The following is a 72,089-nucleotide window of genomic DNA, read 5'->3' as shown; positions in this document are numbered from 1 at the left end:
TCCTGAGAAACTCTCCTCTATCACAGCCAAAAAGCAGTGGTAATTAGGGTCTGTGCAGCTGGGCCAGGCTGGGGAAGTGAAGATTCAAACTGCATCTGTGTCTCCTTTAAATAGTTTATGAGTGGTGCTCACTTTGGGTTTTGTTTTACAACCAAGCAGAAACCAACCCCAGCAGCACCCCATATGTTCCTTGTCTTTTGTTTGCTTGGGCATGTTTATTGTACAGGTTTACTTAGGATCTAGCTATGACTATGTCATGGGTTTGTTGTGTACATTGTCCAAGATATGAGACTGAGCCCAACACCTGTGTTTAAAACATTATGGCTGTCTGAAAAGTTATAAAAATGGGTGTTCTGAGCTATTCTTACACCACTGTAAACAATTTTAGCTAGCTAAATAGAAATCCTGCCCCTAAATACAAGTGTCAGATTGCAACCAGATTCTCAGCATGCCAAGCCCACATCACTGTTGTTCTAGGCTTCCCTTTCACTGAGTAACCTGGCAGTGCCTTGTGTTAAGCAGCTGATGGCAGAACTGCTGTTACTTACTCACTGCTCACCTGTCTGCTCCTGTGCAGTTCCACCTTTCAGGGTGTGACAGTGGACTCACAAATCCCGGGGCATACTGAAGGAAGAGGCATAACTTCTCATCTTCCAGATGAGAATGCACCCTGAATTACTGCTGCTCAGAAAGTTGTGTGCAGAGCAGTGAATGTATTGAAGCTCAGACTTATCCCTTGGAAACAAATGTCCTTTCAAAAAAGATAATTCTCCTTCTACCACACCCTTTGGTACAACATCCCTAACCCCACCTCTCTGTCCCCATTTTACCCTTGCCCTCTGTAAGCTATGCCTAATCAATTTGCTGTTTCTGTTGACCCATTTTTGGACAGGTTAATTATACATCATTCACTCCACTGTGAAGGTTCAGCCTATTTGCAACCTTCTATAGGTGCTTCCCACTTTAGGATTTCAAGATCCAAATGGCTCCCAACGTGTTGATGTATTTTCTTCCTCCTTTGAACCTAAAGAATCCACAGGTGGACACGAGATGTATGTAAGCAACACATGCTGCTAATTCTCTAGTCTAGTGGAAAGTCTAAGGCTAATTCCACTGAAAGCCTGTGCCATTATATGAGTATCAGTTAGAGAAAGAAAATTTTAACAGCCTTTATAACTCTAAGTGAGTGTCCATGGAGGAAAGTATTTTGGTCACTGTGGCTAATGCTGAGCTAGTGTAAGCGACACGGGTTAAGCATATTTATTTTCCTTTGCATTAGTTGTCCCTGCAGTAGGACTGTGTTTGAACAGTTGGTAGATTCAATCTAGCACAGACCTGGCACATAGTTTCCTGCTACATCCATTCCTGCTCCTTTTTGGTCAATTGTCATGTGGGATTAGCACAATAAATCTAGACTACAGCAGAGAAGCAGTGTTCATTTTAAATTTTCTAGAATTATTGTTTTGTGATGCAGGCCAAATATAGCTGGAACCCACTGTTTGTATTCAACTTGACTATGTATTTAACTTTGCCTTTCCCACTGCAATGTGTAATCTGTACTAAACAGAATACTTCTGCAGCACAAATTCCCTTCTGTCTCAGTATTAATTGTTGTATAAAAATAAGGTCACTCAAGTAGTATTTTAAATTTATGTGGTGCTGTTGTTTGCTTCTGCAAAATCAGTCTTGGGTGAATACTTACCACAGCATTGAAGACAGGACTGGAAGGGGGTAAGCCAAGGGTTCTTAAGGTTTCACTTCATGAAACTGAGTTTCTGCTGAAGCTGAAGCGGAACCACATAAAGCTAGAAAAGATTTCAAACCTGGCTGCTTGAAGTTAGGAATCTATGTATCAATGACTAAATGCAATGGCCTGGTTTTCTAAAATGGTTAACATTCTCATTGAAATCAATAGGTATTGCATATGCTTAACGCCCTGGAAAACCAGGCCACTTATATTTAAGATTTAAATATTTGGAGCATAAATTTCAACTACTAGAAATAAAAGTCAGAGTATCTAAAGCCTATTTTTAAGTAGGATGTCTGATCTAGTGCTAGAGGTTACGATTAACTAAGATAAATGATTCCTTTGCTGACCCCCCACTGCCTCCAAAAACATTACCCTTATACTGAGATACCTTAGCTGTAGCCTAGGACACTAACCAAGAAACTTGGTTTGAGAACTCTTCTTGGAAACCCTTGCTACAACAATGTTTGTCATGGATATTAGCCCTAACAACAGCATTTCCATTCAATTTGAATGCAATTGTTATCAAAGTGCCATTTGGTCCGTTTGGTTTAAAAGAAAGAATCAAAAAAAGCAGAAAAAGTGGCTGCGCAGTTTCCATCCTGGGCAGAGGATTGCTCTCTGCAAAGAGCTGGGTGCCTGGAGCCTCGGTGCTCTAAAGCTCTGTTGTCTGGACTTCCAAATGGGGGAAGGCTGAGGGTATGGGGGAAATGACCTGGAACAACTGCTGACTGGCAGGACTGAACTGGCATAGTCATTCAATCACATTGCCCAAGCCCTTTGCCAGTAAAGGCCTAGCCAAAAGCAAACACAGATAAAGGAGTTTCCCTGCTTCTAATCCATGAAATAGAAACCTTATTTGCTTCTCACTGCTTGGCCTGGGAGGCTAAACAGGTGATCTGCTTTTTTGGTTAACCATTACTATAGCAATTGGCTCCTCTTGAGGGTATGGAGGCACTGGTTCATATTTCCCACTCAGTTCTGAAAAAGGGCCAAGGACTGCTTTGCTTCAGTCATTGAGATCTTTGTGCCTACATTTGCACCAGGAAAAATCATTATACCACAGGGTGGAACTTGGCTTCATCTTTCTGTTTGTCACATGGGGCATTAGAAGACAGTGCTAGTAGACACAGCACTACTTTGCAGTCACCACCACACAGTCCATCTCTCACCCTTAAGGAAGAATATTGGGTTATTGCTTCAAACATTCATCAAAGCATCACACACAGCTCACAGTTTTATGGATGCAGAAACCAATCTTAGCTTGATGCTTTGGCCTGTTTTTATAATGTAGTGTAGGTACCAGCAGTATAGGACCCAGGCAAGTCTCTGCAGTGCTGTGTAGCTGGCTCATGGCCCAGCAGAAGCAGAAGCACAGCCCCAGGGAAGTGGAGGTTGTCATTTGGTGCTAGTTTAAGTTAAAATCACAGTCACAGTATTTCTGGAGTCTCAGTGATACTCCTGCATCTGCACAACTATTTTAGTATGAACTTCCAGCATGTAGCCCATTATTTTTCATGCTATAATAGAAAAGGTCCCTTAAACAAATACAAGTTCTTTCAAATAATTTACTTCATCACCAATCCTTATTTTGAAATGTCCTTGTAAGCATGGGATTCCTACACACAACATTTTTTCTGTTTCTGTATGCCCCAACATCCAGACCTGGTGATCACAGCCTGCTCTCCCTGATTTGTCTGGTGGAAGGAATATGAGGAAAATCACAATGCCTGCATTGTCTATTTCCACAGGGTTTGAAAAATTATCTAAATAGCAAGTACTGCCTAGAGATTCCAGGAGTCTGAACCCTATTTTTAAAATATTGTTTGGACAGTGCCTATGGTGTGATCCTTTATGTTCTAGAGGCCAGGACTTCTACAGTTGTGTTAAAAAAACTCTCAGAAAGTAGCTGTGTGTTAGGTCATCACTGTACTATTCAGAAGTGGAGAAGGCTGGTGCTCCTGCATCCTGCAAAGCCCTGACTCCAACCCACCTAACACAGGAAAGACTCTTTCTGATTTTAATGGGTTTTGGACCAGATCTTACCCATGAGTAGTAGTGAATGTTGGTGTGACCCAGATTCAAGAATGAGGTCTGCTGGGTACTAAGTAAATACTGAGCGCTAGTGGGGACCATGATAACAATGCAGACTCTCTAGAGCAAGCTCAGAGCACTCTGCATGACTGAATCTGCCTCAAGCCATGATCTGCATCTTCAGAAATCTTTCTGACATTGGGTGATTTATTCTTTCAATACATCTGCAGGGAAAACTCCATGACCAGGTTATAGGAAAAGAAGTAGCAAGAGAAGCAGGGGCACATTTGTGCCAAAGAGCTGGAACTTCTGATGAGTGTGAAAAAAACTGAGGATGCACCTTCTCTGTCAAAAAATCACAAAAAAGCAAAACCAGGCCTCTACTTACTTTTATCCACAAAGAGATTTTGTCTGAAAGCCAGAATTAAAACTCAAAAGTTCCTGGCTTAGACCAAAACCCTGCTGTGGGATAGTGTTTCATTATAGAAGTTACTTATCTACGAAAACTATTTAAAGACAGGAAGTGTTATCTGTGGTTAGGACTAATCTTCTCTGTCACATAGCCTGTCTCCCAAATGAGAGATTAATGCAGAGTATAGCTTCCTGACAGGCAAGAAGCATCATATGGATTTTGTTAATTTCTGTAGGAAGAAGCAAAGCCAAGTAAATTGCGCCATGCATTGCACGCTGGAACGCTGTCAGCTAAAAATACCTCAGCTCAGACTGCTCATTGTGCCAGACCTGATAAACAGAAATGCAAAGAAACCTCTATCACACCCCAACATCCATGTCTACCTTGCCAAAAAGGGAGAGTGACCAAAATACTGGACATGCAGCAGAAAGTAGGCAGCATCCACTTGTCCTGACAAAATTCAGTGCTCCTTCAAGAAAAAATGAGAGTGTAAGAAAAGCAGGGCTCAACAGAGAGGTAGAGGAAACACATGGAATGTCAACATGGGATAGCAACATCAAAGATGCTGGTTGAGGAGCAGAGGCAGAATGGAAGAAAATGTGACAGCTTTAACTGGCATCAGCTGCTTTGCGTCCTCAGTCAGCCATTGGCACCTTGACCACACACACACAGAAGGCACACAGATAGGGCACAGTGAGACCTGACTGCAAAACATCCTCTCTGGGCTCTTGTCATGCTGCCAAGTTGCAGATATAGTGCACTGCCCTTTGTGCACATTCACAGAGGAGAGGAACTTCTGACAATAACCCAGGATAAGATTTTACTTGTTTAACTTGAAGGAAGGAGGTCATCACATACATCTTTTGTCTTCCCAGATGGGGCTGCCTTGTCTGCTTTTCTATTTGTATAGCCGTCTACACAGCTAAAATATTTGCTTTTTTTCCTGTGCCCTGCAGCCAGTGCAACACTATTTGAGCTGGTAAAATGCCAGACTCTTACTCAGTAGTAAGACTGAGCTGGTGATCTAGTCAGCTTTGTTATGTTGTTGTCGGCCACAGCAGCAAGATAGCAGACATCACCACCAAGATCATCAAAGAGGACATTCACTCTTAAGGGAAAAAACAAAACAAAACTGGATCATAAATTACAGCATAAATCTATTTCTAGCCTAAAATAATATCTACTATTATCAAAACATGTATCCCAGAAAAAGGTCAGGGCTTGACCTGCTTGTTTTGGATGATATGATGTGCTGCTGTTGGTAATGATATTATTGGAGCCATATGGGATCTCCAGAAAATTATGTGCTTATTATGCATTAATGTGATCAGTTCATGTGTGCCTACTTTTCAGTGCTGATGTACAGTTTATTCCCCAGCAGATCAACTACATGTGAGAACTTCAGGTATAAATACAGGAAGTTGTTACTTGAAGACAAAGGAATCTGTGGTGTAACTCCTTTTTTATTCACCTTAAAATGATGATGGGGTTGTTAATTTCAAATTAGAATTATTCCTGTTTTAGTGTAGGAGATGGTTTTTGAAGTATAAGACAATAGAACACTGTCTTGTGTGCTACAGCCTGAGTGTAACACAACAAGATCAGCCTAGTGCAAACATCCCCCGTTTATCTTAGCGGGACACACAAAGATTATGTTTAATCCTTTGAGTGCTTTGTACCTTTAAGATGGTATTTCTGAAACCATGAAAGGCTCATTGTGACATTAAGTATTGATTACTTACAACACAGCTTACACAATGTTTTTGTGGTATACTACTGAACTAATTCAGTTTGTATTTTCACTCTTCTTTAAAGATCTCAAGTTTCGATGATCTGATGGGCAGCTTAGAGCTCTGACACACTTCTTGTCCTCAGTTGTCCTTATATGCAGCTTGGAAGGGCTGGGCAGTGGCCAACATCCCTTCCAGTCCCCAATGACACAGGCTCAGAGCTGCATCAGAGCTGCCCATGAAACCACAGGGTAATCACACTGTACACTGTGAATGGCTGCACCATTCAAGTAGAACTGTTTCATGCATTCATTACATGTTGTGTTTGGAGAGTGCACTCAGGATCTAAAGGCACTGCCTGGCAGCTCAGCTTCACTTCCTAATGAAAATAAGGTGTATCTTCTATACTGCAGCAGACATGACAACCAAAACCATGTCTCAAGACACAGCTGGCCTTCTCTGTGTTACTTTTCCCCCTCTGTGCTGCTTTAGTCTTTTCAGACTGCTCCTTATGGGCAGCAGGCTGTGGGTATGTGTTTCTCTGCAGATAGCACTGTTCCCTGCCTTTGAAGCACCCTCATGTTGTGGTTTGCTCTTTTCTTTATTCCTTCCCATGTAAATAGAGGGGCGGGTGCTTTATAGATAAGGGCTGGGAAATGGCTGAATGTGTGTGTCTATGAAACATAATCAGACAAAATGAAAGCTGGGGCTGACCCTTAAAATTTCACTGCAAACATTTTCATGCATAAAAGTGGCTTAGTTGACTTCGGATGGGCTGCTAGTTTCATAAAGGCTATCTGTGTTGAAGGAAAGCAAGATGGACACTTTGTTATTGATATGATAATGCCGCTAGCTTGAGGCTGCTACATTGAGACTGTGATAAAGGAAAGATAGCAAGTTCATAAAGTGTTTCATTTTAAAGCTTGTAGAGTACTATTAGCAGAGCAGCTGTAGCTTTGTGTATCATTTTGTAATGCATGTGATGTGGCATTTTGAAATGAAACCCCTTTTTGTGGCTGTCTTCTGTCCCATACATCGTGGCCAAGAGCTCTCCTTTTCCAGGTCATTCTCTAACTGAGTGTGCACTAAGACTCAGACACCTTTGAAGGGTAAGGACCTTTAAAGCACAAAACCATTTTCCCAGAAGAAAATTAGGTGAGTTTGGCAGATTGAACTAACTAGCTCTAAGGAAGAGACAGCCTCTGTTTTTGCATCCCTGCAGTGGAAGAGCTGAGATATTCCTAGGCGTGGCCCTGGCAAAGTCCAGTGCCCACGTATTTCTGGAATGAATGCCAGCTGCCTCCACCTCTTCTCACTCACACATTGGAACACTGTACAGTCAGAGCCATCAGGACTTGCAGAGAGCCCTGCAAATAATCTCAGGGGAAAATAATCTAGGACCTTTTGCTCCTAAAAAAAGAGACCCGAGAAACTGGACTCGCATTACTAGAGGACAAGAGAGCCTTTTGAATGAAAAACAGAACCTGAAAATTCTTTATGCTTTCACTCCTGAAGGACCTCCTGGGCATTTCACCTCAGACATTAGTTCTTCCAAACAAAATCAATGCACATTTAGAACTCATCCTGATTGCTTTAAACAAAAAGATGGGCTCATGGAAGTACATAACTGTAATATAATTCCTAGGTCACAGAAAGGGTAAAGGTCTCCTGCCACTAGGTTCAGCCACAAAACCTGCCATCTTCCACTAGAGACATGAAGTGGGTTCCGGATCATTCTGTGAACTTGTAAAAATCACTGAATCATTTCTTGGTTCAGTTTTCTCATCTCTGAATAAGGAAATCTTTTTGCAGAGAGAGATTTAGCTTAGAGATCCACGGAAAGCTTTTTCTACTCTGAAGGAAAATATGACAAATATATGACAATGTTGTGGCATGCACAAAAAAAGCAGCGCTAAACCCAGCTTCCCTGTAACAGTCTTGTAAACAATCAGCACCTTCCAGTGGATATGCTAAAATCAATGACATCTTCACATATACAGGTCCTTTGGAGGCTCAGCTGCCAAACATGACCTTGTAAAAACATTACATTCCTATGAAAAACAAGTCTGGACACTGATAAGCAGTACTGGAAAATTACACTTGATCTGGTAGATGGAGAAGCATTAGATTGTTAATCTCTTATCCCTTCAAAGATCTTGTCCACTTAGAAATGAAAACCCATTGTTACCTTTTCAGTGGATTAACTGTTGACTACCTAATGTCTTTCATTCATATGCCAAAGCCTGTGCTGCATTGTGCCTTCTCTTCTCCCACCTAAATTACTGCTCAAGATAAAGAGAGCAACTGCTCCCTGTAAGCTTCTACTGCCTGCAGGCCATCCTCTCTGAGCCACCTGTGAAACCAGTCATTTTACCTTCTCTTCCTGCAGCAGAAGGCAGGTTCATACAGGCTCCCCCAGTCTGTCCCTGCATATCTCCTTCTCCCCCTCCAGCTGCAGTAATACCTTTGCCTGCTGTGTTTGTTTGGGTGGGCGACAAACCAGCACAACCCTGCCCAGGATGGCATCACCAGGTGCAGGCATCACGCTGCATTGGTGTCTATTCCTCTGCTTGTCTGTGTAGTTCAGGGACACCATCTGTCCCTTCCCTCACCTCTACCAGGCTCATTCCAATCCCCACCCACCTGCACCCTAATCTAGTATCTGGCATTTAGGTTTGACTGACTTTCAAAGTATAAATGGGTCAGGTCATTTCGCATAGGCTGATAGGTTGTGATTGCAGCTCTTCGTGTGCTGAGTCACCCTGGCAGCAGATGTCATCTGCTTCTCATTTGAGGGAGAGGCACACAGTAAATTAAAAATGCAATATGCACTGCTAAAATCTTATACAGCTGTATTCAGCAGAGATGAGTGGGAGTTCAAGACAAGTAAAATTGCAGGGGATTCTACTACGAAGGCAAAAATTCAGGGGAAAAGCTTTTGTATAAGCACTTAGTTCAGTTACTCACATGTGCTTCAGTAACTGGCTAAATATAGAACACCCAAACTATTGGAAAAGCAAAGAAAATGGAGACCCAGGAAAAATAAGCCACTGATGGTGATGCAGGAAATACTTCTGAATTAAACCATTCCGCTGCAGCCTTGGTAATAGTCTCAGAAGACCACAGTTGTAAAAAATGAGTCATTCCTGGGCTTGAGTGTAACATCGGCTTGACATTATTGACAAAGGATTGCAAAGGATCCGTGTGGTAGTAGGGTAAATTGTGTTTGTTTTTACAGACATGTATAAAAATACACATCTCTAGAAAATCAAAGCAACAAGCACAACATACCAAAGAGTTTCCATAGGAGACAGAGAGCCTAATTCTCTGAGAGCTGGTGACCCCAGCTGCTCTCAGAGCTGAGAACGTCACTCGCTGTCAAGACCTGACCCAGAAGAAAGGAAATCAGGGCTGCATTTCATTATTTTGGCACAACAGACTTCAACAGCTGCAACTAAGGTTAACGAACTGCAAGTCAACTTCCAGAGGCACAAACTGCATCAGCCTTCCCTCAGAATCAGACACACTTGTTTCCCTGAAAATCTATCAAAATCATTGCAAAAACAAGGTCCTTTGTATGTGGCTCAAGCTGCTGGAGTGGAAAAGACACCCTGAGTAAGCATAGGTCAAATGGGGTTAAGCTTGCTTTCTTCCAGGAGTTATCTGGAAAGGATTAGAATCCAGCAGCACCACTGGCCACCAAATGTGCTCAGACATCTCAGCTGAACTCTTGGTATCTTCCAAGATACCAAGCAAAAATATTGTTTTTTGTTCCTCTATTTGTTCTCATATATGTTTACAGTACTTACAGGCAGTTGACATTGGAAAAAAACCTCATACTTCTAGAATTTTATTTGTTAGAAAAAGAGAAGTTTTTACTGAAATAATTGCCTCTTTCACAGGAAAGAAATCAGTAGTTTTTTACTGGACTGTGCAGCTTGTTGGCTGACTAGCTGGGTTCATGGTTACAATCCTGTTGCACTCCCACACTGCAAATTCTCAAAGCAGAAGTTTTTAACCTTTAAACAGTCATGATTGTAACTGTAAATGTCCTGTCTTCTTCCTCTCCCTTTAAATCACCTTCGGCCTGGCATCTCACTCCAATTTCAACAGGATTTCAGGAGAGAGCAGCTGAGCACTGTTTTGTCTTTTACAGCCTTTAAGACAAAGATTTTAGAAGTTTTTACAAGATTAAGGATTTGTTGGGCTCAGTAGTGGATTTGAAATACCTAGTTCCAATGAACAAGATTCAAGGCAGTAATTTCCCAGAAGGCGGCTTGGAAATGCCCTCCATGTGACAAAGAATCCCCTCCATCCCCCCCAAAAACCTGGGAGACTCACATGGCTGAGGTTTGTCAAGCTTCACCTCACCCCAGTCCACCTCTACACTGCCCCTCCAAGAGTCAAGCTCGCAGGGCTTCCCACGGGGTGTTGGGAGGCAAATTTCACACAGCGGAACTGGAAAGCACTTCAGATCCTACCATGAGATTTGGATTATTTTAATTTTGTGGGGCTTTTTTTTACTGAGATCTATTAATTAGCACATTTGACTAGACTGGAGGAAAAAAAAAATAATCTTAAAAGAATAGACTCCAGGGAACCATCTCAAATTAGAGCTCATGGATGACTTCTGTCTTCTTTTCCAATGCTATTTGCTCTTTGAAGGCTTGGGACTCTGTTTCAAGTTTAGCAAAGTGAAAGCTATTATATTACTGAAATCAAAGTCCTTGTAAGTAATTTAAGAAGGTGAGCAATAGTTTTCTTCAAATGATCATGGATTGCATGGTCTTGTCTGTGAAATTTCTCTGGAGAGAATGTCATGTCCTACAAACTTGCCCTAAATTTCCACCATTTTATTCTGCCAAGGACAAGATTGGCCACAGGGCCCTCCTCCTGCTGTAGTTGCTGTCACCCCCACAGCCTGGACAGAGCCCTGGAATAGAGTCCTTTGCTCCAAAGCGGTCCTAAATCAAGCTTTGTACAGCAGACAGGAGGTATTCACATCCAGCATTTTGGTTTGAGGCCTATCCTGAATTCAAAGATTTTTCTTTAAAATACAGTATTTGAATTTGTAGTGAACAGAACATGTTGAAAATGACCATGCCAGTTTGGAATACCCTCCCTGTACTGTATTGTCAGGGAAGAAGTGCCCAGGAAACAAAACCCTGAGCTACATTGAATCCTGGTGTTAGCTCTTGCATCCATTTTATCTGATTATTTATTTTGCTGCCCAGAGTACAAGCCTAATCAGAGCTCCCTATCCTCACTGCTTATATAACAACTTTCTCTGCTCCCCCTCTCCTTCTGTAAGCTTTACTCTGGAAAAAAAAAAGAAAATTAGAGGATACAAATATTCTCCTAAAAATGCCAGTTGCTTGATCCTTGCTACCTTTTAAAGAATCTGGGTCTGTGGGAGACCATGCTTCTAGCAATCAGGGCAAGTAAACAGGAGTTTAGGGCATGCAATTCTGTCTGATGCACTAAGTCTGTCTTTTGGCTTAGTTAAATCAACATGAAATGTGTTTGACACAGCATTTGTTGTGATTTTCTCTCCTCTTCCTTGCTATTTAGACTCGGTGCCTCTATGTATCTGACTGTTTTTAAAGAGCCAATGGGTGATTTTTCCACTTTTTTTCAGCTCTCCTAGTTAGATCACTGAAGCTATTTTCCTTGGATGAGTTTCATGAATACAGACTGTTAGCCACCTTCTTGATCTGGTCCTCTGCCAGTGTGAATATTTTTGTCCAGGGATCTCACTTCTGTTGTAGTGCAGGCCTTGCATGTGGGGGCTAGGAGGTGTCCAGTTGTCTTTTGTGAAGTAACCAGAGGTGTCAAAAAAGAGAAATTCAGGCTATTCTAGAAACAGCTTGCACTCTCAGTAGCAAATGTGAGAAAAATAAAAGGTCAATTATCTGCTTTCTTGTGAAAGGTCTTAATAAGAATATAGAAATTCAGTTAGTGAAGAGTTGAAAGAACCCCTGGTGTCAGCAAACTGGGGAGGCTTATACAATGTGGCTCAGTCATTCTTGATCTCTCATGTTAGAGACAAAAAGCTTACAGTTTTGCAAGAGTCCTAGGAGATTATGTAGTTCTCAGCAAATTAAAACATCCAGTAAATTAGCCCTAACTACTGCTTTCAGAGATGGCTTCCTTCTCCTCCCTCTTGTCTCCTTCTGACAAAACGAACATGGTAAATTTATGATTTGTAGCTGGAGGCCCTATTTTAAATTTAGAGCCATAGGAAGCCATTTAAACCTTTAGCACAAGAAAAACTGGCTGACAGTCATGGGTTTATAGGGCAGCACCAGAGCTAGCTCACAAAGTACCCAGCATTTCAAACAGCTCATTCACAAAAATCTGTGTACTGCTTTCTGGAGGGAGTCAAATCCTATTTGCCTTTTGGGAGTTGTCACACTGAAGCCAATTGGATTACTCATTTGTTTGAGGCACGCAGGATTTAACCCTCCAAGAAACAAAATGGATTTGCTAAATGAAAGGGATTAGTTTTTTCTATATAATACTGTGATAACAAAATAAAAAAAAACAACAAAAAGAAAACAAAAGGCATCTCTCCTCATTCTTTTTTTTTTGGCCCAATATGAAGCAAGAAGAAGAAGAGGACTCATCTGTGCCCTATGCATCTTAATTTCAGTTAATCAACATCTTGATTTTGTTTAAATCAACATGCAAATGCCAGAGTATGCTTTTCAGTATGTAGGTCATAACAAGCTAAATTGGTTTTGGAGGGTGGAGCTCCTCTCTTGTTTTTGGGACAGGATATACAGTTTGGTCTTAGGCCCAGAGTAATCTGTAGTGGATTTAAAGTTGGACATAGTTTCTGATCTGTCAGTGCTAGAGGCTGGCAAACCAACTGCCAGTACTTGCCATTCTTGGGATGTGCTGATGCTGGAAAATAGGCTGCCTATGATGATGGCTTACAGCATAACAGATCCAGTTTTTGACCCTTTCTTGAAAGTGAAATAAAGTTTACATTCAATGTATTAGTCTGAGTTAGCACTGCATATGGATATGCATATGGATTCATTCAGCACAGGAGGAAAAAGTAAAAAAGTAGGCAACAGGTCCTTTTGTACTGGAGGAAATTTCATGAATCAGCACACATGAGAGAAGAATGATGCTGTTCTATAAATGAACAGCCTCTGCGTGGCTGGAGTTAAAGAATTTGCAGCCACACTGCACTAGAACTCTCACCTTTTGTCATCCTTCCCCAACACCCAAGACTGAAGTCACTGAGCATTCCTAGAATTCCATGGTGTTCCTGGAAGATGCATATGCTTCCAGATGCATCCTGTATCATGGTCAGTGCATAATGGACATCCACTCATGAGCTCTGCTGCAGTGCCAGCAGCCCCACATTTGATAAGCTGGGCTCTGACAGGTGGTAGGAGACAGATCCAGTCCTTCCCCTCTCTGCTTTTACAGAAGCAGGGAGTGGCAGTCTCTGCAGCAAGCCTCATGGGCAGGGTGATACCATCCATGCTGAAAGGAACCACCAGATTCAAACTGTGGTCTGCCTGGTAGTCTCTGTATTTATACTCTTATGTGGCTCAATGATTCCTTTATTTGCTAGACCTGTGTTCTATCATGAAGCTTTTTCTGTTAGCACTGACAGTCTGTTCTGAAATCTTGAAAACCCAAGTATAAATGTGGAGCAGCATCTGTATCGCATGTAATGAAAATTCTTTATGGGATGGGAATAAGCCTTTACAGCAAATTGAAATTTATGCTTCTTCTCAAGACAAGGGGCAATATTCAAATGAGTGAGATGAGAACCTGGCAGAATTATAAGGACCTCTGTTTGGAAGATCCCATACAGATTAAAAGTTCTTATCCTCCATCAATTTATGTAACAGCAGTTAGGCAGAGAGAAGAACAGTCTGCAGCCTTTCAAGAGGAAAGTTTCTTAACCTGATCAGAATGAATCTATTACTGATTGCAATGCTATCTTTGAATTAGTTTTTATTCCTCTCCCAATTAAGGGGGACCCAAAAGACCAGCTGCTTCACAGTGGACAGTGGCTTCCATCAATGCTAAAAAGTTCTGAGTGTTGTATCAGTTCATACCAAGTCCAAGATTCAACACAGAAGAAGGCAGTATATATGGGGAAAAGATTTATATGTACATTAGTTCTCTACATAAATCTGTCTCCCTCCTGAAAAACAGCTGTGAGTTGCACAGACTCAGAGTAACTGTAAGACACAGAGGATGGAAGATTTATTATTTCTTTTAAAACTTTATCAATGATGCTATTCATCTGCCAAATGACAGATCTCTTGGTGGCAAGGATTTCATGTTCAACCAGACTGCTATTTGAAGTAGCCTGAAAAGTTTGCAGTCTGCTATGCAAATAAGAGGAGGAGAGAAAAGTTTGCTCAGTAGCAGCTGTAACTCATGAAAAGCAGAACAAATTCCTCTCTGGCAAGGGGCTGCCCCTCTAAGTCCAGCTACTACAAGCTGCACAGCAGATTAGGGACCTCTGCTTTCCCCTACAGAAGGCTTCTGGTTTACTCATGCTGGTACAAAGGAGGAGCAGAAGGCATTAACTGAGAAGCAAGTGAGGTCAAAGGTGGGTGTTTTCCATCAGTTGAATGATCAAACTGTGCTGCAAGCTAAATTCAGGCTGGTGTAATAGATCCCTCAAACTACCTCACTTTTCCTGTTGCTGCTCAGGCAACCAAAGCCTAAGGCCTCTGTTGCTGAGGAACAGACAATGCAGGATTGCTTATATCTCTGCTATACTAATTATTTTTCCCCAGCTGCTGCAGAAAACATCTGCCCTGTGATGATAGTCCAGGTTGTTGCATCATCAGACAAGGTATCAGGAAAAGGCAGCTCTCTTCCTATCTCTAACACCTCAGAAAGATATAAAGAAGTTCAGCCAGGAGAAGAGCTCCTGTCATGCAATGGTGAGTGTTACAATGTTGGCTTATGGATTTTCCACCATTACTGGGAGGAGGAGGAAAAGCTTGTCCTTGCCTCAGAGGAACAAGGAAAGCACTGTGTGTGAGGGGATGCAGCAGCTGGTGGGAAGCAAGAACAGAGGCTCAATAAAACATGAGAGATGTTTTGCTGTGCTGGATGCTGTACCCAGTCCTCAGTCTGCTACATGAGGAGAGAGCTTTGCCCACCCACAGCCAGCATTGAGTGTACTCCTGGGCCAGGCTTTTGCCCAGCTGAGCACTGACCCTCAGGCATTTACCCCTGTGGTGTTTCCCTTCTCTGCTCTGGTGCCCTGAGGCACAGAGGCACCAGCCACTGTACCAGCAAAGCCTTCTTCAAGGTTGGCTTCACTGATATTTTAAGTCAGATGTGGGTGATGGTGCCTGGGTACTGCATTAAAACTGCTTATTTTTTCTTCTAATCTATCAGAAGACTTTGCTAAGGTATCTTCAAATGCAGCAGAAATGCCTGTTATTCTTGGGCTTTCCTGGTGTCCTTAGCTCCTATAAATTACAGGAAGGGTGACCAACACAGAATGTGCATTATCTTCTAAAGGAGGCTTTTTATTATTACAGTGCCAAGCAAGAAGAGAGCATAAAAAGAGCAAAGCAGGCAGTGACTATTATTTGAGTTGTTGTGCTCTTCAAGGCTTGAAAAGGGTTGCTCTGAGATGTTGTCAAATAACCCTTGCTTTTGGTGCAGCTGGGTGGCTACTCCCCAGTACAGGGCTGCTGGGCTGAATCCAGCCCTAAGGCTTTGAGAGCAGGGCTGCTGCAAAGAGTGACACACAGCTTTTTTCTGCATGGGAATATCAAGATAGGAGCAGTGTTAAATAAACCAGGTCAGAGTATTTCTATTTAAAGTACTTGTCAAGAAATAAAAAAGTGCAGCTTGGTTTTTCTGGTTTGCATTTCAACATTTGTGAGGACTATGGTTGTGCCAGAGCTGAACTGGCAGTCTCAAGTCCAGGACACCTTTGATGGGGTAAGGCTGCCCAAGGCCACCCTGCGATACCACCTGCAGCCCAGCCACTTGCAGGCTCCTGTGCCTGGGGAGTAACAGGACACAGAAAAATGTTTGCAATAGGTAAAATTACAGTCTTGGCTTTGTTGGGGCTAAATATCTGCCAGGCTGATCTGGAGTAAAATAAAGCACAGTATCAGATGAAATGCACTAATAGCAAAATCCTATTAACAGTGCATTTTCTCACATACAAAGGCTAGTCATGGGGTCCTCTGTAACAGTGGTCTCATTCTGCACAGCAGATCTTATTTTACATTCTTGGGGCCAGACACTCAGTTGATGTAAGTAACTATATCTGCAAGATGTAGCCACCCGGAATTACGCCAGCTACAATGTTGACCCACTGTTAACTGCACACATTACAATTCTCTGGAATTTCTCTTGCCACAGACTGCAGTAAAAAAGCATTTTCTGGTGGTGAAAGGTCAGTAAACATATCTGAGATGAAACAATCTCTTTGTGATTATGGTTATGCTTTAAGAGTTATTTTGTCCTTCCACAAACCTAACATACATGGTCTAAGAAGTTTTGAGCAAAAATGTTTGTGTACAATGACTACAAATAAAACAACAAATAATTTCCACAATAAACACAATTGCTGTTCCTGAGTTGAAACCTATCTGCATGTGATTCATCCTCCTAGGATTTGCTGATGATTGCTTGCCTGTTTCCTTTACTTATGGGTTGTAAGACCATCCCCAGGGCAATGCCTGTTAATTTCTAATTTAGCCTGGTTTAACTAGCCCTGTTATTCGGCAACCCTTAGGCAGACAGAACTAGATTTCTGAACTTGCTTTCCCTCAAATCAACTGCAATCAGGCTGAAGGTGAAGAGGCTATAATCACTTAACTGCAGTATCAATTTAAAGGCCTGTGCCTGAGTCCTCCCTGGAGCTGGAGGATTTGGCAGGAAGACCAGTCCCTGGTGACAGGGCAGGGGCTAAGAGCCACTCCAGCTTGTATGGAAGAGCTCACCTCCCTGGCCTGAACTGCTCTGGTTTTTCATAAAGTCATTATTCCAACCTCATCTGCTGTTCTTGGGAGAAATGCTGAACCAGCAGTCTAGGGAGCAGGGACTTGTGTCTCCCCACAAGGGGCAGGAGCAGGACAAGCACCCTTGGCCCACCTGGCCTGGCTGATTTGGTCTGCAGCCAGAAGTGTGGGTCACCCTCCAGACTGTTTTCTGTGAAGAGCTACACAGCAGCCTGTGGCAGTGGCAGGCAGCCCAGGAGGAGGCTGCAGTGCACTTGAGCTGTTCTGAGCTGTTAGGATACTCTGTGCCTTTGGTGTCTCCTCTTCACCTGCTAGGAAGGTCCCTTCCAGTTATGTCCTGTTGTCCCAGGACATGCAGGAGAGGCTCAGCACAGACCCTGTGATTGATAGACACCATCCCATCTAAACCTTCACCTGCCCAGCTGAGTAAACATTATGAAGCTATTAATATCCTGTGCTCCTTCCACCCTTCATGCCCACCCTGTTAAAGCACCAGTGCCTTTTTACACAGCTCAGAGACCACTCCAGACCTATGGAAGCCATGCATAAAAGTGCCTGTCAGGCAGTGTGCTGTGCAATGATCTCAGGCAGAGATCATGCCCCCTTTGGAGCAGGGGCTGTCATTTTACTTGACATGAGGCTGTTTCCCTTACTCTAACCTTACTAGAGAGCACGTTCAGTAATCAGCAAAATTCTTCTGCATCACCTCCAAAAGGGTGGCAGAGGCGTAAGGCACACACACACACACAGACATTCATTAGTCCTCATATAGAAAAGAGAGCTAAAATCAGCAGTAGACTTTACTGCTTAATATTTCCGCCCTGGAATTCTAACTTAATGGTATGTAATGAAAAGTGACTTTGTAAAAGAGAAGGAAAATAATTCGATCCCTTCAGTTTTTGCATCTAAATTGATGCAGACACTATAAACAAGTATTAGTCTAAGAGCTCCATAGGCATCTTCAATTTCAAAGACACTTTATATTTTACAAATCACAGAATTGAGTCTAGACTTTCATCAGAAGTATTAGCAATGATTTCTTACTAACCCTCAATCTAGTTGCAAAACAGAATAAATTTAATATTCTCTTTCCCTGTTTTGGATTTTAGCCCTTCCATCATGCTGCAAGGAGGTATGATTTATTTGTCCTTGTAAGAACCCATAATTAAAGTACACATTGATTACACAATGTCTGACATAGCTACAGACTCTGTGCACTGCAAATGGGTTTTGAATCTAGCAAATGTGACACAGCTGAGACTGCATATGGTTTGGTGTTACATGGGAGGAATTTATGGGAGATACTTGCAAGCAGAAATCAGATTAAAGGAGAGAATTATCATTTTTTACTCTCCTAAATATGAACATAAATAAGGTTATACACAGATTTTCCGCATTAGTCAAGGAAAAGGATTATGAATGCTTCCTCTAAGGGATGGCATTATTAAATGCTCATTTGACATGTGAGAAGCTTTATTCTGTGATTTAAAAAACAATGACATAGTTATTAGGCCAAACAGACCTGTATTACTTGACATGTTAGAGTACACGTGAATTTAGATCATTCATTGACAGACGAATAGGTCTGATTCCTTCTTTGAATAAAGTTTCAAAAATTCCAAAGAATGTAATCAATTTAATACCAGGAATAACCCATCAATAAAGCAGACATAGTATTCATCAAGACACTGTAAACACTTTGAATATGGAAATGTATTTCAGCCTCAGACTTCCATTAATTCCTTATATAGGATGGGGAGAAAATGGCTGTAAAATGCCAGTTATCTTGATGGTCTTTCTATTAGGTGATGAATAACTTGAATATGTTTTTCATTTGAATCTGGATTTACCTGTGTCATAAGAAATGATGGAAAGCCTTTGCTGTGAGTTACTAAAAATGTAGAGGCTGAATTCAGTCCTTTCCCTGTCCAGCACTTGCTGAGCCTTTGTTAGCCAGCATTGTTCACATCTGCTTACAGGGAGCACACCGAGGAGCATGTGATCCAGCTGTTGCTATGGTATCTAGAGGGATTTTAAGAAAAAACCAGAAGAAAATGTGTCAAGAAAAGAACCCCTCCAACTGACACCTGAGTTAAAGGGACATTGCCAAAAATGATGAGTTGAACACACTTAACCTTTATTTGTTATGTTTTTTGATTTTTTTTTTTCCTGAAGAAATTGAGTATTTAGCACTCCAGTGAGAATTAAGAACCCTTGGAGCCTCTGGGGACTAAGGATATTGATATCAATACTAGTCATGTGATTTATTTTTAAATGTTGCATTAGTTTAGCAGAACATCTGCTTTGAACTGAGCTCTTAAAACATCAAGTAAGCTCAGCTTATCATCAGTGCAAGAGCACAGACACCAGTTTCTTACAGAAATCAATGTATAGATGAGGATACAACAGCCAGCACCTTGAACCAACCTTTCCCTGCCTCCTGTTCATTCCTGCCAGACTACAGACAATATAGACATCACAACATTGTTCCCCAGATACTTTCCAAAGCAATATCTCTTACACTGATGTCCTGCTGCTGCATAACATCTACAGCCCATCAGAAAAACTGACATACAGAATGAGGTACTGGTTTTCCATTTTCTTCTTCAGAAAAAGGTTTTCCAAGAGCTGATCAATGAGCAGTGAAATTCCAAGGGGTGTTTGGCTGAGTTCACTACTTTGCCTTTTGTGAGACATACAACAATTTGGAGCCTGCAAAGCCTAAGGAGAGTGGGCTTTCCCCTCATTTCTGCTGGTACTTCCCTGAAGTGTGTTGGTCAGAAATACTGGGATTACTGTTCTGGCTTTCTTGCATGCTTGTGGCCAGCCAGGCTCAGCCTGTAATAATTACTTTTGTAAAAGCAAGGTACTACAGATGGAGTATCCTTTGCTCCAGGCCCTGGAAAACATCCATGGATAAGAGAATACCTATTTGAGATGACATTATATTTGGTCATAAAGTGGTTGTGAAGCAGCTGTCCTTGCTCCTGGAGAAGTTTACTCTTTCTGACATCCCATCCTTAAAGTCTCAACACCTGGGCATTAACTTACAGTCACCCAACATGCTCCAAGGTGGAGGGACTCTGAGGCAAAAGCTCAAGGGAGATCAGAGCAACGAGCACTGAGAAAGCCCGGTCTGCCATGGTGCTTCCCCTACCTGCTTGAGGAGCCTCTAAACCTCCTCACTGAGTGTCTGTCCTTTCCCTCTGCAATGAGGTGGCTGTGGGTGGCCACAGTTGTCTCCAGAAGAGCCTCTGTGTGATGCCCTCGCCAGTTCTTGTTAGTCACTGTACTGGGGGGTGCCAGCACCCTCCCATCTGGGAAGAGCTGAAGTTTGGGGGTCTCACCTAGTTGTGCATGAAGGTTCAAGTGAGGTTGATTTTCTCCTGATGCTTCCTCCATTTCTAGCATTAGCCTAATGATGAAAACCTCCCAGAGCCATCACCATGGGTTCTGGGTAGCTGCAGAACCACTGTGTGTTCCTTGCAAAGACAGAGGACCAGACATGGTGCTAATGATAGAACAATGCACACTGTCTTGAATGAAAATTATCAAATAATCTGCTTTCCTGACTTGAACACAAATAGTTTGCTATGCCAAAGCTAGGAGAGGGCTTAAAATCTAATTTCTGCTCCCTAGTTCCTTTTGATTATAGCCTTCATGAATTAATCAGGAGAATACTTGGTGTAGTAGGTGGAGATATGAGAGGCTGTTTATGTTCAGCAGGAACACAAAATGCTTTGTAGAACTAATCTATAAAACAAAGACTTGGAAGAATTGTATGCAGTTTAATAGCTCACTTATACAACTTGATGATAAAATATGCATAATCCAATATTATATGGCTTTTTTTTCCCTGACAGGATATGAATAATTGAAGAATTTTTTTCAACCATAAACCTCTTGTCATAATCCAGTCAAAGTTTATCATCTTAGAATGTTTTACCTGCAAACCAAAGTATGAGACATTGCACTCTGCATGAGTGGTCCTGCTATGCACACATGACAGAGCAGCAAGGCTGGGAAAAGAAGTGACTCTCAGGTGCTTCCAAGATATTCCTTATAATGGGCTTTGAAAGTTCATATGCTAATTCCACAGCAAAGAAAGACTGTAACTTTTCTTAACACAGAAGGAGGCACTTCATGGAAACGCTCAGTTCAGGAGTACCAACAAGCTGCCTTATCAAAGTGCTGATAAAGAAGCAACAGCAAAGAAGTTTGGGAAGTTCTGCTAAGGCATTGCTCAGAGCACTGCTGAGCACAAGTAGCAGCGGGCAGGAAGCTGCAGTTTGGGAGGCTGCTGCCTACATCGTGTCTGCCCCTCGCTCTACCCCTAGCCACTCAAACCCTCTCCCACCAAGCCTGGCACTCCGCTCTTGTTTGCCAGCTTCTTCCTGTGGATTCCAAATCAATAATACTGATGCCTGTAATTTTCCTTGTTTTGATTAATTTTGGTCATCTAGGGCAAAATCACAGCCTTTCTTCAGAAAAGAACTTTGAGATGGACACCACTGGACATGGGAATTTGTGCCTGATATCCACATATCTTTCTTTTTTATATGGAAGCTACTCAGTCCCACTGTCTACTGGCATCACAAATGACTATTTCTAGTCCATTTCCGCCTTTTTCGATATATTTTTGTATCTTTGCCTTGGCTTTCTTAACTCTCAACCAGCAGAAGTGCTTGTCAATAAAAAAAGCTATTTAAATCAAAAGAATATTCCCTGCCTTATACTTCTGTATATCCTATGGATTTCTCCTCTTCCCACATCCTCTGAACCTTTGATTTACCTTTCTGAGCTTCTATTGCTCAGCCTGTGTAATAGTGTGATCTCACCTCTGCTACAGTTCTTAGTCATTTCCTCCTGCCCCTTGAAATCCCATTTCCCTTCATTCCCTAGCTGCCAGCTCTCTATTTCCCTGCACATGCAGTAAACTATTATTGCTATTTTCACATATACAGTGGGAGTTCTCAAATACATATATATTGATTCAATCAGCTCTTAAATGGCTGCTCAGCTGCAGAGATCTCAGTACCTTTATATTCCAATGGGCATGTGGAATAGAAACCCACTGACATGGGACAATATGAAGGTACAGATTGGCCTAGGTGAACTATTTACAGGTGACATTGTGCATGCCCTGTATATCCCCAAATATATTCTTGTCTATTTTAAATTCCAGCTCATTTGGAGACCCAGCATATTACTCTCAAGAAACAATTTGCTTGGAAAATATAATTTGTATTCTTGGTGGTTTAGTGAATAGTGCTCAGTTATCTTAAATTATTTCCTTTGTTACATTTTTATTAAGATGCTCAGTGTCTTAAGTAGCAGGTAGGATCCCAGGAATTAAAGATTAACATCAACACCATTTCTCTGGAGATCTCAGAACATGAAAGGGCAAATTGCTGGTGTACAGAAGGCAAACTCCTGTTGTGGCAATGTGTTCACAGCTGTTATGAAGGGAGGCAAAGCCTTGCAAAGTGAGGTCAATAAATCAGACAGTAAATCAAGTTTACTTACAAGTCATGACCAGTGGGACTACATTAAAATGTTATCTGTAAAATGTGTGTCAGCCATAGATGAAATAACTTTTGTCTCAGGAAGGCAGGTGGGAACAGATCAATTCAATCTGTTGAGAAGCAAGGAAGAAACACTGAATATTGATACTTTGGGAACTGTCTATGGACTAATGACAGGGAGAATCTGAGGAACAACAAAGTGTAGTGGCAACACACAGAAGGTTGTGTTTAAAATTCAAATGCAACAAATGGAAATGAAGTTCTGCAAATAGAAGTTCTTCTGGAGAATCCCAATCTCTTTTGTTTCCCCTGTGTTTTACACTTTGTAGAGCTCATTATGTATTTTGTTTGTTTGCCAAATGTACCTATCTGTTGCCCAATGAAGAAGCAATATTTTTTTGACAATACAGAGGGCAGGTGATAATAAGAAATGATCCTGAGCATGATGGCAGGGAAGTTAATTTTGTTGGATCTTTGCATGAATTTTACAAATGGTTTTTAGTATTAGCTCTACTGAACATGAACTTTTGTTAAGAACTTAAATTTCAATTAGTACAATTTACATTAATGCTTAAATAGACACATTGTAAAGTTAGTAAATCCAATTATTTTCTTTATAAATACTTTAAACAGGCCTGAAATCTGGTAACTGACTACAGTGATTTACTTGAAAAGTAAGTGGGCAGCTGGCTGGTGGATAGGAAACAAATGTGCCTTCCCAGTAATTGCTAACTTCCCTGGAAAGCTGTAACTGTTGCTGTTTCACAGTGAGATACTCTGGATACAAAGAAGAAAGTGTTAAATGGCTTTGTTCCAAGCACACCTGGTGGTAGTGGCTTTATTATGATCTAACTATACTTTCTGTGAGACAGTGTTTTTAAGGAGCAGTAATGACATTAATTAGACCAATATAATTGGAAAATCAGGCAAGTTTTCTTGAAGTCTAGAATAAAAGGTGCTGCCCTCAACACTAAACACAGGTTGAGAACAATTGCTGTGATTTTAATTTCTAAATCCCTGTAAGAGTCTTTCTTTGAAGTTCCCTTAAGATTCACAGCTCCCAAAGAGAGAACTAATTTAAACTTCAAATTTGGGTGTCTGCCTGATTTTTCTGCATGCAATAGTTTTACTTCCTGGCAGCTGTTTTAATCTGCAGGCATTAACAGAACACATGATATGCTGTTTTATAAAGAACACTTATTATACAGCACTTAAGGTATAAACTCCACTGACAAAGCAGTGCTGTGGTTTCAACCCCAAAGAACTCAGGCACCTTTAAAACTTACAGCCTATGGCTATGAGCAATCTGTGTGCTGGGTTCAGGCTTGTTCCCCACACTGCATGCTATGGGAAACTACAGGCCTCCACAGAAACAAGACCAAACTGGAAGAAGCACAAATTAGAAAAGGAGAGATGTGCCAGGGAGCTCTCTAACCTGTTTCCTCCCCAGAGGGGGCTTGAAATGCACTACCATGGAGAGTTCACTACTCTGCAAATACTGAAATTTCAAAGATATATTGCCCTCGGTTACTGGAAACTCCTTCTAAAGCAAAGAAGTCATCCATCCTAAAAGCACTAACACTGGCAGATCCAAGTTCTTTGATCAAATAGTGACAGCCCAAAATATTACTCTGAGTGGCACCAGTTCTATCCTGTCCTTCAAGGGAATAGCAAAATACCATTATTAGAATTACACATTTAGTCCTCAGGCTGCACTGTGTCCTTAGAAAAGGCACTCAAACTTCATATCTCTTGATATGAAGTGGATGATAAAAAGAGAAACATGAAGGAAAGGGAAAAGAAAAGAGCTCTACCAAATGAGAAAAGACATATTAGACTTTGTTTCTCCTGAGAATGCTGTCTGCCAGGTTGGGCTAAGTGCTGGTGTTCAAACACAGATTTGCTCATTTAGAGTTCAGGCTGTAGGAGAGCACTTAGCCAGCAGATGTTTCCGAATGTAAAAGGACACTATTGTCTGTAGGACTTGCATGCTTCAATGGTATCTAGCCATTAAAATCAAATTATAGAATCAGGGAGAACCAAACCTCGTGTAGTAACATCTGTTGGATCCAGAAGTGAGGCAAGAGCCATTTATAATCACCCTGCTTGTCCTAAGAGCTGTATCATATTACACCAAGATTTTCTGTAGATGCTTCAAGCACAAGGAAACAATGAGAACAAAAGAGAAATGTGTTCAGCAACGCCTGCTCTTTTAGAGTCAGTATTACATACACAGGCTCACTTGTCTTCCTTGTCTCTCTGGAGTCAAAGACTAAAGCAGATTCAGCCAGAAGGTGGCCTAATTAGATTGCTTTTATATTTAAGGTGGCACCACCTGGAGTCATTAAAACTCAAAATTATAGTAGTTCTCTCATGACAGAGCACTACAGTACTTGGTAAATAGGATGAGACAGAGATGAGTGGCTTTAGAAATCAAGAGAGAAGAAATCAAAAGAACATGGGAGACTCCTGGGGCTCCATTGTAGTGGGTTTTATGAAACACCATTAAGAATTGAGAATTAGAGGGTGGTTTAGACAACAGAAAACATCTACATGAACAGTGTTTCTGATTTATGTACTCATGAAGTTTTAAGCTCTAAATGTGCCATAATAGAGGGGGAAAAGAAGGCAAGGGTTTATCAGGTAGATAGTATTTTTAATACAAATGACACTGTCATTATGGATATCTTATCAAAATACCTGGGCCACACGTAATTTCTGGCTCCTCATTTTTCTGAGAAAGTTCCAGTAGATACATGAGCAGGTCAGCAACAGTCTTTGCCCATTATTGCTGCTCTTCAGAGGCATCAGAGAGCTAGGACATTACACAGAAGGTCCCTCAGCAGGGACTGGAGATACAGCATAGCTAACTTGAAACACTTTTGTGTGGTCTAATTTATAAAGACCCTAGCATTTAATATCATGTGAAAATAAGGCCTTGTTCTGCTGCCTCTCCAGGTGCACCCACAAGTCAAACCACTATTCAAATACCTGCCTGTTAAGAGCTTTATTCACAAACAGCTCGTGCTACCTGCAACTGACAGAAGTCTGACATCTGGCAGGTGTGCAGGTTAGCCTGCATATATGAACCAGGCATAAGCTAGAAAATTGAGGAAGATACAGAACAGCATCAGGAAGAAAAAGGAAGGTACAAATGTAGGAGTGTGTCTGAGAATGGACTGGAAAAAATCCTAGCCAAATTACTTTAAGTGGTATTTTATGATTAGAATCCCAACAGAGCAATAGACCACAGAAATTCCATACACAGCATATTATTTGCATATCTGAATATCCAAATGATGGAAGTATGGGATCTTTTTTGAGACTCACAAGAACTGTGTGACCCTGCCATACCTTTCATGATATGGCAGATCCATCATCTTAGACAGGAACAGACTTTTTTTTTGCAGTGTGGGAGCATTTGAGTTGGATGCCTATGAAAAAAATATTATATAATGCTTGGGAAGCATTTTCAACAGGAAGATAACTTTCCTTCACAGAACAGTAATGGTCATAGAGATGACACTGAAGGCCAGATTCTGCAGCCTGTCTGTATCAGCACACAATGGAGAGAGAAGAACAGGCACAGAAGTGGGTTTTGAGAAAGAATTAGGCATTTTTAACATGACCAAGCTTTCCATACAGTAAATGATGTGGTCATTTTGAAAATTACTTTTAAAGGGAATGGTGTGAATTAGCCCTTTGGGTATTTTGGTTTTTCCTTCCATTTCCCTTTGTGTCTTCACTGCTAAACATTACATAGTTTGAAATAAATAATAGTCAGTTCCACTGTGTTTGCCAAAGGTATTACAAAGCATAAAGGGGTTGTCATGGAGACAGAAATGCATAAGTGAAGCAATTGAATCACTAAAATATTTAAGCAACACTTACTCTGCAGTACAAACTTGAAGCAGAATATTTGTGACAAGAAGCTAGTTTGGAATTTCTTATGTTGGAATTGAAAAATGAAATAAACCTAAATCCATCTTGAAAAATAAAACCAAGTGGCTGCTAGATATGTTTAAATGAGAAAAAAAAAGTATACAGCCACCTACGTGTCTATACAGGGACAAGTAACTCATCACAAAAAAAGAAATAAGCATAGCTACATCTCTGACTTTCACCTGCTTCCTGGCTCAAGTGCTGCAATGTGTCTCTTCTCATGAGGAAAACAAGTTTCTCTAGTGGTTCAAATCATCCATAAGAATTAATTATATTTTCATTTTGCCTGCCATTTCTTTTTGAGTGGCTGTTTAACCTGCTGAGTGGATGCAGTGAGTACAAAAGCATAGGCACCCTCTGAGAGGACACTAAAAAGGTAGCTCAGAGTTACAGAAATCCAATCCTTCCCTAGAGTTGCTTTAAGACCAAACCTTCCCAGACCTGAAATAATGCAGGGGGCAGCTGCCCATTCAACAGATTGCCTTTTTCATCACACTTAATTAAGCTAATTTTGACCTGGTAATTACATCTACAAAGCAAGAGGATGTGTTTAGTGGGACAAGAATTGGATAGCCAAACTCAAAGTGTATACACCAAACCAGCTGTGTCCAGCATTGCTGAGAGGTATTAAGAAATTAATTTTTCCCAGGTTCCAGTCTTTCCCATTACTCTGAGCCCTTTCTGTTCCTTTCTGACAGGTTTCTTTGTCTCTTTACTTGGTATCACCTAGTCATTTCTTCTCCTCACTTTGCACTAAGTAACAAAGAGTCAAAGGAAAGGAGCAAAACATTGGCTAAAAAGAAGAAAGAAGAAATAGAAATCTGAACAGATGTCTCAAGCAAAACTCCCATGGCCCTTCACTGGGATATCTGCCCAAGTAAGGGAGCCTGGGGAGGACAGGAAACAGCCTAGAGACATCTTCAAAATATTGCAGAGCTAGTAGTTAATTCAGATCAAGTGTTCCTGAGGACAGTTTGTGGTAATGAGAAGAATGTACTGAAGGTGTAGGAGGGGCACATGGTTTTTTCAATATCATTGCTTTCCCAGGCTCTCCCAAGTCTGTCACTTTGAGAGCTGTATGTTTTAATCCTCAGGAGAAAACTGAGTGGAAAATGAAAACATTTGTTGTGAGACAATTTATGGCAGGCCAAATACCATAAATATATCCATTTAGCCTTTTAATAATTTTCCCACTGATCAATGCAACTTCCTAAAGTTACTGCTAAAGGAGCCCTGTGTTCCCCGACAACACTGCAGGGGTAGAGTGCTGCAGCTCTGACAGCTGATATCCACAGCATGCATCAAACAACTCCCTCAACACCTCCCCTTCCTAACTGACAGAGAAAAGGAGGAATGGGCAGAAAGCAAAGGTTCTTCATCTGAGAACCAGCTAACCCACACATAAAGCATTGACAGCTGGTGATACTTGGCACCCAATGCATGGGAATATGGGACCTTGAGCTCGAAACACCCGGGCCCCCTCACAGTGTGTGTCCTCTCTTAATCCTGGCTTCCTGCTAGCTCTGCCTCCTGCTTCCTCTCCCTTTTGCAGCAAGCTCCAACTTCCTCTCCTTGTTTTCATGGCTGCCAATGTTTCAAATCTTGCTCCTCTGTTTTTATTTTCTTATTTCTGATGAGGGCTTCTTCAGGTCTTCCAAATATCAAGTATTTTTTAGCACCAGCACTTATACCTACTGGTAGCAACTTGTCTTCCTTTCTTCTTTACATGCCAAATTTTATGCCACACTTTTTTTTTTATGCTTATTCTACTTGTAGTATCTCTCTGACAGTATCTCTCTGACAAAGCATTTACAGCAACGATGCTCCCCCAAAATACACTGAGTGTCTCAGTAGTCATTCTGTTACATGCAGAAGGATCCTACAGATTTGAAAATCAGTGGTTATCTCACACAGCTCAGTGAACTGACCTCTGTATATGTGCAGATTAAATGCAAGGATCTCCTTCCTGAGCAGTGCACAGTGGGGCTTTCAGGAGATCAGTTGAGCAGCTATGTAGTGATTTCAGCAGTGCATCACTGCTGTGTGTCCTCTGGGCTACTCAATTAGTCCAGAGCAATCAGGTGCAATTGTGTTCTGGGTGCAAAGGCCTTCCTCTCCCATGCAGTCCTGGTGCTGGTTTTGCACCCTGGGGACCAGCAGGATCACCCTGATCACCACCATCCTTTACTCCATAAGGTCAGCCTGAGCAGGGGCTGTGAGGTTGCCCTACCCCTGCCTCTGGGATATCCAGCATGCTCAGAATCAGGGCCTGGATCTTACAACTCACATCAGTATCTGCAGTCCTTGCACAGCCTTAAAATGGCCACACTTGGCTGAGCCAGCACAAAGATGACACTAATTAAACACTTATACCAATAATAAAAGCTGCTGATTAGTTTATCAGGCCTAGACAACATATCCAGCTCCCACCAAGAACTCCTCTCCTCTCCTTATGCAAACACTGTAAATTTTGTATTATGCTGTTTCAGGAGCAGATCATTCAGTAATCAGTCATTAACTGAAACATGCATGTCCAAGAGCATTGTAGTATCTCATCTCTGCATGTTCAGAAACTCTCAAGAGATGATTAAAAAGCCCCAAGTCCACAGAAATGTCTGGGAATCCCTTTGTTTTAAATGAAACTAAAGACCAATCATTTCCCTGAAATGCCCAGCTTGTTCCAAATGTCTGTTTAAATCAAATACAGATATGCTCTATTCTTTCTGCAGAGCTGTTTGCCTGCTCAGAGACAGAGAAAAGAGAGTTGCAATATAAGTGAACGGACATCTACATGTAAAACAAACTCCACACCCGAGCTGGTGATCAGCTGGGTGCCCCAGAGGATGAGGAGGTATCTTAAGAATGCTGCAGCTTGTTGGAAGAGAAAGAAGGGAAGTGGAAAAGGCATGGAGGTGCAGAAAAAGGAGAACAGATTTTTCATTTTAAGGATGACATTTACAAATACCATTCCCTTTGGGTGAGGTTACATTCAAGAGACGGCTCAAGGAATAAGTAATCTGAGATGAGGTTCTATTTCTATTTGCTTCTGAAGAAACCTGAAATTCTTTCAGAGGAACATGAATTAAGTCTCACAGCAGCAGCATGTATGAAGCGATGACTACTCCCCATTTAGTAGATAGGAATAAAAATGGGTATAAAAATGCAAAGGGGCCATGTAACTGGTAGAAAGGCGTACAGGAAACCTTGGAACAGTACAGAAATAGAATCCAGACCTCTTGACTCCTACACTTGTGTTTAACCACCAAGTCATTCTTTCCTTAAATATTCAAGAAGTTGAAATCTACACAGCAACAACAAGTCAAAGATCTGAGCAATGCTTGCCTTAGGTTTTGTTAGTATATATCTAAAATAGTATATGCATAGACAGGAAGAGATAATTATCTCAGGTGTCACATAGTAAGTGTAGCATAAATGGCAAATTTGTTTTTTTTTCTTGATGTACTGATGGAGCAGGACTCTAAGTTCATTCTTGTTCCTAACTGGGAAAGGATTTCAGGAAATGGAGTTGGGAGCAGACAGTTAGTACAATCTTGTTGACCTTGGGCCTTTCTAAGGACAATCAATCAGATATTTATAAATAAATATATAAATAAATACACAAGTGTTTTGCTTTGATAAAGACAATGCTACAAGGAGGAGGAAGGACCAAAGATGAACTTTTTATCTCTAGTAAAAGCTTCTTCAGGGTTTTAAATATATAATAAATTATAAAAAAATGAAACAACAAATAAAACTGTAAAGATTACTGCTTATTATCATGTTTGAATGGAGGTATGGCAGCAAAGGTAATCTACTTCTGAATGATAGGTGAATTATTAACAATATTATTAACAGTATTAAACAGGAAAGACTACACTCAAAAAAACCACAAGCAGCTCTTAGTTCTAGAAATCTAAGAGTTGCTTCTGTTTTGACTGGTTAATGTTTAAAATCTCTCTTCTGGGTTCAATTTACTGACTTAAAGCATCATACAAAGAAGGCAATTTTAACAAGTCTAACCTTTCATGACTAAGAAAAACATCTAGTTATGTTTTCCAGTGTTTGATCACTATGCAGGTTCTGTGACACTGGCTATTTACTTTTGGTCTGAAACAAGGCCCTTCACAGAGGGTGGTATGTGCTCTTTACTGAGATATCTTTGCATTCCAAGACAGCTGTATATCCAGTACTGTTAACTTGGTTTGAAGGCATCAGTCTCAGAAGCAAGGAGAGACAGAAAACATTTGCCTCCCCTAAGTGGTTAGCCTAGAGTGACCCTAAATAAAGATGAAGAGGAGAAGGAGAGGCCACTTGCTTTTCTTTTTGGTTTTGTTTCCCAGCTCTGGCATTAAAGTCTATTAGCCTGAATGCATGTGTGTTCTGTGTCCTGATTTCTCGCCTCACTATTTTTCAGTGCTGTTTTGAAAACTCATAACAGATTCCTTTCAATTGCTGAGCTCACTTAGTGAGCAGCCTATTGCACCCAGTAATTAAAACACCAAATAAACAAGACACCAATGCTTCAAAAGCAATGTTCCAGCTCAGAGACATGCAGAAAAAAGCTAATTTCTTCATACAGGGATAAAGACACACGTGCTTTTTGCCTTGTTCCAAAGGAAAGGAGACCTCAGGCCAGGTTGGCATGGGAGCTCTAGGCCAAGCATAGCATCTGGATGCTGGCCTTCCTCCCCACACTGGAGCAGCTCCTGACTTTGTCTATACAACAAGATAGGGATGAACAAACATGAAGGGAATTGGCACAAGATCAAGCTACCAGAGCAGCCACATCCATTACATATCTCCCTGGAGCAGAATTGCCACCCCTCATTAAGTTGCAGTCATTATTTGTTATTACTGAGTTTATATTGCTTCATTGGGGTTTTCAGGAACAGAGTTTCTGGGAATTGGCTGTGGGATGGTTTAGATTCATTTTCAGTTCAGAACTAAACTGTGTCATGCTGACAGACTGCTGAGGATAATTTATATTAAAGAGAAAATGCACACTCAAAAATTCAGGTAGTGGCCAAAAAAAATTTTGTTTATCACTGACTTCTGAAAATTTGACATTTTCCACAGCCCCATCCTGAGACTACACTGTGATTTGAGGGCTGTACCCTAGTTATGATTATCCTGTGGGACACAGGTTAGAAAATGGTGCCTTTTTTCTGCTAAAAATCATTCCTACATTCAAGATTGATGCCTATTACAGCAGGCGAAGCAGGTGAACCTCTAAGCTAGGATCCCTTACAGTCTAATGGCAACATGAATTACTGGATTTACTAATGAGATACTCCAGGAAATTGATAGCAGTAATTTTTTCAGAGAAGTAATCTGCCCAGATTAAAAAAAAATGTAGTTGAACCTTTATATAAAACTCATTGCAAACCTGAAACAAGCTTTGTCATATGTTATTTGTTTTTAATTAGGAAAAGAAGAGTACAGGGCAGATTTTCTAAACAGCTGTATTTGTCTGTCTCATAGATAAAATTCAGTGTCTTCAAAATTCAATGAAACAAACCTGAAGTGACAATAAGGAAGAGACTAAAGGCATAGTAAGAATGGTCTGTGTTCACAGCATTAGAGGGTATGTTTGTGCATGTTGTGATGCTGTGACTCAAACCACTACAGCGTTAAAAAACCAAAGGGACTCTTCTGATTCATGGGTCTACACTTGCACCAAGAGAATGATTATATTGTAGCAGAACACATCAGTATTTTCAACTCAGAGGTAACATCGACTAGTGAGCAAAGGTCAAGCTGTATCTGATTCAAAACTAGAAGAAAACAGTGCCTTGAAGATCTCTGCTGCACTCTGACAAGCATTCATTCCTCAGGTAAAATTACTGCTGTTCTTTGGTGCAGCACCAAAAATACACGAAGAACAGAGATAATTTCCTGGGGGATTTTAGTTTTCCACCTTAGTAGCATAATCCTATTATTTTAAAAGACATTTGATTAATTAACTTTGCAGATAAAAACCAGTGAATAGTATTTTATTTAAGCCTTGCAGATTTAACAATCATTTCTATCTCATTGGTCACCCAGAAAAAGCTTCCTCCACTTTCCCATTGGGCAATATTGTTTCCATGTAGCTTCCAGAAGCTGTAGAATTGCTATGATACATCTGCTACCTACCATCATCTTGACATGTCCTATTACTTGTATTGCAATCATGTCTAGTTGACCTGAACAGATTGTGTTTGTCTGGGCTGGCCACTTCTTGACACAGAAACATCCTTACTCAAAGGATTATGAGAAATGGACAAAAAGAAAGAGAAGAAGACCACTGAGACTGTCAGACTCAGCTCCTCAGACTGTTCATTACCATGAAATGACACAGCAGTGTTTTCTACTGTTACCATGGCATTTTGCAAACAACTCCAGCACACTGGCTAGAAACTAAATGGGCAAACCTCAAGGATTTTGGCAGCTTGAATAAATGTCTGCAAAGATCTGGCTGGACTTGGGGACAGACTGTCCTTTGCAAAAGAAACCACAGAAACTGGTTGAGATGCACCCGTTTTCTAAGGGCCTCTACAAAGTCTAGAGGAAAGGGTATGAGGCAAAAAAGATAAACAGCCACAAAGCGAGCAAGGCAGGGCAGTGACTGGAAAAAAGTGTTCTGTGGCGTGCAATCCTGTATAGTGAAGAAAAGCAGAAGGGAATAAGGAAACAAAGAGGTGAATGGAGGAGACTGGAGAGAGAGAGATGCTCCCTATGCATGAAGAAGAACAGGATGCAGATGAGAGCTGCACTGCCTTGTGTGTCAAGTGATTACAGTCATGGGCATATTCCCAGAGAACCTCTCAGAAGGTCTCCAGGCCCATGATTTTGGAGAAGGGCAGGTCCTCCTGAGAGATAGTACCAGCTGCAAGAGAAGCAGGGACCACAGAGCTATAAAATGAAGATTATAATTCTGTAGAGTTGGCAAAGTTTAGTGGTTTCATTTAGGAAACCACTAGGGGCAGAAAGAAGCAGAGTGAACCCTGCTAGGTCACTAAATCATAAATTGCTGGAGTTGTCTGGCTCTTTTTTTCTTTTCTCAAAGCTTCCTATCACAGGTTATGTGAGAGTTTAAGACTGTCTCTTGGGTTGGGATGAGTATATTCTGTTCTGAATAAACACTACTTATAGTAAGACTTATTGCTTCAAGTAGTGCCTCCCTTTCCAGGAAAAGAGTTCAGCACATAAGGAACACCCTGTGATGACACAGGGACAGTGAGGCCACTGGCCAGCCTCTTCTCCGGGGTGACTTGGCTGAATGTGGCAGTGTCAGATGCCTTGCATCTGTGTGCTCCCATTCTTGTGCTATTATGTACACATCCCAGTCTCAGCTGAGGCTGCAAGCAGGAATAACAGGAAAAATACCACAACAACAGCTGTTTTGCTGGATTTTATGGAACGGAAGCCCAGGAGTACTGGAAATCTTCAAATAAATCTTTTTCCCATAAAAGAATGCATGAGCCATGAGTGCTTGTGAACAAGCAATGTTTGGCTAGTGAGCTTGCCCTTTTGATGTCTACAGCTTGCCATTACATCTATACTCAATATGTAGTAACTTGCCACCATCTACTTGACTGCATATTTCTTCCCTAGAAAGACTGTTCTTGAATTAAAAATTCCAAAACTGAGAGCAGTCCTTACGAAAAACGTAATGGGTTCAACAAGCTAGTGAACAATCGCATAATGCTGAAAACTACATGTGAGTACTGTTTTAATTTTAAGAGTCAATCAAGGAACCTCTTTTTATGTGAAGTATTTCAAAGAAAACCAGGTCATTTGTTCCATGTGTGGCAGGATGCTGTGTGCAAATATTCTCCCTACATTTATGATCTTGTAGTAAAATGAACAGACAACCTACAAAAGATTCACGAAGCTTTACAACGGCTATACCAGCTCACTGTGATGTGTTACACACTTTTCAATGTCAATAGAAAAAGGTGCATAAGGGGATTGTGATCCAAAACAGGATTTGTTCAACATCTAAATCACTCTGGAGGGATGACTAACCAGTTAAAAGACTCCAGCACTAGAGATGGGAACCTGTGGTCACTCTGCTGCTCTGCTGGAGTACTCTTGCCCTTTAGAGAGTTCTTCCTAATGCTGAAATCTGGCTTGCTGCAGTGCAATCCCATCAGTTCTTGCCTTGCCTATGACAGACATGGAGGGCACACGATTTCCTTCCTCTTTGCAGCAGTCTTTTGTGCATTCAGTGACTGCAGTTCTCCCCTCAGTCCCCTCTTCAGTGAGTGAACACACTCCTCAATCCTTTCCAGACATCTGACTGATCTTACTGCACTTCTCTCCTCTCCTTCCAGCTGGGCACAGCTTTCTGTCTGCACATTGCCCTAACCACACTTGCTGCTCTAGCTAAAGGCATGGCTGATTCAGATCCTCACAGACCATTTTTTCCCACCACAGAGCTGTTACCTCACCTATTGTTCCTCACTATGTACTTGTACTGCAGACTGCTCCTGCATGGCTGGTGAACCTTGCACTTTACTGGTTTGGTGCAAGACCAGTTTCTGCAGTTTGTCCAGTTTTTACCATTTGAATCCTATCCCCCAATATGCCTGCAGTTCCCTCCCACCCAGTGCTATGTGTGCAGATTTGAAAAGCAGATTCTATTCATCATCTACGTTATTAATGAATGTAATGAACAGTGCCAGGCCAGACCGACTCCCGTGGAACTAAGAACCAAGGAGCTCAGTTTATCCCTCTATTTTTACAGCAAATTGCCTGTAACTACTGAGCGTTGTTTCCAAACAGTTTGATACTTTCATCTGACCAGGTTTCTCTTTCTTGCTTACAGGAAGCTCTGCCAGAAGCCTATGAAAATCAAGATACATGGCATTTACTGCTTCTCCCTGTCAGCATGGTAAGGATTACCTCATCCAATGATGAAATCAGACATTTTGACGCAGTTTGTTCTTCAGAGAGCCACAATTTTTCCTTTCAGTACTTATGAATAATGGCTTGACTAATTTTTCCAGTGTTTTTTCAGGAACTGAAATAAGCTGAGCTCTCTCTAATACTCTGACTTTTCTTTAAAAAGAGAGAAAAACAAGTATTATGTATGCCCTCTTTTCTTCTTGATACCTCAGCTTTCTTGAGAGAACCATAAATTTGAAATTACATCAGATAATTCTCAAAGTATTCTGAGTTGTAATTCATTAAGACCAGTTCATTTGAATATATTTGGCTTCTTTATGCCCTTTCCAACCACTTCTTTCCTTACTCTAGGTGCAGACCATACTGCTTTGCTGTGGTGTCTGTTGTGCTGATTATCTGCCTGCAGCTGGGTCCTGAAGCCCCTGAGTCGAAAACAGCACATGGTTTTCTGAGTAACATTTCCCCTTTCTGTTCAGTAATGACCCATTTCCCTGGGGTTTATTTTACTGTATATTTCTTTCGTGTACCCACAGAAGTGTTTCTTCTTAGTCTTTATATAATTTACTCATATTACTTCATTTTGTGTCCTTGCAGTTATGTTTCAATCCCATATGGTAGTGCCACACTGGTATACTCATGTTCAGCAATCCTCTAGTTTCTTAACACCTGTCTTTTCTTTCTGAGCAGACTTTCCCTTACGTCTGTCCAGAGCTTCCCAACCAAATCTCTGAACATTTTAAAATATGCATTCTGGAGGTCTACACTCTTTGTTTGTTCCCTTCCAATTTCCAAAAGAAGGTCATGGAAGCTGGAAGCACTTACCTCCTCTGAAAATAAGATGTTCATTGTGTTTTTATTATTCTGATCACAAGGCCAGCATTTTAACTGAATAGCAAGAAGAGCTCTAGGCCTTCTGTTTCTTCAGCATGTAGAGATATTTTCTGCCAGACAGCACTAAAGTGTGGATGCCTCTCATGCATTCTTATCTGTTCATGGTATCTGATGCAAGGTGCAGAGAGTGCTTTGTGAAAGTTTAAAAAAAAATGGCAGCATCTCCAGCTGCAAAAGTATCTTGTGCTTCTAGTGCCTATCACAGAAAGCAACCTCATATCATCAGAGTTTTCACAAGGGCTACAGAGACAGCTGACTATGTCACTCTTAGACACAGTTGGTCTTGCTGAAAGAAATACAATTGTCTCTGTGGGTTTTTAGCTATATCCATTAAAGTGCATTTGCCCAAGTATATAAATCATCAATGTCAACTGCCCACAAGGTAGCAGCACAACTGTATCTTCCTGAAATTGTATTTAATCTAGACATATCTGCTACCTGATAGCAACAATGGCTTTGAAAATTTAGATGACAAGCTAGACAAAACTTGTGCATTTGCTCTGTGGTGAGAGAGCACATTTAGAAGGCATTAGACCTTATGGTTTCAAGAGCCACACTCTGCATATTTTTCAAATTCTGATCTGCTTGTATTAGAAACTGATCTCAAGCCTTTCAGCTGGTGCCTATATCTATGACATGTAAGATGATATGTCTGAAGTCATCAAAATTCAGCCCATATATGTCTTACTTGAACAATGAAATGCTGATGGAACAATCAAAGCCAAGTAACAAATCAACAAACTAATCTACATCCTTCCAGCACACTTCCTAAAGTGTGATGTAACCACACAAAAATACCACAGCCTACAGTTAACACATCTCACACAAAACCTGAGTACTTTGCAAATATTAGGGAGGGCAGACCTAAAGTAAAAGTTGCATCTTTTACTGAAGAAATGTTGCATTAACTGAAGAACACCTACACCTCTTCTTGCTTTCATGTCCTGTCCTAGAATTGAACTAGAATCAGGATTAGACAGTTATTACAAAGTGGGGGAGAGGGTGAGAAAGCAAAGCTTTAGAATATTTCTGACTATGATGGAATATTCCAGAAAACAGATTATAAAAATGTGGGAACATAGTCTCCTCATAGGGTCTGCAGTCTAGGCTTACCAGTTTAACAGAATTCAATAGGCCAAATAATAAGTGGGTAAGAAATCTTGACCCAATTAAATCCATGTCAAAAATGCTATTTATTTTTATGGGACCAGGATTTCAGTCTGGTCATATTGTGTTCAAATCCTGACCTTTTTTAAAAAGGAGAAAACATCATACAGTGTTTTAGACATCTACACATTCATATTCATACAAACCAGAATGTTTTTTGGGCAAGGAAATATACATAGGTGACTTTGCTGTGTGGTTAAAATGGGCTGCTGTTCCAGTATACACACTGTAGATGAAAGCATGGACAAAGAAACACACTGCAGTGCAGGCAGATGGTGGCCAAGGAGGTGCTCTTTTGAGCTATGGTTTTTGTTATGAAAGCCCATAACTCCCTAGATCCGTGTGAGTTATATTATTCTCAGCAAGATGCAATGAGCTCAAATGCTACTCAGGAACAGAAGAAGTCTCTCTCTGTTGAGCAGATTAAAAGAGGCCAGTGCTGTTTGCAAGAGCTGAGTGGGGTGTTCTGGAACTCCAACACACTGGCACCCAGAACCCCAGATAATTAGCTCTCCCCCAGCTGCTTAGCCCAAGATCACTGCTCTTCCTCAACAGACAGGACCATAACAAACAGGCATACCTAGCAAGGGGGAAACCTGGGTCTGTGACTGTGCATTTGTTCCTTCTGCTTTGAAATCTACCCTGCAGTCTCAAACAATGCTTCCCCACCTCAGCTGGCTACAGCTGCACAGTGCACTCCATCTGCCTGCAGACTGCCTGTGCATGCCTGCCATGGGCACGTCCTGTGCTCTTCACACTTCCTGTCGCTGTTTACAGCCAGGCTGAGAGAGAATTCAAGAGCTCCTGTGCTGGCTCTGGCTCCCCACACCTTTGTAGGCTTCTGCCTGTCCAGAACCAACATTGGCTCTAGTGCTCTGATATTAGCTTAAATGCATTACTCTAGGCTAATGAACAAAGGAAAACTAGTACAACCTACTCCCAGGGATGAAAGGAAAAGTCAAGAGCCAAGAATATCAAAGTGATGATGTCAGTTCAACCTCTTTACAAAACAGTCAAGTGGAAAGATTGAAAAGGAAGGCTGCTCTTTTACTCCAATACAGGTCAAATAAAGAACTAAACACTCTTTCTCCTTCCCATTATTACAGTAGTACTAGAGATTGGGCTCTTTCAAATTGTTTCCCTGCTACAAAGATATTTACTTTCTTTATACAGGTATGTCCTCACACAGTTAATCCCCTCTAGGCATTCAGAAAAAGAGATAACTATTTCTACTGGCTGTATTATCTACTGTCTGTTCCCAGACCCGGAGCTGGATGAATTGTTTATGGTAATAAGTGATTAGTTTAATTTAGTACATTTTTCCTACTTGTGACTTGACCATCACATTATCCTGACTCCTGTGTTTGTAGGACTAATCATAAATATTCACCAAACAGATTATACAAATACATTTCAATTGATGAGTTGTTTGTAGACCAATGTCTTTGAAAATATCCAAATTACTGTTTAAGCCCCCAAGGGTATGTGACTGTTTGCATAATTCACATGCCATCATTTCTCACAGAAGATGTGAAACCTTTAAAATAGGAGAATAATGATGAAAGCATATCAGTTACTGAACAGATAATAATTATTAATACTAATCTGTATTAAAAATTGTTTTTAAAATGTTTAGGACACTCAAATAAATTGTTAAACTAACAGTTTAAGTAAACACGACCCCTGGAAACCAAGAGTGAGATGGGATTATGAGAAGAGTTATGAATTACTTTCTTCTATTTCCAAAAGCTCTGCTACTTCTAATTTGTCTATTATCAGACAGTGCTGCTCTGCAATGACCTCCAAGGACACTACATATAATGCAAAACCCACATGCAACTAGTCATGGAAATTTAAGTAATAGTAAGAGAAATTTGGCTGAACAGACAAAACGTTATATAGAATAATTTGTTTTGTAAAAAGCATTTACAAAATTACTTCCAATTATGAAAGGAGGACTGAATTAATTATTGCCTTTTTATGAACCACATGGACACTTCAGACTTGTGAGAATATTTCTTTTAAAAAAACCATGTGCAAATAGAATTCAGAATTAGGGTTAATAGGGTCATCAATAATAATCTGCTGAAGCCATAGAAAAATGACAGCAGAAAACTTCAGGTTTCCAAGGCATAAAACTAAAAGCTCAGAAATTTAATCATGAAAACTCCAATTTTATCATAAAACCTTAATAGAGCTGGCTACAAAAATGTACTTCAATTCTTATAAACTCTCAGACTTGTCCTGAAATCAGCAAAACCAGAGGTTTTACATTGCTTTTAATAACTTCCAAAGCTTAGTGAGATATTAGAATTTGATTGTATTTTAATATCATCTGAAAGATTATCCAACAGCTGCAATAAGCAATACGTAGCAGGACCTCTTCAGGGTCAAACTTTGTGTATAGGAAGAGATGAGATTATTCTGCTTTTATTAGAGAGGAATTCATATGCATACAGGGCAGCAGCAACATGAAGCGGAAGCTTTCCAATCCTAATAGCTGCCTATGGGCTCAGATTTCCCAGGCTGTTGTGGCACATGGTGCTTGGTTGTCAGGCAGTTTGGGATGATCTCTGGTGGGAGGTTTAGCTTGGAAGAGCAAGCTGTGCTGTCTGGTGGCCATGCCAAGGACAGCGGGTGGCACTTTGCATTACAGGGCTGTGCGTGCGCCTGCCACTCCTGTGCTGAGGGATGTTCCACTGCCATGTCCGGGGGACCAACAACTCTTGGGCTCAAGGGACATCAGGGGACACAGGGGACACCTAAACATTCAGGTGGCTACCTACAGGACCCTATGGATTGCACCAGTAGACAGACTGGACACCTTTGAAATAAAGGATGGATATTTTCTCTGCTTCTTGTGTGGATGTGACTTCTAATAAACCACCATACAATTTTTTTCTCCTCCTCTTTAAGCCAGCAAGGATTCCTACCCTCCGAACCCAGTAAGGTCTTAGTAAACAGCAAAGCAATTGTTTTCAATTTCCTGTTTAAAGGAAAGGTTTAAGGGAACATTGGCATGCTGAAAAAAATGCAGGCTTTATTTGCTAAGAAAAAATTCCATTATAAAATTAATAAGCACTTATCAGAATTCACATGAATCTCCAAATGATTAAGCAGATGCTTCCTACTGTGATTTGAAAATTATTTCTCTCTGTTTTCAGCACTTTTCAGTTAAGAATCAGGAATATTGGTCTTTAATTCCTATATGGAAATATTTAAAACTCTTTCTAATGTGTTTGTGATGTTTTCCTATGCAGCCCTGCACAAACATTTCCAGTGTGCTATGACTCAGTACTTTTTTGAAGCAGCAGAAATACAATGAAAAGTCTGTTTCTCATAGTATTTTGGCAGAAAACAGCTCTGTGGGTTGGTGTTGGCAACACCACAGTCTAAGAATAGGGCATTTCTCAGGCAGAAAACTGTTGAATTTGGACATGAGCTAGGTTTGCCTAGGCGTAAAGAAGCCACTGTCTTCAGGGAAAAGACTAATTTGGAAATGCTTATCCAACAAGTTAGTGTGCTAGTGTCTACCAAAATAATTATTTCCTGTGAGGAATATTCAGAATGAAGTAATCTCAAAGGATCTATTCCATTGGATGAGTGAGGTTGCTGGGCAGCCCTTTGACACTTCCTCAAAGGGGCTCTCATTGTGTGGAGTGCTCTATTCCAGTTTCAATTGTTCATAAATATGAGTAATGCTTCCTTCCAAGTTTGTGTAAATGGGAAGAACTGTAAAAGTACAGTGCTTCACCATGCATGCACTCTGCTGATAGCACTACCACCAATCATTGTGAAATGCAGGGCAAGACAAAAAGTAACAACAATGAGGATGTGAAAGAGTGAAAGCTTTTAAAATGAGCTTGAACATGACAGTCTTGAAGCCTAATATACTGAGCTGAGCCTGGGTTGTGCTGGTTCTGATGAACCCAGAGGAGGTGAAAATGCTTTCTCTAGCTAAGGCTTTATCCATATACACAGGCTATACAGATTGTTCTCTAAAAATAAAGGCAATTCCTTGGAAGCCTCAGCTACAGCATTCCCTTACTATGGGTAACATTTGCCAAGTGACTCAAGTGTCTACACCACCAGTTTGATTTCATTCTTACTTTGCCCAGGGGCTCTGGATTCCTGATTATCCATACCATTCATGCCCTGCTTTTGGCAGCAACAATTTTGGTCTATTATTTCCCTCCAAAAGGAAATGCTGGCACAAATGGCAGAGAAGCCACGTCTACTCAGATCACATTGGATGTGTAATTCCTAGGCTTGGGCTCCTGTTCCACAGGACTGCCATTCAGCACAGCCCCAGAAAGCCTTCATCCCTCAGCAGCCCTTTACAAATCTTCAGACAGGACCTCCCATGACACTCCACCTTGCCCTCAGATATGAAAACCCAGTCCCAGCAGACAGAAATCTTTGTACTGGTATTTAGAGATCTATGTAACTTCTCTGAAGAAGATATACACAGTCAGATCTGGAAGCTGTCTTTTCACACAATGATGAATTTTGAATTTGCCTGCTCAAGATTTCTAGGTCTTAAGCTCTTTGGAAGATGCTGCTTCTTATTTAAAATTGCTTGTAATATATCTGCAGTGCTTATTATCTCTTTTGTCTTCAGCAGGACAAAGGAGAAGGAAGTAAATTATCTCCCTTTGAAAGAATGAGACATGCCAAACTCCTTCCTATACTGGACAACTGCTTTGTTGCTCTGTCTTCCATGGTAATATGTAGGGTTCTTGACCTTCTCTACCCAAGAGGAAAAAGCACCAAGCAGTTCAGTCAACAAAAATCCTTCTTCTAGCCCTAATCTCTAAATGCTTTTATTACACAAGATTCAGCATACATATGTACTCACCTGTGGGCCTTATTTCAGGTGTTCCTACCTAAACACTGGCCTCTAATGAAGCAGCAGCCATATGTCAGATTACAGGCAGGTGACAAAAGGAGTTAATCATGCAGCTTTGAGCCATTTTTCTGCTACTCATTAATCAACCTCCTTTAAGACTTGTTCTAACAGTTCAAACCAAAAATACCAACAGCCAGAAGAAATGCTTACAACTCTGAAACTTGGATGAGATTTTTAACCTGATAAGAGCCAGGAATGTTCATGTGTGAACCCCTGCCCCTTGCCCAGCAAGCACTAATGAACACCTTCATCTAGTAGCATTAAAATATTCAGTCTGTCAAGGAAATGTTTTTCTCAAATAGGGAAGGCTTCTCTTAAGCTCTTTCAGGTTTATATGTGTTTGATGGCAGTGCTTAGTCCTATGTTAGTGACACACTAGGACTGCTATATTGAGGGCTGGAAACAAAAATTTCACATCTTCCCAGAAGAGAAAGTTCCCTTTCCACCATGACATGTCATATTTAGTTCTGGCCCTGGAAGGTTCCTACATACCAGACATCAGTTATAACATTCTAAGTAACAGAAAAACAAAATTGCCTCTGAAGGAGTATATTGGTACTTCCGTCTAAGGATAATCCTTGCACTTGTGATGTGAAGGTACCTAGACTCACAGAAGGAAGGATGTAAACTTGGAACATAGTGAACATTCATCAGTGTGCATGGGAAATGACAACATGGAATGAAGGCCATCAGAACAGTGGTCAGACCTTGCAAGTTACACAGCTTACCAGGGCTACTTGTAGAGGCCCCCAGCTTTGCCACTAACTTAAGGCACACATCCTCAGGCACATTTCGTCCCTTTGTTGTCATTTCATTCTCCATGTGTAAAGTGAAGATAACAACACATCACTTTATAAAGAGCTTCAGGTGACAAATGCAACATAGCTCCTTGGGCTAACTTACTGGACATAGTAGACACAATGGAAGAGAAGCCAAGTCTACTCAGACTATTGTATGCGAATAACACACATTTTTTTTGTCTTCCTAGTTAAGAATAACATGCCAGTTTGTTACACTCTTTCTGTCACTCTACCTCTGCACCTCTACAGCAGCTAGCTGTTGCCATCTAATTGCAGGGCGTCCATACTGCTGTCTCCTTACCACAAAAGTTCCATACCTCCTTGGTGTTCCTTGTGGGCAGCTCTCAGAGCACTGACTCTTCCTTCTTCACAAAGGAGCCAACTAACTTCACTTCCCTTCTCAACCAGCCACCCCACTCTTTTATAGCACTCTTGTTCTCATTGGTTACAGCTATGGCCTGTTAAAGTCAGGCCTGTTCCTAATCTTTGATAACTGGCCTAGCTGCAATCCTTAGGGGTAAGATTACTTTTTACACTATCTTTATTTTCTTATATTCTATCCCCCTACAGCTAGTTAAAGCACACTTGCTTATAAGCAAGATGTGAAAGAATCAACCTTCCATCTGTACCAAGGGTACATAGCACTGTTCAAATCAAATCATTACTTGGAGCAGCAATGGAAGAATCAAGATGCTTTAAGAATTAAAGCATGTAAGAAAGAAAGCATTTACTTTAGCAGCTGGCAATGTACAAGTATGCAGAACAAGCAAAAGAATGCTACCTAGACTTACTCACTCAAGGCCTGTGTCATGATTCTTTATGGTAGGGAAGCAAGAGGAAGATTGTCTCAGACAACTGTTAAATTTAATCTTACTATGTAGCTGCAGGACAGTATAGGGATATTAAAGTTAATTGTTTATAATAGTTAAAAGGGAATTTTAGAGACCTACTATCTCCCATCAGACTGGACTTTTAAGAAATAAGTGAATGATAGTATATTAGTGCAATTATTCTTCTAGTGTGCATATACATTTTTATTTGCTTGAGAACAAGAGTATGTGCTGGGAACAATTATGGTACTATGCAACTTCCAGTGCCTGAAGGAAGGCTTCATTTATTTTAAAATTGCCCTCTAAACTATCCATTTGTTTAATCATAACAAATCTGGAATGTCCTTCTTTAACAGCTGAACACTTGGCTGAGGATATGTGGGTCATTACCTCCTCATTCTTTAATGTAAAGGCAAACTGGTAGCCTGCTTGGGATTTCCTGGTACTCTTAAAGATATCCAGAAATATCCTTCAAAAACCTTTTAGAAGGATATTTTCCTTCAGAAACCATGCTGGATCCTGTTAGATTTCTCTGAAACTCAGGTCATAGCTCATGTCAGTGCTTGGTTTTTTAACAGTAGGCATGAAAAGCTATGCTCAAATACCTAGACTGTTGCTTTATTTACATACAGTGATGAGTAAAAAGCCCAAACCCATGCTCCAGATTCTTGTGTACCCTGGAAAACTATTTACAAACCTTTAATTTACTTCACTTGGACTGCAATTTCAGCCATTTTGTGATGGAATGGAAACATTTTCTTTTCCCAAACATGGCCAAATTGCATTTTTAGCTCTTTCAGCGCTCTCACAGCTCTTGTTCTACTGAAATTACAGTGTTAGTCTGGATTTCCATTGCTGTGACAGCAAGCAGATCCTGTCTGCCAGTGTACAGACAGACTCAACAGACTGAAATATGAATGGAAAATGGGGCAAGAATAGAAGTCAATACTGCCTGAATTAATGTTACTGCAGAACACCCTTGAGTAATGCTCAGGATATAGAAGGAGAGATACTTTAAGAGGTGGGAGAACAATGAAAATTTAAAAGTGAGGGCATACCGACAGAGATTTTCACACATTCTTTTTTCCTAGATAAACTTTTATGTGGTTTGTCCTGAGTACAAGATGGTTTGCTGAAAGCTAAAATATCTTCTTCCCCTGCCCTCAGGATAATTTTGGCAAAAGAAATAGATCACACATGTGAAGTGGTGAAGCCAAATACCTAAGTGATTGGAAACTCTCTGTTTAAATTAGAGGAAGAGATGCAATTTTGAGAAGGAAAGGAGCCATACCCTCGGGAAGACAAGGGTTTAAAAGTCCTAGAAAATCAAGAAGTGCAGATGAGCCAAAAGCTATTTGGGGGAAGAAAAGCACCTTTCCTTACTCCAGAGATCAAAGAAGAAATGATTAGGCAAAACTAAAATCACAACTAAAAAAAGATTCTCTGAAAAGGGCAATACTGTTACCCCTATTCATCAACACAGAGAGAAATGATCCATCACAGCTTGGTCTCCAGAGCCACAATGGATAATTGCCCAGTGGCCCCTCTTTCCTCTCCTCCATTCCACCAGTCCGGCCCCTGTTTGCACTCAGTGCCGTGGTCTGTCCTCACAATGGGAGAGGCACATGAGGAGCAATAAGGGATGGAAGGGAATAAATGGGACCTCACCTGGAGAGTGTATACTGTTCCCTCAGATTTTTGTTAATGGTATTCTTAGAGCAGGATCTCTTCCTGCACAGCTGTTTCCATAATCTGGTTTCCACCTGAATGGTGTCCCTTTGCCAATGACAGGGAAATGAATGGCAGTATCTCTCTCTCTGCAATATATTCTGCTAATTCTGTGATGAGGGTAAAAGGCACTCCTTGTGTATTTCCAGTCCATATCCCAAATACAGAAAGGATCTGACAGCCAAGATGCAGATTATGTAAATTGAGTTACCAGAGCCAGAAGATGCTACCAGAGCCAGCAGTCAGTTTTCATCTCTGTGACACAATTCAGCAAAAAGGTACTGAATTTTGTAACTTTGTTGAGGGATTCTCACTACAAGTTAAGCAGAAACGATTTCAGTGTTAACTGCAGGTACACTCATATGACTAAAAAAAATGTGTCAGAACATTTATCTAGATACAACAAAAGTGGGCTAAGAAAGAGAGAATCTTATTTTTTTCTCTTTTGTACTTTTAAAATAATTTGAGGAAATTCCAAAACTTTGAGTATTGCAGGCAACTAACACTGATTATGAAACAAAAGAATACTGTTTAAATTTCTAGACTGCAGATAAATATACCTGCTGAGGCTGTTCATAAATTGCATTTGCAATTTCAGATAAAACATGGTCTAAAGGCTTCAGATACTAAGGTATATGAAAGAATAGTTCTTCACCTCTCTCTATAACTGCCCAATTTTCTTGAAAGTCTTCCTGCTAAATGCCTTCCCTTTTCTCTCAAATAAATCAAAGATAGGGACAGGCATTGATACGGTTAAATATTTCTACTTTGGCAAGTAACTACAAAATAAACAGTTAATAACCAGAGCTCCTCACAGTTATAAATGCCATCACCTGGCTCTCACAATGTGCTCTTGCAAGGGAGGAGGTGACATTGAGCTTGCAGAGCAAAGGAAGAGAGAGCGTTTACCTGATGAGCTCAAGAAAAACCTTTACATAAGGCGGCCTCCATGAAAGCACTGACTGAGCAACGTGCTTGCTGCATGCTGCCTTTACTCTAGATGTTAACTGGATTACAGTTGTGCTCATGATAAATTGGGATGCGAAGGTATTCCAAATCACTATTTCCTGCATTATTGGCTCTGCATTCAAGGCAACAAACAGATGCAGAGAAATTACTATGAACGAAAAACTGCCCAAAAATGCCAGTGTTCCCAGGGGCTGGGAAAACAGGCAGAAGCAACATGGCAGGCCAAGAGAGGAAGATTTCTGCTCCTAGGAGTGAGGAAAGGTGAAGGTTCCTGAGCACACAACTTCCTGAGGGGCTAGATCTGGCCACCAGGAACTTAGAAACTGGTCTTTGCATCTCCCGTCATGATGGAACCAGTATACATGTGTATGTACTCTTGGTAAATAAAGAGCACTGCATCCCTGGGGAATTCCATTCCTCCCTGACAGGAGCAGCCTTGCAGAGCCCCAAACATAACCACTCCTGGCAATACAGGGCTGACAGTCCCTTCTTGAAAGCTTCCAGCACCTCTTAAGCATTACTGAGCTTCGCAGGCGCAACTTCCTAAGACTAAAATCATCAAACAATTAAACTTCCTGTTCAAGCACTGCTGTTACATTTTTACTTGGCAGTGTACCACGTGCTGCAGAGAGAGGAGGAGAGAGATTGTGTGAGCACCTGAGGGTGCAGCCCAGCCACACGGGGAAGGAAGGCTGGTGCTGCGGGGCCCTGGGAGTCGCAGCAGTACCTGCAGGGGGTGGAGACAAGGCAGCGGGCCCACCATTAACACCATGCTCCTGGGGATCCTCTTGATGCTCTTCTTCATCCCCACTGCTGATGTAACAGGTAACAAAAACCCCCGACATTTCAATCCTTTCCCCTATTTTTTTCTCACTTTGAAGGTCTGGGAAAGGAGAGTGAGAGCATGCTGCAATGGGATCAATTTGATATAACCAAGAGGCTAATTTTTCTCCTGCCAGAAGTATCCCTCCAAGATGAAACCCAGGAGCTTTCTTTGAATTTGACTTCTCTCTAGATCCATTTGGAAATTGCATGCATAGGTAGAGGGGTGTTTATTTCACCTACCACCTGGGTTTAATAAGTTCTGCTCACAAGTGCCTTTTCTTGGGGGCAGCAGGTCTGAGCAGACCTGGCGCCAGCACCTGTGTTGGGGCAGACTCTCCACATCCCCAAATCTACTTCTAAAGCTTTAGGCTTCCCCATGGCCTGGCTTCGTGTCATGGGCTCCAGTGCTGAGTGCAAAAACATCCTCACAGGTTTAGCAAATAAATGCTCAAAAGGAGAGTTGCTTACTGAGCTCAAAGGTGGAAGGATGGGACTTGCCAAGTTTCTGATTTTTGCATTGTTTAGTGGTTTACCGATACTAACTAGACATCTAGTTTCTTTCTGAAGATCTTTGGGAAAAAAAAAAATCTTTTTGAGATTTTAAAATCCTAAATTTTAGTGAATCTTCCTGACTTTTCAGTTGTTGTGCTGAGGGTATTTATCTTGGTGTTGGCTTGCTGATGCAGTGTTCCTATGTTCAGACCTAACACGTCTTTCCAATGGGTACATTTAAGGCAAAGCAAGGCAAAAGATGCAGGCTTTTGCTAGGATAATCTTGAGACAGAAAATTTTTCAGACTGCTGGCTGTGAACTTCTCCAAATATCAGTCTTTTGTATTTTCCAGGGAAGTTACAAATAGGAATAAAAATCTGTTTTCCAGTACAAAATTTTTAACATAGAGAACATCTTAAAAAGTCCCTTTTTCTAGTATGAGAGATGCAATTGAATATATTTTTTTCTTATTTCTACATTATTCTTCTGTAGTTCTTTTCCTTAGTGAAGGCATTGTTGTTTGCATGACACTGTGATATACATTTTTTAAGAAATCATAGGGTTTTTTTTCCTTGTCCTTTTCCATGTTTATAATTCTGTTTGCAATATCATAATTATTTCCACAGCAGGCCCCTGGATTGTCAAAGAAGACATTAATTCCAGGAGGGGATAAGTATCAGCAGTAGGTTAACAGTTCTGAACCTATTTCCATGAGGTGTGAACAGCTTTTAAGCAGTGCTTTTGAATTGCAACAAAATAAATCACAGTGTGTGGTTCTCAGACACAGGTGTTATGCCACGGCTTTATAGACGCACATACACTTGCTTTGCATGAAGACCTTGTGTTTCTCCAACAGATTCACCAAGATTGTACAACTTCTTAAAGAGAAGCACATGAAGTCATTTGCTTCTCAGGGCTCTCATCCTTTTCCCATCTCTATTTTCTTCACTCTTCATTTTCAAGATAAGTGGTCCTTAGTATGTGGAAAACATTAAGGCAGGTCAAAATCCTGCAGGACTTCCTCAAGCCATGAAGTGCACTATAAGCCTCAGGTATTTTGGTTTGGGAAAATCCACAGAATTCATCCTGTTGTTAGACTATACCAGTGGCTGCTGCAGGTTGAGTTTAAATCATAAAAAAGGACTTGAAATACTAGTTCAGTCATTTCCCTTTTGCAGAAACACTAACGTTTGCAAAGTTTGTCCTCCTCCCCTTTTTGTTGGCTAAATAATTACCTTGCTGTGGACTGTCAGAGAGGCAGCTAGATCAAAGATCAAGTGTCTGGTATTTTGTGAAATAAGTAATATAAGGAGGTTCCCACTGCAGTGTACCACAACTGACCTCATCTTTTTACTATCCACATAACCTTCTGGCTTATGGTCTCTGGGGGTTAAAGCCAACTTCTAACCTACCTAGATTACCAGAATGCAAAAGATGGATGGATATGAGGCAAGGTTAGCCAAGAGTAGGATGACATCAACTAATTCCTGTTTTAAAAAAACAAATCACAAACTGCCAAGAAAAACCCCTGTGCTCACACTGGGTTTGACTAAAGCAAGAGTGGCACCTGGGCTTTCTGGAGTACTCCTGCAGTACTTGCAGAAAAGCAGGAAAGAGCCAGAAGGAGAGGATCCCCCCAGCTGCCCATCACACAGCTGGGTGACCTCGAACCAAAATGAACAAGAAGGACCCTTGTATCTGGGAAAGAAGAGTAAGCATAATTCAACAACAAACCAGTAACAGCAAAAACAAAATAGCTTTGTTTATAACATATCTCTGTGCCTTTCTGCCTGTGGCTTAAACAAATTCCTTTCAGTTTTTTCATTTAGGTTTTTCCCTATCCCCCCAGGGTGTTAGGTGGGCCATTTTTTCCCTGTGCTTTCAGAAATGCCAACTTATTTTAGATACTTTGCTATGGAAAATAGCTTCTTGAAGTCAGCTGGCATAAAAAAGGATGAAGAGCACAAAATATTTTAGCAGAATATTTTTTTCCAATAGCTGATGATGATTCATGAAGAGTTCTGGTGAAAAAAAAAAAGCAACACCTCAAAATAGTTATTTTCCATACTTTGTCAACTCTATTTCACTTTCTTGGCAAATAGAAAAAAAAAAAACTTCAATGAAGTTTGGCTTGCATTGGGTTCAATGATCAGAGAGTCAGTGTTTTACAGATATTATAGATGGATGGCATTTTGTTTCATGGTCCAAAACCCCCTCACATGTGATTACAAGAAATATTCAACACTACAAATAATCTATAAAAAGCTTAACAAGCATTCAGAGATCTTACACACCATTGCATATAAATCCTAAAATCCTGAGAAGGCTTGCAGCCTGTGTACACTGACTGAAATGATTTTACATTTTTAAAGTCACTGCTTTTTGAAACTGTAAACAATTATTTTTCATAACTGGTATTTTCTTGGCTGGGTAAGGCCAAGATACGGATATTTATTACTACACAGCATGGCTGAACACAGCTCTGAAGTGGCAATCATAACCCTACTTGGGGGAATGGAAACACCAACTACGTTTCAGAGTTTCACCATTTAACAAACCCAAAGTGACATTTATTAGGAAAAACTGTCTTTGTGAAGGCAAAAGCAGCCTCAGCCCATGTTTGCTCAGAATGGGCTAGATCCTACTAAGAACGTAGTCAAATCCTATTCAGATCACCCAGGAAGTGAGGGATGTTCGGCAATACTCTGTCATCCCCATGAAACCAGCACACATTTTAGTATGACTGACTTTCTTCAATTCAAAACATTCTCCAAGTCCAAATGAGGAGGACAACAGCAGGGCTTCTCCAGCATGCCAGTGGGGTAAGCTTGCCTTGCCCCTGTTGGCATTGCTGCCCAACCAATTCATGTGGTGCTAATGAGTTCTTCCTATAAATGAAAACAAAAATATCTCCTTTAATTTAGATTTGAACTAATTTGTGAAAGTAGATTTGGGTGCTTATCTTCAATCATGTAGGAGCTGTCTTCATTTAATGACCTGCAAATGAGCATTTCCCACTGCTCAGCCAGTCTCCATCCCAGCATCAGCAGCACGGAGCTGGGTTATCAAGCCTAGCCTGCAACACAAGGCAAGCAGAGTGGATTATAAATACAAGAGGTGAAAATAAGTTGAAGAAATTTATCATTTTAGGTGGGTGTATCAAAAGAGACTAGTTGCCAATTAGCACTGTGTCATGGCAGGGACATAAATAGTCCAGAGCTGCAGTTAAACAGTGGAGTTCAAGGCATGAACTCGCAAGTCTAAACATCAGGAATACAGGTTAGCTAATGACACCAGAAGAGAGGGGGGTAAGTCATTGGGGTCTGCAGAAGAGTCTAAATAACATCTGAAGGCAGTCCCGCAGGGATGGGATTTTCAGTGTTCTCTGACTTTCCTCTGGCCACAGAGAAAATGTGATCAGGCTGAGCAATAAATATCCATTAGTTTTCTGTAAGTACTTGCAATGAAAACAGGCAAGCATTTTTTAAGTGTAACGCTTCTGTCTGTTCTGGGACCCTATTTTGGTTGTCAGCTCTGAGACAGAAAATGTCTCGCCTGAAGGTGTATTCAGTCCCTGTGACAATCAGGGTTGTAGTAGTGCACAAATACTGCAAAACAGTAGAACAACTCTGTCTCAGGTGAGATGAGTAGAATTCAGCTGTGCTAAAGGTGGAATATTCTACTGCAGACTTGCAAACTGCCACACGGGCCAAAGATCACTTTTCTGGCCAGCAAAAATATGATCAAATACCTTGTCTAAAGAATCCAAACCTCACCCCTTACTAGAACGCCTTATAAGCCTATGTGAGAGCTTTTGTCGGAAAATGCTGATTCAAGGAAACCAAATTGTTTTGCTGAAATGTCTTCATTTTGATGAAAACTCACCACAGGCACCACCTTGAGTAAAGACTCGCTTTCTTACTCTCTTACTTAGCCACTCTGTCCTAGGATTCAAAGATCCTTGTCTCTTTCTATTGGAAGGCCTGGAAATGTTATCCTTCAATCAAAGTTTCACAGTGTTTTCGTTGCCTGGACATGGAATTTCAGAGCTGTTATGAGCTCTCCTCCACTCCCGCACTTACAATGCTGAGCAGAGAGATGCAAGGAGGGTAGGCTACAGTCTTTCTTTGCTAAAGATAGGCAGTAGAGCATTCCCTGTCTCACATCTCCTTCTCTCATTTGAAGCAAGGGCTGGTAAATGAGACTTTCAATAAGAGAATTAACAGCTTCAGCAGTTTCACAAGTTCTGCTGATAACAGGAGAACCTGCTAGCCAAAGGTTGTTTTTGCTACCCACACCCTAGCACTAGTCCTAGCCATCTTATGCATCTCTTGTGTTTACTTTCACATTCATCCCAAAGGAGTATCCTGCTCAAGAGGCTGGGATACTTCATCTTTTTGTGCAGGCATGACTACAGTAAGCACCATTTGGTCCTAAATATTGTTCAAAACAGTTTTAAACACTAATTTTCTGGGCATTCTGGTTCTGGCCTCCTTCCCACCATTTCCCTTACTAGCCTTTTTGAAGTCTCGCCACATGGATTAAGTAGAAAGAATCTATGTTGGCACCACATTTTGAGGACAAGAGGCACATTGTCATTCTAACAGCCATAGTGATTTTCAGGGATCTGTAAAAGACTTTCCAGACCTCATATGAGCTGAGCTTGCATAAAGTCATATAAAAGCTTTGGCAAGTCTCTAGATTAAGAGCCACAACTCCCTTCCTCTTACTTAGGTGTCATCATTTGGAAAGAAGGGTCTCATTTGTACAGGATGGCTTTTCTTGGAAGAAGCTGTCATTCTGCATAGTCCTTGCTATGTTTCATTGTTTGGCAGATGATAGCACAGAGGTCTACATGTCAGAAAACATTTCCTGTTTATGTATCAGTCTGGTCAATTAAAATTCAATTATACATTCATGTGACATGCTTTTTTCAGACTTTTTTCAAGTGCTAAGTGCCAATGCAGTGTCAGATTAGTCAGCTCCTGAGTCCTTTGAGAGATTAAGAATCTACTACAGCTTCTGGCTAGAGAAATTACTTATTTTACATTAAAATGATAGCTGTTCATGCTTTTAGTGTTCATTGCCCAAGGTCCAAACCCTTGAAATGGTTCAGCAAATCCACCTGCAAACTCTTCAGGAGTCCTTGAATTAAAAAGAAAATGTATAAATAATATTCTCTTATCTGGCTGCAGTGTCAATTCATAGTATTTTCACTCCATAATGTTCCCCAGGAAACTGCTGGCAGAGTAAAGGATAGACTAAGAGGGCCTTAGGTATACACACAAGCACACAGGTGCAGACTAGGCCTCTGAGCTCTGATGTTACATCTTAATCACAGGACACTCTCTCAGCTAGTGTTCTGACTCTGAAGAAAAACACTCTTGATCTCAGTCTCCCCTAGAGACTGTGTAATATTATTTACATGCAGGTGGATTGCTGCAACAGTAGTTCCTGTGAGAAACTGCTTCTGCAGATGGGTGGTTTTGTACTCCCTGGTAGGGAGTGTTAGCAGGGGAGAGGAGATATGGAGAAGAGTTGCATGGGAGGATGTGGGGTTCTGAAATCTCACACTATATTTTATAAACAAGTGCTCTTCTCATTTTCTCCCCTCCCTTACAGAAAACAAGATTTTAGTGGCTCAGCATCCTTTGCTCATTGTAACTAACCAAACTGCAACTCTAGTTTGCAACTACACATACAATGGGACAGGGAAGGAATTTCGAGCTTCGCTACACAAAGGAACGGACAGTTCAGTTGAAGTTTGCTTTATTTCGTGGAACATAACCAAAATTAGGAGCAATTCAACTAAAGAATTCAACTGCCAGGGGGATCATGATAAAGACAAAGTCATCTTCAATCTTTGGAACATGAATGCCAACCAAACTGACATCTACTTCTGCAAAATTGAGGTCATGTATCCACCCCCGTATGTCTACAATGAGAAGAGCAACGGGACTGTCATTCATGTTAAAGGTAAGCTGAGAAACCTCTGTAGGCCAATATCCTCCCTATACACACTCCCTACATAATGGCTGGAGGCAGTTTGTTGCCTTAAAAAAAGAAGTTGGATTGCCTGGTAAAACTACATTCCTGCTCTGGACTTCCCGAAGAAGAGATCTTAAAATGATGATTAGTAAAAATGACACATTGGAACAAGGAATAAATAAGCAAAGATTGATGTTTTTAATTTCATATACTTAAAGTTTTCTTTGCTCTTTCCTTAAAGAGACACCCACCCAAATACAAGAGCCTCAGTCTACAATTCCTTTGTGGATTCTGGCAACAGTGACTGGAATTCTTGCGCTCTACAGTATGCTAATAACAGCAGGTTTTTTTAACTATTGGGTAAGAAACTTGTATTTTCCTTTGTTCTGTATGCTCTAGTAGTTAATTTCTCAGGCTATACTTGCCATGTTTACCACTAACTCACTTCAGTACAGGATGACAGTGTTTCTTCATCCCAGCTATGTATGCACACCCATGGTGTACCCCAAAAGAGCTGAAACACCAGATGCTCTCCAGGTGGGTTGTCAGGCCTCTGCAGTAGAGTCCTACAGCAGATGGTAATGCCACAGTGTTGGCAGTGCCCTGCACACCAGCAATACTGGGACACCTCTGCCAGCTGAACCCGTCAGGGAAATCTAGAAATACAAGCATTTCTGGCAAAACCCTGTGAGACTATACTGACAGGAGCTCACCTACAATAAAACAATCTATAGGGAGCCCTCAGCCCAGGACCATCTGCACTGGTGTCTTGTGCCTTTCAGCAGGACTATTTCTGGCAGCTTGACTACAAGGGAGTAGGAGCACCTGGATCTCAGTAGTCTCTTGTCTGTACATCAACAGTAAGAAAGCTGAGACAGCCTTATGGCTCATAATTTTTGCTTTTTAAACTCTCTGGAGAGTTGACTGGCCCGAGTTGCATCTAGTTCTCCTCCTGGCATGATACAGGGGCAGCAGAAGGACATTTTCCTTCCTAAGCAGAAGGACATTTTCCTTCCTAAGGGCAAGTCTTAGGACTGTGATCTCCAGAGCCAATTTACACTACTTACTCCATGTGAGAAAGACTTGAACATATAGAACTCAATTCCTTGCACTCTGACTTTCCCCTCTATTTTTGTTGTTAAATAGCAATTTTCAACACAACAATTATGAGGTAGCCTGTATAAAGGGTCCAGAGTCCCTGCCAGGTTAAATGTTGCATGTATACAGAAAGCCACTGTCACTGCTAGCTGAAGCTTAAGATCTGCTAAGTGTTTCACAAAAGGACACTTTCTCAATCTGTGGCTATTTCTAATGGAAAACAATCAAAGGAGGCACTGCCGCAGGAAAATGGAAAGGCCAGTTAAGCGGTTCCTCTTTGTGCCCTATTGTAGAGGCTGACTGACGAGAGCTGAAAGGATTACTAGAGCAGCTGCTGGTGTTACAGTGCTGTGCTGCAGATGAGATGCTATAGCTTCAAATCCATCATTTACAATCTGAACCATTTTCTCTGTGCTTTATTCATTTGCTACCTAATGGCTTCACACTTTGCCACTAACATGTCTGTCCCCAACAAGGGTGACAAGGCTGCATTGCCATGTGTGCTGTTTGCTGCATCATTTTTTACCTGCTGCTATTACTGCTGGTAGTATTTTTCAGATAATATGTATTCTGATTGTGGATGTATTTAGAGTCTTGTTGAATGTAAATACAGCTGCCTAGAAGACACTGTGAATTGTAAAAAAAAAAAATTGTGGTACTCGACAGACATGGCAAGCCTGATCAGTTCCTGAAAGCAGCTAAAGATTTGTGTATTTTCATACAGTTCTGCCTTCCCTGAAGGAAAACTGCTTTCCACTGCAAACGTAGCAGTCTTTCATCCTGTAACAGCCCAACAATCACTCATGCTAGCAAAATGTCTTTCTCCCATGCAAAAATACCTCCTAGGTGAATCAGAAATCCTGTATTATGGAGATGAACACAGAGATAAAGCTTTGTATCTAATGCTCTACACGCACTGACTGAATTACATGGCTTAAGCAGTATGTAACTCACATTCAACCCTTTGCATATATATAACATTAATGTTAAAAAGCTTAAAATATTTCATAGTAACTGCCTCACTCTGCACATACAACATAATTCATCCATCAGATTTTCTAATGCAAACCTCCTCCAATTCCACAGCATCATATGCATGTATAATGCAGCATATGCAACTATTTCTGTACATGGGAAGGAAATATCAGTAAAAAGGAGATCACAAAAGAGGGTATGATCACTATTAAAGGAAAAAGCATGGAAGCACTTTACTTACCCCTGATCAATAAAGCCTTAAGCTATGTAAAAAACACCAAGCTTTTGCACAGCCTGCAGCAGTCAGAGGCTGAAATGCTGCTGTAGCCACATATTTCCTCTGTGATTTTAGGCAAATTATTTCACCTGTCTTCTGCTTATTTCTAAATTTCTTATTTCTAAAAAGAGCCAATTCTTCCCTTGTCACACACAGGCATTATAAGCAGGAATCCAACAGTGGAAATAAGATTTTTGAGGCCCAGATTAGGAGACATAAAAGATTAAAATCAGCTCTGATTCTTTCACTCCTTGAAGGAAGGTTCAGGACAACATATACATTGTGTCTTTGTGCTGTAAATAATAGGAAAACCATAGTCTGGGTTGATTTTTCATGCTCTTTTTTTGTTTGAGTTAAGCTGATTTCTCTTTACTTCCTAATGAATGAGGACAGCCTTCACAGCTCAAACTCTGTTGTTTCTGCTGAATCATTCCACAGATGAGAGAGGCAAGATGATGGTAAGAGGCATCAGTTTGTATCCTTGGTGTGTAGCATTCCTTTACCTGAAGAACTAACACTGTTAATCTCCCGCCAGATAAGCTGGAGACTTGCTTTTAGGTTGGGCAAATTCCATAGATTATTTGATGAGAACATGTGTTCTATTTCTTTTGTAAATGTATTTAAACCTAAAGCCACCTTACAAATACGCCTGCTTCCCTGAACAGAGACCTAGGGCCAGAACTGTCAGCAGCTAACATGAGAGTTTTCACAGTTGTCTTCCCCCTTTCCCACAGCAGAAATCCAAGAAGCATATGTACCATCAGAGTGACTACATGAACATGACTCCCCGGCACCCTCCATACAAGAACAAAGGGTACCCATCCTATGCACCAACGCGGGACTACACTGCCTATCGGTCCTGGCAGCCCTGATCCCACAGGAGCCTCGTGTGCTTCTGGGCAGGCACGTGCCCTGGGGCATGGAAGGAAGGACAGCCTCTCACCTTCTCATCGTCTTTGTTGCTATTGATTACAGACACCTACACCATAGCAAGTATTAACTAAACTTTGATCTACTAAAAGAATATCAGACCAACAAACCAATATAAAAAGGGGGGACAGAAAGGGGGGAAGTAAAAAAAAGAATTTTTCTCCATGATGGCTGAAAATGAGGCCCAGATTGTGTTGAGGGTTGTCAGTGGATAAGATGGAAAGATGGCATCAGACCTCAGAGCTGGTTTCTTCCTAACACTTGTGGTTTTGCTCAGCTGTTGGAAGAAGCAGAACTTCTGATCTTTTCCAATTACTACTACCTTAGATTTAACCCTTAATTTCCTTCCCTGTATTGTTACTGTTAAACCTGGCAAAATGTAAAAAATAATATTTTTTTCTCTGTAAGATGAAGACACAGTTTGAAGTTCAAAACACATGCTTAAAAGAATGAGGAAAAGGTCAGTCAGAAGACATCCAAGCTATTGCGCTATGGAGCAACTGATCTGCCAGGAGAAATCAAGCTAATAGAAAACTAGTAAACCTTCAACATATGAGTCCTTAGGCTGGACACCTTGTAAATGTTCATAAGGCCATCTGCAGTCATGACCAAGCAACTCCACAGACCGAAAGAGCAAGCAACCTGAAGACAAAATCAAGACAAGTGGGAGAGGAAGAAAGATGTCTTCATCATGAACAATCCCATTTCTTTTTTGTTTGCCTTCTGCATCAAGAGAATGCAAAGTCATATATGAAGCATTAGAAACAGAGAGTTTGGATTTTGAGAAGATTTTTACTTTATTTTTTAATTTGAGATTTCAGAAGGTATTCTTCTGAGTCCTCCTGAAAATTCATGCACATCTTCTGGCTCCTAGGTTGTACCAGAGCTCTTCTGAAAATCTGGGTCAAGTTATGAGTAACTAAAGACCACTTAAATTTTTTTTTCCCGTAAGTAACTGGTTTTTGGGGTGTGAGAGGATTCTTCATTCTCAGCACTGTAAATTGGACATGCAAGTTCTCAGACATCTTCAGGATCTGCTCTGGGCACTTTGAGGAACTTTGTGTTATCTGGAAGTTCCTTTTCTCTCTAAAGATGTTCTTCAGGGCTGCTCCATGCCAAAGCAGGACAAAGCCATTAGCAAAACGTGATCCATTCTTTCAATCTAGTATATTTACAATAACAGGACATCCTAAATTGTAAATAGGGTTGCCTTGGCATAAAATCCCTTTTCATACTGATGAAACAATGTTTATTTTATAAAGACTGCTGAATAAACAATTTTAAAAAACCACATTCCCATCTTGAAATAAAATTTGGATTGTACAACATTTAATTTCCTTCAAGCTAGGATAAGAATATTCTTTCTCTCTTTGAGGAGGCAGGGTGAAAGTAGAGATGTGGAAGAATGACAACAATCTACTTCGATGTCTTAAGCCAAGAAAACAACTTTGGCACTTCCAAATTGGAAGGTTTTTTTAAAATTTGCTGACTGGGCCTCAAATCTTCCACTGAGTCTTATATCACCATGAACCATGTTCCTGGAGGGTGCTGTGCCACTCTGAGCAGCCACCTCTGAGGTGCCCCCTGCCCTAGCCAGGGACAGCAGAATCCCAATGGCAATGGTAAACAAAGCCCAAGAGGCAGTGCTGGGTCCTCAGCAGTGCTCTCTCCTCAGCAGAGAATCCAGTCATGAACCTGGCAGGCCCTGAGAGCCTTGGTCTGGTTCAGTTCAGCAAACTCAAAAGCTTATGATTGAACCAAAGAACTTCAAAACAAAGTCTGATTTATTTCTTCTCCTTTCCCCTCACCACATTCACAAACACTCCAAGGCTGACATTTTTCCACATACAATTTTTTCCCTGCACCTTTGTACTGCAGCTGAGGCAGCTAGGAGCACGTGCGCAGAGCAGAGGGGAGGGAGCCAGGCACATGGCATCGCTGCATGGTCCCAGCCTGGCCCTCCTTGCTGGCACTGACAGAGGGATGCTAATGCCTTGCCACCTCCCTCCTTACTTGGAGGGGAGATATGAGTGATCCTGTGCTGGGGCACCCAGCCACTTCCAGCAGAGAGCAGCAGGCTGAGCACAGCTCTCTGTCAGGGTATGACACTGTCTTGCCAATTTCCAGGCTGTCACTGTGTGGCACAATGACACAATGACATGCATGATCACATGGAAAACCACAACTTCTAGTACAAGTATAAGGTGAGATGGCAAATGTGTATCAAACCCACAAAACAGAATGGATGTTCTTTGCATAAACTGCATATATATACGTATTTAGGTATAGATGCCTCTATTTCATTGCATATATATTCCCTAGAGTTTTATTATACTTTTGGCAATCTCCTTTTAAAATTATTAAATAGATACAGTAAATTAAATCTTGAATGAATGTATTAGGCCTGAGGCTAGTCAGAGGAAACTATTGCTTTCTAAAACAAATATTGGTATAATTTGCTTTCCTTCCCCTAACACTTTTCTACTTTCCATATTTAAAAAATACTGGTAGCTCCCAGGACATGATACTGGAAAGTAAGACCTGGAACATCTGGAGCAAGTATTAATTCATTCAACTGACCAAAAAGGAAGGGAGATACAGGGAAATATCCTAACATAAAAAAATGAGGAGAATCAGGACATGAGAAATCCCAGCACTGTGTTAAAATGGACATTGCTGATATATCAAAGCTCTATAGGGACATGAATTGCAGACTGTTGGAGATGGGATACCAGTAAATTGCTTTTATCCACCACTGTAAAGGATGAAAATAAAGTGTTTGCAGTCTGCATATGTGGATCAGCAGAGTCTACAAGCAGCAATCCTAATTTATTCCATCTGGTTTTAGGCAATGCATAACATGCCAGGACAGTCCTGTCCCTCCCTGGCCGTGCCTTTGGGGTCTATATGCTGTTTATGGGATGACGTAAAAAGAAACCTCCCTCTGCTGCAGCTCTGAACTTGGAAACTGTGCCTCATGGAGGGCAGAGGTAAATCAATAGGGTTTTCTGCCTTACACATAGGTTTAAATTCAAATGCAAATACAATCCTGCCAAAGAGTGATTTAATTTTTCATCCTCCTTTCCCCCACTTTTGGGTGTCAGTGTCAAATGAACATCTGATCTGCAGTCATCACATCTGAACAGCAATCAGCATATGTTGCAAGGGGTCAACCAAGGGTTGTGCAGCTCCAGCCCCCTGCATGCTGATTCCTGTTCTGCATGTCTCCAGCACAGCACAATACAGCCTGCCTCTTCTTTGCTTCCAGGAACCAAAGCCCTAGAAGACTAATGCCAAGGAGGTAGCTTGTGTTATCTCTGCAGTCTTGAACCTTCCCCATTGGGGTGGTCAGGCTTACTAAAGCCAAAAGTCTTGGATGTTCCTTCTAGTCTGAATATTCCAAATTCCAATATCATCCTCCTATTTAACATTTTCCCCTAACGCCTCTTATTTCTTCTGTAGTTATAAATGTGAATCCTGCATCTCTGCCAAACAATATCATATCTTCCTTCTTTGTGCATCATCTTTTCCCTTTCATTGCAATTCCAGACTCAGCAGTTCAGGAATCCATCCTATTTGTTAATCTCTAACACCATTGAGCCTTCCACATGTACTCCTTCCTAACTGGTTACTTGCTTCACAAAGACTGTCTTGTATGCCACATTCCTCCTCAGCTTGGGGTAGGGAGTTGCCATAGGAGATTGAAGCCATGTGGTGATTGGATAGGTACATGTTTTCTGTTTGAAGGATTTGGAGGGTCTTTCATCCCTTTGATTTTTCCCATCATCTTCAGATTTTCAGTTGTGCCAAACAGCCACGTGGGAATCCCACACACCACATGCTTCCCACGGTGCATTTAATTTCTGTACATTTCATTTCCTGTGCATATCAGGCTCTTGGCTATGGCCAAGTTCATTATGCCTGCAGACATGCTCGGACAGCAGAAGCAACTTTGGCTACTGATGGTTTGTTTGACTAATAAAAATATGGTACAAAAAGCTTGAGTTTTAAGAGCACACAGGCAAAGGCTTCAGTGCTAAAGATCAAATCTTTCCACTCTCAGCAAGGCTTTTGCTGTGTGACTGGAAAATGCGTTATGCAAGATGAATCACAGGCCAAGACATAATTTTGTTAGTCATATTAACCAGAAAACAGGTTAGGGTGTTTGAGAACAGGATCAGCTTTGTTAAGGTTCAGTAAAGACTGGGAAAGGCTGAAAACAGCATTAAGCAGTAATTTGTAGCCAAAGTCAGTATCTTTAAGTGGCTGTGAGAAGGAAACAAGCTGCCTATCTTGATGCAAATGGGTTGTTCTTCCCAATTAGGTGCTTTTGTTAGAGCATCACATTACAGTATGCTACTATTCCAGCCTCGAGGGCATGCAGATAGTATGATGTGGCCAATTTGGCTGACAGAGTATTAGGAGGCTGCCAATTTCATATTAACCCATTTGCAAAGAAACAAAAAGTTGAATGATCTCAAATTCATGTGGGTTTTTTGTTTGCTTGCTTTTTTCTTTTTCTTACCAGATCTTCAGAATCAAGGCACTGGTTCTTACTTCCTGCCGCTCCTGCTGCTCCTGCTGTTGTTGTTTTATTAAAAATTAAATGTAACTTTAGGTCACATAAACTTACCAGGACCACTTCAGTTTCATTCATCTGACGATTGAAAAGAAGGAATGAGGAATTTTTGAAATGAGGAATTTTCAAATGTCATAGTTTTCATAGCTGTTGTATCATTATGGGGCTACATCATTCCTTTTCCTTATTGTCTTCTTATTCCTTCAAGGAAACTATTTTGGATTGGTTGAAATGTTCTCATGGGTTAGAACAAATCTAGTTTTTCAGACAGGAAAGATTACTACCTAACCAGCAAAATCAAAAATACAAGCAAGCAATTTATGACAGTTTTGTGGAAATTAACGCAGTGGTTTCAATCTGGTAGGAGGATCAAATAGCCAAAATTTTTATAATATTCTTTTCTTCTAAAGTAAAGAAGCTTAATAAATTATGTACTGAAGTACCTTAAAAGACAAGAGATCAGGTTGCGAAATTAAGAAATCAAAGGCAGGAAATGCCCGAAGGAAGCTTTCCTATGCAGCCTCCCTTCTGCCCCCTCGTGTGGCCGGAGCGGCTCTTTAAGCTCGCTGCGTTTCCCCTGCTCAGCCGAGCCCACGCGGAGCGGGGCCGGCCCCGCTCCCTCGCAGCGCTGCAGGGAGGCTGCGGGGAGGGCCGGAGCAGCCGCTCAGCGGCGACAGATTCCGACAGCAGCTCGAGCCCTTCACATGGGAGGGCTGCAGCAGGGCACAACTAGCAATCAGGCTAGCTTAGATTATAGCTAAATTAGTGCCCGGCAGCCTCCTCAGTGCCCCACTAAATTAGATCACTCTGTCGTGAGTCAGAATGAACTAATTTTCCTGCTATGCTTGCTGCCTGTGACAGCCCTTGGGCTACTTTAATCTTCAAACACCAGTGGTCAAGATGAGAGCTAATTTATTTTTTTTCCTCGTGAAAATGATTAAGTAGATTGCTCACATTTCTTCCTGGGCTTCTCAATCTTCCCCAGACAAATCAAAACTGGCTGCAGAAAGGAAATTGTTTATCAGTTTGCGTAGCTCATCAGCTCCTGATACTTAGGGACAGAGGCTGAAGTCCAGGGTGGAATGATGACTTTGGGAGCATTTTCCTGTCTTTGTAGCTTTTTCTCTCATTAGCTGATTGTTGAAGTAATGCCAGTGCTTTATCTTAACAACAACAAGAATGTAAGACTATGAAGATACAGAATTCAACAGCAGGGGAATAACCTCTCTCCCTCCTGAAGACACACACAGTTGACACTAGTTTCAAGTCCAGCCCTGTAAGGGAGAAGTTCACCAGTAAGGATGGAAGAAGCAAAAGGGGTTAAAGGAGAAATCACTCTAAAACCTCTTCAGTGAAATTCTGGAAAAGTCCCTCAGGGAATGGAAATGAACAAACCAGCTGCAGGATGTACTACACAGCTCAGATTTTTGCCTCTCCCTAGCCATACACTAGAAACAACTCCTAAAAACTCCCTAGTCCTTCTTGCCTCAAGAAGTACTTTTTGCTGTTTGGCTGCTCTGCATCATTGAGACATAAGCTGCATTGATGGTGAAAGCCAGGTTAGGTCCTGTTGTGGACTTGGGTGCACAGTCGACTCCCAAGAAACTCTTGAGTTGAAAGCACAAATTATGTTCAAAGGGCAATGGACAAGCAAACTGTCTGGAAAGGTAGGATGGATGAATGGCTGTCTGCAGAGAAAGGGAGGTTAAGCAACTTCAGAGCTTTCCTCCAGCAACTAGAGAAATCCATTAGTTTGAACTGCAGCTGTAGTGGATTTCCTCCAGTAAAAGCAGCTCTTGGAAGGATGAAGTTATTATTTCAGGACATTAAAGTCAAAATAGCCATATATATGCAAAAAAAGATTTTAAAATATCCTTATTTTTGCCTTTTCTCTTTTCTGTACTAAATGATTACTTACTTACAAATCCTACATTTAACCTGAAGTATGAAGTTTTAAAAATCAGCGTTCCTTCATTGTCTCTTTTTTAAATTTTTTTTTTTTTAATTTTTATTAAGGCATTTATGTTGTAGTTCTGCAATCTGATTTCAAACCACTGACGCAGAGACAAAATGAGGACTGGGGTATAGGCAGAGTACATATGGAGTGCAGCTCAGTCCAGTCACAGCATAGCAGTACCCACATGCTGTAAAAAGACTGCAGGTACAAAGTGGAGTTCAAAGAGTCCCCAGGTTACATGAGCAACCTGGTGAAGAAATGTCAGTTAGAAACGAGCAGCAGAAACCAGCTCTATTTTCCTACTGCTGTGGCTTTGCTTGGTGACGATGACATACAAAGATTAAGCCTAACTGCACGAGCTCCAGTTGTTTATCTCCTTTTTTATCATCGCCAGTAAGTGGAGGAGATGTGTGGGTGTCACCTGCAAAAAAAAGAGGTTGCATTTCTGAGAGAAAAATATCTGCAGATCCAAAAAGGCAAATGGTTTTGTTTAATTCATGCATATCCAGTTTCCTTCCTGTCACTAATCTGCAGCACTGAATTCAGTCTCCTGGATTTCCTTAGCTTTATTATGCTGAGAGAGAGTGCAAGAGAGAGGGAGACAGAGAGACTTGAGCAATATTAAGTGCTCAGAATGACTTCAATCACTGAGGTCATTTGTAAATCACTAAGATAGCCTGGCTCCCAGGGCATGGAGTTTGATTTTCCCTCCCCCCTCCTCCAATCTGCTGAACTATGGAGATTTGTAACAAGAAAAGCTATCTGCTGTGCAATCAGTTTACAGAATAACATTTTGTTTGGTTGGCTATTGATGGATGCTAGCAGGAACTGGAAGCCCTGGGTTCATGACACTAGTTAGGTCCATGGAGAAGTTTTGGTTTTTCTTGCGTGTTTGTGTCTGTGACAGAATGAACCTCTGCACACAGTTAAACACTGCTTGCTGCACGCATTACACAGAAATCACTAGTTAAGAGATTTAAAGGAAAGGCATCTCCTACATTGGATACTGAGGGATACTTCACATATGGGCATGTAAACAACTGTACAAACACAGATGCAAGCTTTGGTCTTTCCTCTACATTATTATGTATGTATGTAACTATGAAATAAAAAACCCCAAACAAGTGAGCATATGTTTTGAATTGCACGTCGACACAGTATGCTCACTGCATCTAAGGTATCTCTAGATTAATAATGTTTGACTTGGTTGTGTGCTGACTTGTCTGGGTCAACTAACCAGCCACTGAGATATAAGGAGTAACAGAAAAATTATAAATTCAGACTATCTGTATTTTGAAGTAAGACTTTCTTACACCTCCAAATTTGCTGTAATTTCCTCTAGCCCTGGACTTGAGATATATAGCCATAAGATTTTTATCACTAAGCCCAGTGACAACACTGATAACCGTCCCTTTTGACTGCAGAGCAGACAGTGGGTTCCCTGTGGCACTTCTACAGCTATTCTAATAATCAAAAGTGCATGTTGCACTCTTCTTGTGCCCCAGCTACAGCCCAGGAAAACCAAGGTCTTGAATAACCCTTCTTGCCCCAAGTGCAAAATATGACATTCACCTTCCCCACTAAATAGACCTCTTTATAAAAATTAAACTCACTTGTTCTCGATAGCTGCCATAATGAATGCTTGGTCAATAAATATTAACTCCTTGTTCTTGCAAACCACAAGTTCTTGTGTTCGTTTACTGAGGGAAGGAATCCAGTTGATGTCTCATTAGTTGTGTGAGGAAGTTGCACATCTGTGCAACTTGGTGTGGGAGTGTCTTCTTCCCTAATGTAAATGCTGGGTTGCAATCTGGGTCAACAAACTAAAGTTTAGCACTTTTGACTACAGAAGAGTAGATGAAAAATATCAGAACCAAAAATCTGTGAAATTTGAGGGACTGATCAATTCAGTGCTGCCTCTGTTGAATGACATGAGCAGAAGCAGCTGAGTAGCACTCTCAGATGCCTTAGGATTGAGTTCATGCTGTAATCTTTCCAAGTTTAGCATCTCATACACATATGGATTGCAAAGACACAGTAAAATTCTAAGGATCCAAGACAGTGGGAAAATACAGAGAAACAAAGGGTTTTACTTGCTAAAGGCAAACTGGTTTTGTGCTGGCAACAGGAAACCAAGAGACAGTGCAAAGGATGTTGCGGCTGTTGGAAGGGCCATCATGTAGTTGCTGTGCATACCTGGGTGACTCATCATCCCTGTGACGCTGGCTTGCACTTTGATGTCCCTCCTCTCCCAGCTGAAGCCTGGCCCCTCTGTGTTTCATCTCTGCTAGGGTAGTGGAAAGCACTTGGGCTGGCACTAGGACGGACTGGAGGCTGGAGTTGTGACATATACAGAATATACATGTGACACACATGGGAGTGATGTGCCAGTCCTTGCTTGAGGAGATGAGAAATGGAAAAAGGAAGTGAAGGGGCAAGCAGAGGTATGGTGCTTATGCACACGTATGAAGCTCAGCAGTTGTAGGACAGAAAGCACAACTGCAACATTCTTCACACTGCTTGTAAACTCCACCCACTGCACCCACCATGCGTACAAGTGCATCTTGGGGGGGACTCCGTGCTCCACAGGAACTAGAGGGGATAATAATTTCATCATTCATTCATTGTAAAGCTTTGGGATTGGGATTTTTTTGTAATGAGTTTTCCTCTGGTCACACAGTTGTCCATCTCTCTCAGGCTTTCCATAAGTCAAATTGTCCCCTAGCACTATGGACAGAGGACCACAACCTTTGACTATCAGATGACAGGATTGGGAAACACATTTCCATGAAAAAAGGAATGTCTGCTGCTGTGGGAGTAAAGTAGTAAAGCAGCATGGCTGTACACTGTGATAATAGAGTATGGCAAATTGAGGGCAGCAGAAAGTCAAAGATCTGTGTCAGAATTTGTCTGTGCCACCTGGTTGGACGCTTGTGAAGGTCATCTGTTCCACTGCTTTTCAGGAAAGATTGGGAATACATCACATTACACAGCAAGAAGGCAAGTGAAGGTAATGAGTCTGACTTGGGAGCAGGAGCTTCAGACTGACTCACATTTTTTATTCCTCAAGAAGATTGTCAGGGTATTGAGAAGCATCCTTGGCATACATTCCCTCTTCAAACTGTGGAACTTGCTTTGCATGCAAAGGATAAATTAGTCTGCAATTTATTCTTGCACAGATTGCAAGCAAATCCATGTACAGCAAGAATAATGACTGATGTCTATTCCTTCATCTATTCCTGCAATTGCCCTGTACCTCTGGGTACCTGCTGTCCCTACAATTCAACAACTTGCTGGCCAAGATCACCTGTACTGGGAGGTCATCAGAAAGTCTTGGCAGAAGCAAGATGATGTAAAGATAACACAGATAATTTAAAGATGACACAGGGAAGCAGATAGGTGAGCTTTGTTGTAAGCACTGCCTCTGAGCTTTCATTGGCACTTTCTATGTATTTTCCTTATTGTGACTGCAAGCTCTTTGTACAGTGCCCAGGACTCCAAGTCTTGGTCAAGGTCCTCATTTTGTAGTGCAAATGACAGTGATAACCTCAGAAGATGTTTTGTCGGCTCCTCATTCCCTTCTTCAGTAAATGCCAGCACTAAGAGCAACAGAGGGGAAAGTATAAAACCAAACCTGCAAAGTTGCAGGGGCTGGGACAGAAACACCTAAATATTCTCATTTTCTTTCTTCCACGCATTTCACTTCCTTTCTGACATATCTCTTATTTACCACTTGGAACACATCTGGCCATCAGAGCTGTGGTCTTTCTAAAGCTTATTTTTCACTTTATCACTTATTTATATGGCTGTACATGTCAACATCAAGGGAAGCCAAGAAAACAGTATCAACAGAGAGCTCTGTAAGTGATCTCTCTCACTGCACAACCCAGAAACCACAGGTGATCCCCTCACACTGAATTCAAGCACAGCACTGCTCTGAAATAGTTCCACGAGAGAGAGATTTGCTGATGCTTGACTTGCAACAAATTTGCAACATCATGGTACTGGGGGAAAAACAAGGAGGAAGAACAGAGTTTAGATCAAGCACAGGTACACAACCCAGAAGACAAATGAATGCTTTTCAAAGGGCAGAAGGAAGCTTTAGACCCACACCCCTTCTGCCCCTCCCCCCCACTCCCACCATTAGAACATACTGAAAATGCTTTATCCTATGGGAAATATCTGTACATGGTTGAGAGGGGGTAAACATTTACACATATAATCAGTTCTGTGAGAATTTAATGTTTCTTTTAGAGTTATGCCAGCATAGTTTTCTATTTCCCCAGCATTGCTCGGTGTAAGGTCTCCTTGCACAAACCGTCCTCCTGCTTGGTGACTGCTGCCTGCCCTGCTCTCTGGTTGGCAAAGTGTGTCCCTTTCTAATGGAAAAAAACATGCCTAAAGACCTTTTCTTTCCAAATGCATCAGTCCCTCCTCTTGCAAACTAGATCATAGGAACTCTCTTGCCTCATCCTGAGGGACCCAGAACTCATGAGGCTCTTTGCAACAGAACAGAAATACACAGACCTGTGCTCCATCTGGCAGTGGTGTCTGATTTCCAGCAAACCTAGCTGCTCCAGTGGAAGATATTAAGTCTTTATGATGGCCTAACTTGCCCTAAAAGCAATGTGTTTCTATCATTAGCTAGCAATCATCTCAGGGCCTTTAACAGGAGCTTTGAGAAATAATATTTATGATTTTCATTTTATGCAATTGCAGTAACTGTGATCACAAATGCACATTTATATGACAGTAATAATCAAAGATCAATTTTTTTCCATGCTATACAAGGTGAAAAGTGAAATTCCATGCCCTGAAGAGTTTAGAGGGTAAAGACAAAACAGATGACAGCTGATTGACTGGGAAATAGAATACAAGAAAATGTAAGGAATTGTAATGTGATTGGCATATGTAGCTGCTTACTTTTAAATTGGCTATATAACCAGTGAAAAAGGAATGAAAAGAGGAATGTATATTGTTACTGCCTTTTGGGGTTAGCTGGCTTTGTTTTCAGTCAAACACCAGTTTAATGCTTGAGAAGAGGAACACAATCTACATCTCTCTGCTACACAACAGTGAACAGTCAGCAGTGACTGTTTGGGATTTACACTGGTGCAAGAGTGTGAAATTTGGAACTGGAAACATTTTTTTGTTTCATAACACCACATATAACTTGCCTGCTGCAGCCAGCAATCTGCAGAGGAGTGTCTCCAGTTTCCGGCTAATTGGTTGAACGGTCTTTTTCTTCCTCTGAGCCTTCATTAACTTCCTCTCTGCTCCCAGCTATCATTCCTGGAGAGTTTTAGTAGGATGCTGTCAGATACATGTGAGGGAGAGATTTCTTTTCACTGATGAGCTGATCCCATTTTCCTTTCCTTACAAACTATGGTGCATTCTCCTGCCAGTATGTGACTGGCAGAACTAGGCTCTGTATTTTATGCCTCACCCAGATCTTGACTGCAGCATTGTATTCACTTCATTCATTAATTGCAACAGTTCACTTTACTGCAAGCTGTAAAAGCAGAGCAATAAACCTAATGGCATTATGTATGTGGACTCCAGCTCATGTTGTTACTCATTCTCTCAAAGCAAGGACAGCTCAGGACAAGTATGGTGGCCTAATTAACCTCCTGCACTGAGGAAGCCTTGGCAATTGGGTCATTTTAATTTAGATTTCAACACCAATGACTTTGATTTCAGAAGAACCCTCCCTTCCATGGATCAAAACAAATTTGTCATCTCCAGCCCATTGGCCTCCAGGTTCCAGCTGCACTCACAAACATCAACTGACAGAATAGGGAAATTGCTTACAGTGATGCTGAATGAAACCACAAGTACTGTGCCCTCTTTGCAATGTCAGCATGTGCTGATATTTCTTTAACAAATACAGAATCTCACTGCTGACATGGAGGAAAAGATATCTCTACATTATAGCAGGAACCCCATCCCCAAGGGAAATAGTATGGCAACATGTAAGTTGCTTTGAAGAGCTAATACAAAAATACACAGAGGCTGTGTAATGGTTCTTTTGCCCCAAATCAGAGGTCTCTGCCACTGAAACAGAGCCCTCTTGATATGGCTTGGCAAGTTCTGTGCACAGAGGGGACAACCAAGGGAGGAAGCATTCCTTCAAAACCTCAGAAGAAATATAGCCATCCACTGGGCAACAGCCTGTATCATGAGAAGGTGAAGTCTCATTATGAAGAGTGAGACAAAGAACAGTGGCACATCAGAACAAACTTCTGGTGTTACAAGAAAAAAAGAAGGACAAACAGAAGCTCTTCAAGAGATCTGGTACTCTGAAGGAACAAACCTACAAATCAATGTGAGATCTCTATTCTCCAGGGTCAAGTACCTGAAAGCAGCTTAAATAAATCAGGAACTCCTGAACCACCAGATGTACAGAGACCATTGTAGGCCCTGCATGGCTGAACTATGCATGCCACCTAAATAATCCATTAAGTTTTTAGGACATGGTTTCTTTTAAAAGCCTTTGACTTCTCCATACACTTGGAAGGAGTCAAAATGTCAGGTCATCTTATCTTTTCCTATATGAATAAAGCAAATAATTTTGCAAAAACCTTTCAGATGCTCTTACTGGAAAAGTATTTCAGGAGATACATTGAAGCTTGAGTCTTTAATGTAAATGAAGAGGCTGACAGTCAACTTTTTATGACTTTCAGACAAGGAAAATGGAGAGAAAGTGGAAACCACTCCATTATCTCAAAAACAACATGGCAACCTTCACATATGTAAAACCTGTTTCCTTTTCTATTGAGATGTTTTAGGTTTTGAAGGGTTAAGTCACCAGAATGGAGCAACTCCAACGCTGCAGAAAAAAAACCTGTGAGACCTTTTTAGTGGTGTACATGTCTCTGCAGAGTGATGTGTCTGCAAACCATACTGAATTATCTGATTAGAAAGTGAGAAAAAACAAAGGCAGCCTGCAGTGAGAAAATGAGACTATGCAGAATCTATCTGCCAGCAAAGCAATTAAAAAGATGGACTTAGAGCAGCATTGATTGTCATTTGTGTATGACACTCAGTGGGCTCTGATTCCCACAGACCCACTCATGCATTGCAGCACCTGAAGACCATGTGATGATCACTATGTGGCTCACTACATTTTCAGTAGCTAGCACTAGTTTAATCCCTAACTAAGCTATTTAACAGGTGTGAGACTGAACAGTCTCTTCACACAGAGAGTGGTGCAGAAAGACTTGCTTGTTGTTTTGAATTTCCTCTAAATTTATTTCTCAGAAGGTTTGTGGATATGTATCTCCCTCCTCTGGTGCACAATAAAGTAACACCCTGGTGGAAGATTTGGAAAATTAGATGTGGGAAAAAAGGAAAATAGGGAAAGGATCCTCAGTGAAGGAGCACTTCATAAAATTCATGGGAGATAGTGTATTTATTTGTTTCTCAATTCATTATACTAATTTCATCACGTAATATAAATGTAATAGCCGTCTTCTACACCTGGGCATTTGTATTCATTAACAGTTTGACTTAGAAATGGTTCAGCCCTGATTTGATGCCAAATCTCCATGAATGTCAAAGAAAGTGCACACTGCCCCCTGGCAAACTGGTAACAACGGATGAGGAAAAGGCTGAGCTACTCAAAAACTTTTTTTGCCTCAGTGTCCACTGGAAAGCTCTCTTCCCACATCTCTTGAGTGGGTGGACTGCACAGCAGGCAGACTGGGGGAGCAAAGTGCCTCCCACTGTAAGAGAAGATCACATTTGTGACCATTTAGGGCACCTGATGAGATGTATCCCAGAGTCCCAGGGAATTGGCTGATGTAGTTGCCAAGCCATCCTCTGGGATATTTGAAAAGACATGGCAGTCAAGTGAAGTCCCAGGTGACTGCAAAAAGGGAAATACTGCACCCATTTTTAAGAAGCATAGAAAGGAGGACCATGGCATCTACTGAGCTGTCAAACTCACCTCAGAGCATGGGAAGATCATGGAACAGATCAACACAGACAACCTAGTGTCCTTCTATGATGGAGTGGCTACGTCAGGGGACAAGGGAAAAGCTACAGATGTCATCCATCTGAACTTCTGTAAGGCCTTTGACATAGTCTCTCTAAATTGGAGAGAGATGGATTTGATGGGTGAACTGATTAACGGATGAGGAATTGGTTGGTCAATTGTATCTGGAGGGTAGAGATCAATGGCTCAATATTCAGCTGGACATCATGACAAATGGTGTCCCTCGGGTCTGTGCTGGGGCCTGTAATGTTGCATGTCTTCCTCAGTTACAGTGGACAGTGGAATCGGGTGCACCCTTGGCAAGCCTGCAGACACCACCAAGCTGAGTGGTCCTGTTGGCACACCTGATGGATGGGATGGCATCCCGAGGGTCCTGGACAAGCTTGAGAAGTGGGCCCATGGGAATCTCATAAGATTTAA

General features: G+C 41.2%; 1 protein-coding gene across 2 annotated transcripts; it reads left to right on the top strand.

The window, feature by feature from the left end:
* Nucleotides 1–47,205: 47,205 nt before the first annotated feature.
* CD28 (CD28 molecule) lies at nt 47,206–58,430 on the top strand. 2 transcript variants are annotated; one of them, XM_071434235.1, is made up of 4 exons: nt 47,206–47,377; nt 53,492–53,845; nt 54,099–54,217; nt 56,945–58,430. In XM_071434235.1, the coding sequence occupies exons 1-4, from the start codon at nt 47,323–47,325 to the stop codon at nt 57,077–57,079; spliced, it is 663 nt and encodes a 220-aa protein (XP_071290336.1). In that variant the 5' UTR covers nt 47,206–47,322; the 3' UTR covers nt 57,080–58,430. The 2 variants fall into 2 exon arrangements, with proteins under 2 accessions (XP_071290336.1, XP_071290335.1); XM_071434234.1 differs by having other exon boundaries at nt 56,942–58,430.
* Nucleotides 58,431–72,089: the final 13,659 nt, after the last annotated feature.

This window comes from Agelaius tricolor, unplaced genomic scaffold (genome assembly GCF_023055355.1).
Source record: "Agelaius tricolor isolate 1412-34295 unplaced genomic scaffold, bAgeTri1.0.p SCAF_10, whole genome shotgun sequence".
Lineage (NCBI taxonomy): Eukaryota > Metazoa > Chordata > Aves > Passeriformes > Icteridae > Agelaius > Agelaius tricolor.
The sequence above is the reverse complement of the archived record's forward strand: the minus strand, read 5'-3'. Positions and strand labels throughout refer to the sequence as shown.

Excerpts from the sequence above, each read along its gene's own strand:
- CD28 (XM_071434234.1), top strand. The coding sequence starts at position 47,323 with ATGCTCCTGGGGATCCTCTTGATGCTCTTCTTCATCCCCACTGCTGAT. Across the intron at positions 47,378-53,491 it reads CCCCACTGCTGATGTAACAG|AAAACAAGATTTTAGTGGCT; the intron begins GTAACAAAAACC and ends CCTCCCTTACAG. Across the intron at positions 54,218-56,941 it reads CAGGTTTTTTTAACTATTGG|CAGAAATCCAAGAAGCATAT; the intron begins GTAAGAAACTTG and ends CCTTTCCCACAG.